Here is a 56372-nt window from a genome sequence, read left to right as displayed (position 1 = left end):
ATCGTATGTACTACGAGCTAATATAGCAGATTTAGGTTCGTTCGAATTGAAATAGTAAGTTGCATAACTTAGTAAATCTAAAATGTCGAATGATTTTATAGTTTCTTTTTTAAGTCGATTGCAAAAACGAGAAACATTCGGAGTTTAAAAAGAAGTATTTAAATTCAAAGGTTTAGTATGTGAAGCATTTTTCTAAGGGGAAAGGTGTTGTAGTGGCAGATGTTTAAATGCTGCTTTCGGATAATCTGACGATACCCTCAGGCTGGGTACTCAATGGAGTATCTATGTGAGTTCTAAGTTTAAGAGATCTGATGTAATCTGAAGAAAAGAATAAATGAGTATGCTATAGACCATGAACACGAACGATCGTATTATTTCTAACTCTGTGGATATCTTAATAGAAGAAACTCCATTATTGCTATCTTTTATAGAATATAACACTGCCATGCTGCACAAAAATAAAGTAAAATTCAAGAAATCCAAGCGGAAGATATAATTTGCAATATTCCTACAATCTTGAACATTCACAAAATGAAATTAAAAAACCAAGTCGACATTGATGGTGACGGAAGAACTACACAAATTCTATGAAAGTATATTTAAAAGATATATACCGTGTGCGCACCTAACTTTGCGCATTTTAGCAAAATATCGAAAAAAAATAACTAAATGTCAATATTTTTACAGTTTAATCATTGCACTACACGGGGAAACGAAATAACTCAAAATTGAGATAAAAAATACCTAAAACTAAGTTCTCTCACAACTCTCCTTGTTTGGATACATTATGTTCTTAGCTTTAGTTATTTTAAACTCAATCTTCAGGTTATCCGAAAAAACTTACTTTTGAGTTATTTGATACTTGTGGATTTGAAGTTGTTTTCATTCCCGATAATGAAAGTATCCAAAATCAAGTGCTGGTGCAGTACTTGATTTTGGATGAAAAATTCAATCGAGCGCCATTTGTATTTCGGAGTTAGTGCTTTTATCGCTCAGGTGCATAAAAAACTATTTGGTAAGAGTATATTTTGATGTTTTGGTCGCTTTATAAAGAAAGTTAAAGTCGTTTATTTTACAGGATGCTGATTCGTTTGTGTTTTCAAGTGCGGAAGGCCTGTCATGTTCCAGGTTTCGTCACACCGATTGTCTCTGCAATTTTCTACTAGCAGCCCATCCAATTTTAATCCACTTCCAGGTAATATTTCGTGTGACAATCGTTCGAAGTGGAATAATTTTAAGTAAAACACTTCTTTCCTTTCAGCCATACACCATAAATCCGACAACCGATAGCATAGCGAATAAAAATTAAATTCATGACGGACCACAATCAAAACACCCGATGGATGAAGCATCCGGACAACAACGTAACAACGGAGGAATAGAACCGTGATTGAATAGTGTTAAATTGTGTCGTTACCTTGCCTATGTAATTTGACTATGAATTAATAAAATGTGATTTAATGCCAAATTATTTGTTTACTTACGTGCGAATACATCAGAAACCAATAATTTTTCGATAAAATTCCCTAAATCAAAACACCTATTTTTGAGTTTTTTTAATCCAAAACCTACTGGTTTCATAACAGTTAGATTTACGCAAAACGAAGAATGTGTGAAACAACTCAAAATTGAGTTCTTTGCAAATAACTCAAATTTGACTGGTTTTACTTAGCTGTCAAGATGAGTGAAAAAGACCTAATTTTGAGTTTTTTCGTTTCCCCGTGTAGCATTGTGTAAACATAAACATTAGGCCATATGAATAAAGTTGAGTAAAATACTCTTTACTAAATCTCTGTGAAGCCGTGGAGCAAATCTCTGTGAAACTTCACAGAGATCTGAGTAAAGAGTATTTACTCAGCTTTATTCAGGAACACGTTGTCCACCAACAAAAATATGTCTAAATCCTGGACTACAAGTTGAAATTTAATTTATTTTATACATTTAACTAGACAACAAACCAACTTGATGGTATTGTGGAGCAGCATCTCTAAAAACAATAACTTTCATTTATTTCAACTTTTATTGTGAGGTTCTCTTAACTATATCACCTAAGGATGGATCATCATAACTTTGTAAATACAAATCGTATTGGTTTGTATTCGTCCGCTACTCTTTAATACACTAGTTAGCTATGCTAAAAGTCGATAAAAAATTTATTGAATACAACATATGATGTTAAACAAGCAGTTTTAAAAAGTGATCGATTTTGCGCCGTGAAAAAAGTGCGGGGCAAGATGGGTCACCTTTTAAGTAATTCACATTTTCTCAACGAAAAACGTCAAAATATAAGATTTGTTCCGCATTCATATATGCTCCATAGCCATACTGAGTAAACAAGAGCTACTAGTAAACAATTTATAAATTAATTTGAAATATAAAAAACTTTACGATTTGAGTGGTCCTAAGGCGACTTGAAAATCGATGTTTTCACTAAAAAAAATATCATAATTTTATGTTATAATTTTGAGCGTTCACTCCGCTTGATTGAAGTCATTTATGAAATAGTCTTGTATAAAAAAATAAATAACTTTTGAATGCTCCAAAAATACGTTCAAAATTGAAGGTGACCCATCTTGCCCCGCGGCCGTTTATATGGAGATTATATGGAATGTATCGCATAAGAAAAATGGCAAAAAACCATTTTATTTTTTATTTCCAATGAGAGTGAATAATGTTTCAATCAATGCCCCAAACTTTTGTATATTCATGCTGGTCATCTAACAAAATTATTAACATAATCAAAACATGAGTAATGCGCCCGAAAATGGCACAGACCCATCTTGCCCCGCGACCCATCTTGCCCCGCCCCACCCTATATCCATCTCGCTCACAAAGAAGAAGCCAAAATGGAGTCCAAATAACCGGACACCGTTCTCAGCTAACAATGGTATAGACTGATTGTAATTAAAAACTATACAATGGACCAGTGCAGCTTGAGTGATGGAAAACAGTGAGGAATGCAGCTGAGCAGACACAAACGCAAAGCTATCCTACTCGTGAACAACAGAAGCCTGAATATATTCGCACTTCCTTCACTCGCGAGCCAACGAAGCTGGTCGCACTCGTGATTGATTCGCGAAGTAGCTCTGAACATTTTTCAATTTTGTGAAAAAACGAATTTACACGGCCGATAGATCAACTTTTCAGGAACAATGAAGCACAAAACACTACTATCTGATGGATAATTACTTGTTTTGCTATTAAAATCACATTAAAATGCTATTCCCGCATTTGCACTTGTTCTTCGCGAATAAAAATTCATGAGTGTTTTTGTTTATGTTTTGCTGCATACTCATGAAGCAAGCGGGTGCGAATAAACTCACACACGGCTTACTCTCGGCACCGTGAGTGAACCGTTTGTTGGTTTTTCACTCGCGAGTTGATTCACGATGAGAGTGTTTCCATCTCTGGACCAGTGTATATTGGAAAGATGCCATTCTCGCGAAATGCTCCATCGCCCGGAGCGGGGATCGAACATTCGCCCCATAACATGGTGCGATTACAAGCTTGACAATCTTAACCGCACGATTACGAGGTTCCACAAAATGTTTAACAGGGATTTTGTTCGGAAAAACAAGCTGATCTAGGATGCCAGCGGTGTACGGTTCGTGCATGGTGATCTCGCAATTGAAACGTGGGGACAGAAGCAAAAGAGGGAGCGAAATCTGCAACCAAGCGAGACTCAGGACGTCGCACAAGAGGTAAGTTAAGAGCCGCATGGCTGCGCAGTCTCAATGGAAATCTTTCAACAGCTTATTTACAGGGGATAGACAAAATGATCGGGACAGGTCAAAATTCACTTTTCAAAAAATGGGAAAAGAGCTATAACTTTTTGAAAAATGCATCAACAAATTTAGGAAAGATCGGGCTATTCTTCATTATGTTAGAAAGATTCTAGAATAAGTCATAATTATCCGATGACCAACTTTGAACTGTTATATCTCCGGATTCAATGAACCGAATGTAATGAAATTTTGAGCGTTTATGACTCATATAATGAGCTTTAAAAAACGTTCGACTAAATTTGAAATTATTAATAAGAAAAAAAGTAACAGCGATTTAATTTATTTTATGACTTTTTAGTAAATTGGTGTAATTTTAATATGCTTCCCATTACTTTTTCAATTTATGGCCGGTTATTTTTTTACTTTCTGTCAAAACATATTTATATTGAAGTCAATTAGAGGGCATTCAAATAAACTATAATTACCATCTCGAATTTTGAAGCGATGTTGAAATTTTCGATAATTTGGTGTTATATCAGAAAAACAATCTTAACGCTATAATTTTCTTCCGTGTTAACAATTTTAGGTTGTGTCAAAAGTTTTTGAAAGCTTATTATAAAAGTCATGAACGCTCAAAATTTCATTGTATTTGGTCCATTGAATCCGGAGATATAACAGTTCAAAGTTGGCCATCGGATAATTATGACTTATTCTAGAATCTTTCTAACTTCATGTAGAATAGCCCGATCTTCCCCAAATTTTGACCATTGATACACAACTAATTGATCAACTTCCAATATTTTTTTAGATTTTTTGATGCATTTTTCAAAAAGTTATAGCGTTTCCACCATTTTTTGAAAAGTGAAAATTTTACCTGTCCCGATAATTTTGTCTATCCCCTGTATTTTTAAGTTATTGAGAACAAAGTAAGTACAAAATAAGATTTTTTTCCAAAAGAGATCATCATAATTGTAAATGTTGTTCTTATGATTGGAAAAACTGTATTTTAAGTTCATAAATCCGTAATAATTAGCGAAAAAGCCGTAACCAACAAAATGTACACAATTTGAGTAATTGCAGGAGTGAAAAGCAGCTAAATTTGTCTTCTAAATGCTCACAAAGTTTCCTTGATATCACTTTTCTAACTATTGAAAATCACTGATTGAGTGAAAGGCGTAATCCCATTCTATTCCAAACGAACAAAAACAAGAATTACGCCTTCTACTCCTTTGTTTTGTTTGGTGTTTTGTTTACGAAAGTGAAAGGCGAAACTGAAATCAACACGTAAACACGGCGATAGTAGAAGGCGAAACTGAAATCAAAACGTAAACACGGCGAAAGCAAATGGCGAAATTCTGTCAAAATCATAAACAAGGCGAAAAGTAAAAGGCGATTCTGAAAATGATATCGATTCGAGGCGCATAGTATTGGGCGAAATTAGCATTCTCAGGTATCAATTCAGGCGTAATTGAATAAATGCAATTTTTAGTGCAAAAAATATCAAATTCGTGCAGTGTTCTTAGAAAAACAAGAAACTATGTCAGAACTGTACCAATTAACCTTATTTAAGTTGAATTATTGTGTATTACTTCTAAATAGGAATTAAAATTTGATCAGCAAAATTCAGTTGTTGTTTTCGCATTGTTATTGCTTTGTTAGTTACGCCCTATTCGCGAATTACTCCCGAAATGGTTATGCCCTTGATTTGATCATAACAAAACTAATTATTAATAACTTATTTTCTAAAACTGTCTGTTATTATTTATGTAAAAGTTCTTATTTTTAACAAACCAATAACAAAATCTATTTTTCATCAATATTTTATTTTGAAAGGGAAGTTTGATCTTCTCATCTTATTTCCATGTTATTTTCTCCGAAAATAAAAAAAATAACTCATCAATAACAAAATAAGTTATGATTGCAAAATATGCCGTTAGGATGGGGATTTGGGACTAATCTCTGAGTCTTGGACAAGACTGACGCAATCCTCCAATGGTCGAGAACTGTCCTGGCAACATCCTTGCGACTGCTGAGGGACGGGAAAGGATAGTTAGTTGAACACCTAAGAAAGATGTAGATAGCTCTACGATCTTGCGATGGCGATGTTAATCTTTAAAACATACATGGAAAATTTTACGACATAATTTACTCAAATATGACTGTTACAAAGTCTTACACAAGGAAGAGAACAAAGATGAACATCTGTTGTCTGCGCTTGTGCCATATCTTCAATATGCTGCAATCATCAATATTTATTGATAAGAAAAATAATCGAACGTAATCTAACCCGATTACTTCCCCGGATGCTTTCTTGTACTGGTTGCACACGTGTTAGATTAGATTAGATTTTGGATTAGATTACATACCTAATAGAAATACACTAGAACTCCAAAGGCGCTGTAATCACTTTTCGTATTAAATTATTTTGAAAACTTTACTCGTAATAAATGATAATTTATTACCGAGTACTTGCCTCACAATATACAAATTCATGCAATGGCAGGCAAAGAATGCCCTTCAATTAATAACTGTGGAAGTGCTCAAAAAACATTAAGTTGAAGCGAGGCAGGCCAAGTCCCAGTGGGGACGTAGAGCCATCAAGAAGAAGAAGAAATGATAATTTTCAAGTGTTCATCTTGTAGAGGATCTTTTGTTTTGGTAAACAAAATTTATTTGACACTTCTAGTATCGCTACTGACGCCGTAGGGCGTGACAAACTAGATGTTAGTCACACGAACAGTCGCGACTTTGGACTTCTGTGGCTAGTTATTCTAATACAGTCGGTTCTCCACATGTCGATGTTCTACATCTCGATATCTCTACTTATCTCGATGGTTTGGTCGGTCCCTTCAATCTGCATACATTTTACCTTTCTGCATATCGATATCTCCTTATCTCGATATCTCTCTATCTCGATGCGATCTCGTTCGTTTTTGTTCTAGATTTTCTCTCAATATGTCGTGGAATATTCAAATTCGGTGAGAACGTTTCATACTTCTTTTTCTATTATTATACGTATTTTCATAACAATATTATTTTATCTCGGAGCGTTTGGTACGGTATGTCCACGCATCCTTCATCCCCTGTAGATTCTAGAAGTGATTCGATTCTGCGCTGAAGTTTATAGAACTCGAATCATTTCAAAGAATCATCTTTGCGGTAAACACTGCGTAGTAGGCCTGGCCGCTTTGACGCTTGTGTCATATCTAAGATATGCTGCAAGCATCAATATTGACAAGAAAAATAGTCGGGCGTAATCTAACCCGACTATTTTCCAGGATGCTTTCTTGTACTGGCTGCGCATGTGTTAGATTAGATTAGATTAGATTAGATTAGATTTTCTCTCAATATGTCGATATGCCCGTTTTTACAGGTTGCTAGATTTCGTTTCTTAGGTGCAAAACATTCTGGGCAGGCGAAGTGACATCTGTTTGTTGGCGGTTTTTCCTAGTTAAGCGCAGTTTCGAGTTCGAAAGGAATCGCTCAAGAGACTTCTTGAGTGATTCCTGACAGAAACTTTCTTCGGTGACTGCCATTTGAACTGTCATTTCTTCGCTACTGCGTACTGCGATCGAAGAAAAACCGGTTTCTTGAGCGATTCAGGCAAGGAATTTCCCATGCATCAAGATAGGCTGAGAAATTCCTTCTGATCTGCAAACAGCGCTTTACGGACGATTTTTCAATCTAGTGTGCATTACAAATTGGTTCTTGAGTTCGATTTCTCCCTATCTCGATGGTCCCTTCAATATCGAGATGTAGAGAGTCAACTGTACATACCTAGATTATCTTTTTCTTGAAAATTATAGTGCTAGTAGGCTATTTTATACACTATCGAACCAAGCAGCTGAACCGACTACGTGCAAATCGTACACTGAAAGACAGCTTGCGGTTGAAATTACTATTCTGAGGGTCAACATAAATGTACAACGCCACTTGATTTGTGCAGACTGTGTTTCGTTTCAATTCAACAGATAAATGTTTTTAATTTTACCATGGACCCGATTTACAATTAAAAAAAGTTTCTGTTGGCAACCGGATTCGAATCAAGAATCTTGAGATCACCAGGCTCGCACGCTACCACTCGGCTATCGAACCAGTTGATATGAGAGGAAACAGAATGCACACAAGAAGCGTTTATGGGTTTATGATTATGTTTTGCTATAGTAAATTTGAAAACATTTTTGTGCTTGTCATAACCGCAAGCCATCTTTCAGTGTACCACTCGTACTTATAACCGTACTCCTTATGACACCCTCGTAGGCAATGTAAAACAGCTAGCATGTAAAACCTTGCCGTAACCCTGTACGAGATTCGAAGGATACTCGAACACACATCAAGGGATTTTTTTGTTATCGTATAAAATGGGCCGAAGGGTCTCAGATTTTCATGAATTTTTTTCCACTGGCAGGGCTCATGGATATAGGGTGACGATGGGTATTCTCGGTAGGTTTGTTCTCTTCGTCATGGGGGGTTTTTGTCGGCCAAGTTTCCTGAAACTTGGGCATATAATTCAGCTTGGTTGGGAAAGATTTGAGGCCAACTCGGAGTTCAACAGCTTTAAAAAAAAAACCCATGACGAAGAGAACAAAACTGCCGAAAATACACAATTTCCCCTATAAACAAAAAAAAATGAGAAAAATTCAGGGCCGCTTATTTTTCCAGAAAACTCAGATGGACATTTTTTGTTTGCCCCTGACATTACTTACTTTCAAAAATTATAACTCAAGAACGAAGCATCGTAGAAACAAAGTTTTTTTTAGAAAATGAAAGGAAATTTTCTCAGAATTCAAAAAAGAATAGTTCATATATTGTTTTCCACAAAATTTTCCACAGTTGAGAAAATTCGTAAAGCAAAGCCGGAAAAACTATGCCCAAACTCGTGGAAAATTAAAAAAAAAGTTTTTGAGAAGGTTATGTTATAAACTTTAATTGCTGAAATTTTTGGAATGCACTTTTTTTCGTTTTTGAGTTATGGCCAACTTTGTTGAAAAATGCCCAAATATGCAATAAAAATCTTTGCTTTGAAAAGTCATAACTCAAGAACGAAGCATCGTAGAAACAATTTTTTTTAAATGAAAATAAAAGCAAATTTTCTCAGGAAAGAATAAAAAAAATATGAAGCGGAAAAAGTTTTCCACAAAACTTTCCACTGTTGAGAAAATTCATAAAGAAAAGCCGAAAAAAATATGCCCGAATTGGTGGAAAATTTTCAAAAAAATATTTTTGAGAATTTTTGATTTCATGAGCTTTGATCGCTGAAATTTTTGTAATGCACTTTTTTTTTCTTTCCTGATTTATGACCAATTTTGTGAAAAATTACCTTGTAAGCCAGGGGGAGCGACACTAGTTTTGCCAAGCCAAAAAACCTCAAAAAAGCCCAAAAAAGTCGCTGAAACCCGCAAAAGTTCGGACATAGTTGTCCCGGCTTTTCTTTATAAATTTTCTCAACGGTGGAAAATTTAGCGGAAAACTTATTCCACTTTATATGTTTTTTTGGATTGCTGAGAAAATTTGCTTTTATTTTCAATAAAAAACTTTGTTTCTACGATGCTTCGTTCTCGAGTTATGATTTTTCAAAAAAGGCTTATATGACACATTTGGACATTTTTAAACAAAATTGGCCATAAAAACGAAAAAAAGTGCATTCCAAAAATTTTAGCAATTAAAGCTCATGATAAACCTTTTAAATTTTTTTTTAAATTTTCCACGAGTTCGGGCATAGTTTTTCCGGCTTTTCTTTACGAATTTTCTCTACTGTGGAAAATTTTGTGGAAAACTTAGTCCAGTTCATATTTTTTTTTCGATTTCTGAGAAAATTTGCTTTCATTTTCTAAAAAAAAACTTTGTTTCTACGATGCTTCGTTCTTGAATTCTGATTTTGCAAAGTAGGCGACCCCGATTTTTCTCAATTTTTTATGAGCCCTGCCTGTGGAAAAGTTTCATGAAAATCTGAGACCCTTCGGCCCAAACCCGTACGGTACCGTAAACCGGGGTCAAATTGATCAGTGGGGTGAAATTTATCACTCGGGTACTACATTGTTATTTCATACTAGGAACTGTTAAGCATCGTAATGATCTTAAACTTTTTACGTCATCTGATTCGTAGATGTCTAGAGATGAATGTAGACTTTTAATTTTAAAGAAAAAAGATAGTTTTGCCTAACTCTCAAGAAATTTGCAATGTATTTTTCATTTAGCTGAAATCATTGCTATTAAACAATCAATTGCTAATACGACTTCCCGTAAATTCTCTGTTTTAACATTTTTGTGGAGCCTTGGTTGGGATGTTATGCAGCTAATCAGAACATGAAATAGTTATAAAAAGTTCATTTTATGAGGAAATAGTCATTTATTGTGATAAAAATCACTTATTTCATGTGGAATTGCCTACCTTTAGGCGTTTAAAGGGAAATTTCAAAATTTAATTTTGCATTTAAAGTATTAAATTCACTAGTTGTAAGATTTTAGACGCGTTATTCGGTTTTAGAAGAACAAAATTAAGCGGAGAAAGAAATTTTCCTTTCCAACCGATGCTTTATTGTAAACTGATCAATTTCGCCCCAAAGTGGCTTTTCCAATATTTTGATATTTGGAGTTATTTAACCTAAAGTTTTAATTTGTTGAACAAAATTCTGTCACATGGTTCCATGGAGATCCACAGGGTACTGGTTTTTCAGATATTCTTTTGGCAACATTTGAACAGGCACTCATGTTATCTGCAAAAGTTGTTTTAAAGTGATCAATTTGACCCCGGATTACGGTAATAAAAAAAATCCAAATTACGTACATACCCAACATATATTTTTCACCCTTCTTCTTTTGTATATATCAAACCGTTTCCCCGTGTAATTGGTGCTTAACTTTTTCTCTCAACATTCAGCCAGATGGCAGCACCTCAGGTGCTTACTCCACTTCACTTGCCTCTCTGGTTCACACATTCGAGTTGTGTAAATAAAAATAATGTGAATGCTTATCAAGATTAGGAAGCAATGTTTTTTTTCTACTTCTTCTTCTTCTTGGCGTGATGTCTAAACTGGGACAAAGCCTACTATTGATTGATGCACCAAGCGGTAAGAAGAAGAATTTTGACATCCAAGCGGTGTGCCGTTTACATCCATCGACCAATCAGCGACGAGGATCTAATCGACGGCACACCGCTTGGATGTCAAAACTTCTTCTTCTTTTCGCTTGGTGCATCAATCAATAAGGGCTTCCACAGTGTTTTACCCGAGAGCTTTCTCTGGCAATGACCATGTTGCATTAGTAGGTATAGCATGTGGCAGGCACGAAGATACTCTACACAAGGAAGCCAAGGAAGTTTCCATTATGGAAAGTTCCTACACCGATCGAGAATCGAATCCGTCACAATCAGCATGATCTTTGCTGAATACCCGCGCGTTTGCCGCTTCGGCGCTTACAAAGGCCCCCCAAAAAGTAAAACACAAATTACAATAATAAAGCGAAACATTCCACATTTGCTATGAAGTCGTAGGAGTGTGCAGGATAGCACCAAAACATATAGGAAACACACTAGGTAGAAGATAAAAATACAAAAGATTACAGCAACACACATAGGCAGTAATGAATGTCCACACTTTTTTTATAATCCATCGTTTATTCACATTATTTCCCAGTGTTGCACAAGTTTATCAGCTTAAATAGCGAAGAAGAAGAAAAAAGGCTGGCATATCAATTGCATCAATGTTAGTTCTTCGATTTTTCCTTTCGATTTTGCTCGGTATTACGCAGTTTGGTGGTTATTTTTCTGGAATGACCGCTGGGATCGAAATGATTCGTATGTTCACTAGCTTCCTTCTTGGATCGTTGCTTTCCCGAGTGACCGGAGAACACGTACTTGTCGAAATCAACGTTGTACTTTTCGTACTCATCAAAGTGTACTTCCGACATATTGCTTTCCTTTGTTCTGCCTGGTGGTTGCCTTGAAAGCAAATGAAACTACGCAGCAACTAATCGATGTTTGAACGCTGTTCTGTAATTGAAATTGAAACATATTAAAATCATTTTCTTAACATACAATCAATGAAGTTTGACTCACCTAGATAAATATTCACTTCAAAATAAATAGAACTGGAGATAATTATTTAGAGATTTATTAGTTATTTTTTCTCGACTTTGGTTACTTCACAAGTGGCTATATTCACTGTCGAACGGTGTTCTGACGACTGAGCAAATATGGAATGCTTCACTCTATTTTTGTCCTTTGTGTTGTTGCGTTTTCATAAGCATTCGCATTTCATTTGCTCCGACACGAATGAATACCACAGTTGATAGGTATTTACTGTGAGTGAAACCTCCCGTTTTTAACATGGCAAAGCCTACAAAGTCGAAATTAAGTGGCTTTTTATAAAATACTATAGTATTTATAAATTTATTTAAATTCAGTAACTTATAAATTTATTCCAAAACTGTTTAGTATACAGGGTAAGAAGTTTGAATTGCTACAGAATCAGTATCTTATCGAAAAAGAAATGTGAGACAAAACTACATAACATGCATAATTAGCAGCAAATCGAATTACTTTCCTCGTATTTACACCGATAAGCTTTTTATTAGACATTATTTAGAATTTATTCGAACTTGACATCCTACATATAGAATATAGAAATGCTTTGAAATTAAAAAAAATGCATGTTTTCACGAAAACAACAAACCTTGTCCAGGCGGCAGCACCTTACCTCCATTGAAGCGAATACGACTCTGAGAGACCCAACCTACATACACGGTAAGATAATCCCGCAAATGTCAACAATGAGACTCACCAACACATCTATACGTTAGTTATGAAAAGTTAGTGATTGTTTCCAGATTTTAGAAGCTACATTTCTTAAAAAAGTTAATTAGAAAGTATTTAATGTGGCCATACAAATTATGGCAAACTTTGTAACTATTTTTTGTTTATTTTTTTTTCTTTTCTCACTAATCCATAAATATGTGCGGTACTATCATACCTTATATATATGAACGTTGGGAGAGGTGTACGTGAGCATTCCACAACGTACGTGTGGCCAAGGTTCTATACTTCCGCGAATGCGTATGTATTAGTGAAAAAAAATTAAAAATAAATAAATGCAATGATGTCCGCTTAAGGTTACAAGGGGCCATTCACAGGGCTGTTACAGAAGTACATATTATTCTCGGCGCGATAGAAAGTTAGAATATGCAGCTCACCGAAAATGGATTTTTATTTTCAAAATACCTGCGAGATACCTAATTTCGGAAGTTGTGTATTCGATTCGCATCCGGGATGCGCTTCCGACTTCCAAAGTTGGGTATCTCGCATAAGATTTGAGAAAAAAAATCCATTTTCTAACGTTCTTTTGCAACGACAATATTGTATCAATAGTTATCACCGCACTTTTACAATAGTTTTTTTTTGAAAATTGAACATTACTGAGATATATGACATTCAAAGTTGACTATCAAATTCATCATTTAAATAAATACATTCACCGGCTGTTCGGGCGTTGGGGCTCGTATAACGTTGTTCATCAATATAAATTCCTGTTTGCGATCAGCCTAGTAGCTGTGTAGTGTCGGTAGCGAATAGCGATTGATTCAACTGGCTAAGAATAGCACTATGGACCTTGCTATGAGGTGGTCCAAGTGGTAAGAGTCCACTAGTCGGCTGGTGCTATGCGATTACAGGTATGTTCTATTTTTTTACCAACACGGTCTGCGATTTTCAGTTGATAAAAATGGAATAGTGACGAAAACGGAATAATTTTCTTTAACAACATATTTTGCAACATTATGTACAATAAATATAAACTGAAAATTTTACTATAACATACATTACCTAGGTAAACTTATGCAGTTAACCTTAACATTTAATTGTACTTTGACGTCTATTGACATCTTGGTTGCACAGTTTTCATTTTCCAAGACTATTTTATGAAATCCCAGAAGGTACTTCAGGAGTACCTTCTGGGATTTTCCCAGAATTTCTCTCTGGGATTTCTTCAAACATTTTTCTAGGATTTCATCAGGGGTTTCTTCAGAAATTGTTTATCCCATTAACGCCCGAATTATGCCACAACCGTGATAAACGTCTGATTTTTCTGGAGTTTCTCAAAATCATGACAGATAGTTATTTCCAGAGCCGGATTTACAAATGTGGGGGCCCGGGGCCACAGTGTTGTGGGGGCCCTTTATATAGAGGATATATTTTAAACATAAAACAAAATTTAAAAAATACATATTAACCATTCTTCCAAATATCTTAATGTAGTTATATCTTATGTGTATCTTAATGAAGATATTAATGTCTTGAAAGAATTTAAATCTAGATCAATAAAGCAGAGCTAGGAAAAATGTTGATATCCACTAAACTTAATCATAACTGATTTGAAATTCTAGCGTGAAAACAGCTGTGAGCTTTTTACGAGTGTATTCGCGGAATTTTATCCCAAATTTAGTAGAAGTTCATGCCAGAATTTATAGAGAAACTGCAAAAAGAATCTAAAGCAGACATTTTCAAGAAATTTCTAGTAACGCAATCGATGGTGTCGGTTTTGCGAAATCAAAAGAGAATTTGTAGTGGATCCCTACTGCAATCTCCGGAGAAGTGGTCGATCACCATGAAGAATGGACATTTAACAACAACTTGTCCTAACGCGACTACTAGATTCTGGCGATATCCAAAAAGAATTTTCCACAAAACTCTGATATCAAAGAGGAAATTCTAATAAAAAAAAATGTTGAAGAAATTTTAGAGGAACTCCATGATGAGTTCCTGATGGAATTTCTCACTTAATTTCCAATAGAATTTCCCATTCAATTTCTTAAAAATCTTTTGCGGAAAACTCAGACAAATTTTTAATCAATTTATCCACAAATTTTCGCAATTTATTTTGTCAGGAGTTTGTTATGGATTCATCCTTATTTCAGTAAACAAATCTCTCAAAACGAAAAAAAAATCGGACTGAAACTCTACAAAATAATCTATTAAAGTCATACTAGATTTCAACAAAAAACATATTCCAACAGTTTTGGTTTTGGATAAGTCGTAAGCTGTCTAAGTAAAATCAAACTAAAAATTTCATAAAAACTTCTTAATTTCGAAAAAAAAAATGGTTCTTTCCAGAACTCTATAAAAATTCTTCAAAAACTTTGGACAGAAAAAAAAAACAAACTAATTTAGCAGGAACTTTTTGACTCTGCAATTTATAGAGTTTTTAAATTCCACTAGAATGTAGTCGAAGATTTTCTTCAGGATATCTAGTGATTTTTGTTGAGCAATTGCACTCAAACAAATCATAAGAAGATGGACAAATAGTTGCAGCCTTTCTCAAAAGAATCACAACATATCACATACATTTTTCCAGTAGACAGTATTTTGAAAGTAAAATGAAAATCGTGTTAAGTACTGTTCCTTTGAATTCCACTAAGAATTTGCATCCTTTGACAGATACGCATTTCGACCTCAACTGTAAGCACAGATAAACAGACATACTAATACTAAATACTCAAATCACAATCATCGCACGATTTAACGGTCATTTTGAAAATCAAGTGTGGTTCGGACTGTGCTCGCATGTGTCATGGTGGCGCTGCTTTGCCTACACCACGTCTCAATTTTGGAGAGAAATGAACGCGACGCCGTTCAATGTTTACATAAAATGACTCAATCATGAACCTTCATTCATATTTTATTTGTCTGTGCTGCAAGGTCGTCTTCAATGTCTTGTACTTGGCTTGAGTCGAGTCAAGTACAAGACACTGAAGGCGACCTTACAGTTGAGGTCGAAATGCAAATGCAAAGGATGCAAATTATTAGTGGAATTCAAAAGAACAGTACTTAACACGATTTTTTTTTATTTACAGATATTCCCCTAACAGGCCCAGGTACATCATCATCAGTATTTTGAAGTTTTTACGACAATAACATCAAATCAATAGAAGTTTCGTGCACTACATTTTTTCTTGCTTCAATTTTTATTTTCGTCAAGTGACATTTTGATTCTAGATTTGTCCTCCTTATTTTGGGTGATGCAAAACTTTTTGGGTGCGGTAACACTGAGTATTGCAACGATTCCATATTATTGGCGGGTAGTGTAAGTTTACAATTTCCAATACTCAGTAGTGACACCTATTGAATCAACTAATTCATCATCGGATTGCTTTTGATGTCCTGATCAACTTTGCCGAAGATGAAATTCAAAGTAAATTTAAAGTAAGAATTAATGATCATTGCCGAAAACGAAATTCTTTTATGTGGTCTGATTCTCGAGATACAGAAGTTTAGAACTTCTCACTAGCGCCACCTAGTGGAAGCATTCAGAATCAACCAATTCATAAACCACGTTGATGATCAGGTTAGTCATCTCAGCCCCCCCTCTCCCCCTTTCATCCATACATAAATTTGAAAATTTGTATGAAGCATAGACTTTGGTCAGGCCCACGAAGTACTTCCCCCAAAAAGCCTACGTGGTTCATGATTCACTCCTTTTAGGATATCTCTTTTACGAAATTCTTCTATGTGGTCTGATTCTCGAGATACAACAGTTTGAATTTCCAGGGCACTAGCACAGCACCACCTATCTGATATATTCAGAGCCAACTTATTACACAGCGCAACATTTTTTTCTATCAAGAGCAAACTTATGTGTGTCTGACAGATTTTGGGCCGCTGAATCCGAATCTGGGCTCAGATTTGCTCCAGCACGTCACAATTTTGAGCTATACCTCAATGTATAGGGCAAAATATGCGATTTTGGGCTTTTTTGACATCAAGCCATTAGGCATGGAAATATTTTTTAAGCAATCAAAAGGTAAATTTGTCAATTAACATCTTAATTAACGACTCATGCAAAATATTTCGTTTTACGAAATCAAATTTGACAGATTTAATCATTTTATGTTAGTATGTAAACTTGCATGCAACTTTTGGAGGGTGACTTGTATGGGGAATATCGTACCTAACATAAATCGCTTTAAATTATCAAATTTGATTTGGTAAACGAAATATTTTGCATTAGTCGTTAATTTAAACGTTAATTGACCAATTTACCCTTTGATTGTTAAAAAAATATTTCCGTACTTAATGGCTTGCAGTCAAAAAATCCCAAAATCGCATATTTTGTCATATAAATTGAGGTATAGCTCGAAATTGTGACGTGCTGGAGCAAATTTGAGCTCGGATTCGGATTCAGCGGCCCAAAATCTGTCAGGGACGCATAAGTTTGCTTTTGAGACTGATCAAAAGTTAATTTTTGTTACGCTGTGTAATTGGTTACATACTTTCAGAATAATTTTATTCTTTTATAAGGAAAATGAAAAAAGTAAGTTTTCCCATATAAAATCTGATACAAATTTCAATCGCGATGCGCAAAGTGTAGGCATAACGGATCGCGAGAGCATTGAAATGTTGTACAGTCACTCAGGAAATGGAATAAGGAAAAAAAACGACTTGTATGGACCACGCTAGTATACGCTCCCGATCAAAAGTTTTTCACCTGTCACCCCATCTAATACATGTCATTTTTTCAGGCCCATATCTCCCCCAATTTACGTCCTATTTCAAGAGCCCAGGTCTCATTCGAAAGATAATAACTAATAGTAACCTTCAACTTTATTTGGGTGAAACTTTTTCCCAAATATTGGTATTTAAACTTAATCAAAAGTTGCCAAATTTTCTAAAACATCAATTTATACTTATGGCAGCGTTGCTGGAAATTGGGTCGACAAAATTTTAAGATGAGAGATCAGCTTTCAACTACTTTTTACCGAACTTAGCTATAAAATCTAGGGAAAAAGTTATTGAGTAAATTTACTGTAGATGTCATCGACCAAACTTTTGGTCACTTACTACCACGCCATTGACACGCCTATACCTATAGCATGGAGTGACAGTCAGGCCCCTGGCATGAATGAAATTTATCGTAGCCAACATCTAACTGCCTTTTACTCATTTTCGTGCAAATTAAAACGAGCGTGTAATCAACAAACGCAGCTTTTGTTTGATGTTGTGAGCCACACACGAAATCACATTCACAATGCGAGATTGAAGTGTTTTGTGCTCATAAACGGTGGAAAAAATGATTCCAAAAACTGATCAACAAACCAAAATAAACGTTAAACAAAAAATTGTTGATGTTTTCGCATTTGACAGTGGGCGCTATTTATTAGCGCCCAGGACATCCTGTCTACCATGATTCCAATGCATTGATATAGGCCGTGTCAGGGGCCTGGTGACAGTAGAGACATAATGGGCCCAATTTCGTTTGATCAACAAATTTTGGGGCCGTTCTAACAAAAGAGATGTTGACAACAGGGGAGTAAGCTGGCTGTCAACTGGGAACAAATTGCGCCTACCCTCTATTCAATTTTAGTACCATTGGAAGGACGTAACGGCCAACCAAGAAAATATCTATTTTCGTTCGCAAAATTGATTTTAACACCGTTTTATCATGCTAAAAGCAAGTCAGCATGTGATTCAAGCATAATCCCACACATTTTATTTGGATTATATTGAAAAATTTTATTCCGAAAAAAATCAGTGTTTTGTTTTCGCCATTATGAAATATTTGCCTCTACTCTCGCTTGTTTTTGTTTTCGTTTTGTTTGAAGTGCGGAAATCGGTTGAAAATTGAAAACTCCCAGAGCGGTTCTGGTGCTTTAATATAAGGATAATTTAACACTACAACTCAAGAAATTTCAATAATTACCTAAAAAAAAACTGAGCATCAGCACCGAAAGGAAGAGAAAAACGCTAAAAACATTGTTGATGTTTATAAACAACTTAACAAAAGATGTTTACAAATTAGAACCAACAGCAGATGGCGCGCAGGTGGGCATGTTTGGGTGAGCCTAGAGGGTAGGATCTACCACCCCTGGTTGACAACAATGCCTATCAGTGGGTTGCTTACTACCCATGCACAATGGGTCCAGAGCCGTATTTACGAAGACAAAAATGTTTGTGCCTAAACCTTAAGTTTTAGATACATGGTGTCTTTGGAAAAGTTTTGCTAATCCAAACATCTGCTTTTTAATATTTTTATATACGTGCACAAAATGTTCTACAAAGTTGTAAATGAACTTATTTGGAGCAAGTTTGCCGAATAAACCATTATTCTATCTCTTAAATAGAAATACACTAGAACTCCAATGGCGCTGTAGTCAGTTTTCCTATTTAATTATTTTAATAACTTTAATTGCAATAATTTACTATTTTAAAGTGCCCATCTTGTAGAGGACCTTTTGTTATGGTAAACAAAATTAACTTGACACTTCTAGTACCACTGCTGACGCTGTAAGGGCGTGGCAAACTAGATGTTAGTCACACGAACAGTCGCGACATTGGATTCTGTGGCTAGTTATTCTACTATCTCTTATCACGCTTAAACTGCTCCGCACATCGCATGAGTAACAGTTACTCACTGTGGAGCATCGCTGCAAATCCGGGAGAATGTGTGAAAATTATGTGTACGTCTTACTCACGCCGTGAGCTGTTGGCCTGTTACTCATTTTTGAGCTCCTGGCTTTTGTTGACAAACGCTCCAAAAACCGAGCGTTTGTCAAAAGTGTTCAACAAAAAAATAAAAAGAAAAGTTTTTTTTTTGTGATGATCCTTTTGGGTAAGTATTAAATTAAAAATTAATTGAAATAAACTGTTAAATCTTGTTTTTATTTGTTTTAGTCGATGAACTGTATGTTGGCAATGATAAATTGTCATCGGAAGAGGACACCCGATGCGAAGCCGCCACGAGTTCAAGTGGTTGTATCAACTCATGTGAATACAAATTTTAATACTAATAATTTAATAAGTTTATTAAATATTTAATAACCTCGAACCATTGTTTTTTATTCATCTAAAAACAAAAAAATATTAATTTAGTCAAATGGGTAACTATCACACATTTTCAGAGCAAGCGAAGCATTCGCATTTATGTGCAATACTTACTCATTCTTCCGGAATGTTTTCGAAACGCTTCAATGTGTGAAGCTTACTCATGCTGCTTTGGCTAGCAAGCATTAGCTCAAAAATGAGTAAGGCCCCCCTTGCTCACTTTAGGAGTGCCATGGGATGAATACAAATTTGAGTAGATCTAGCTCATTTTTGAGTGAACCGACTTCTGCGTGATGATTCCTAACTTATAAATTTTTAAAAGATTCATGTTGGGGTGATCCATGAAATTTAGTTTTCTTGAAATAACTTTTAAATCGTTCGTTTCTCGTAAATACGTTGTTCCGAGCCCTTTTAGAACTATCAACGACGCATAATTTTTCCAAAGAGCTTAAAGTTGTAACTCTCATGGTTAGAAAAATATTGGCATTTTTCTTCGAAAAATCACTTTTTTTTCAAAAGTCATATCTCAAAAAGGAGCAAATGGATTTTAAATCTCTCGATTGCATTGGAAAGATCGTACTCTGTTCTATTTATGGTAAAAAAAAACTGCAGGTACCTTTTTGGTTTGAAGCTTTTTATTGAATTTTGAAAAAACAATTTTTTTTTCATGAAAAAGCAATTTTAAAATCGATGAGATACGAACTTGGCGTCTTCGACAAAATTGTGAGTTTTTGGCAGCTCTAAAAGTGCCCAACACTTGACTATCACGCCGAGGACCTGGGATCGAATCCCACTCCCGACAAACTCACAAAATGTGAGTTCTTTCTTCGGAAGGGAAGTAAAGCGTGAGTCCCGAGATGAATTAGCCAAACCGATTTTCATATGGAAAGCGGAACAATTTAAGCAATTCAACTCGTATTTGTTAGATAGATCGAAGGCACGATTTTCGTCAGGCTTCAAAATTGGATCAAATTTAGCATTTCTCCATTTTTCAGGAAAATATGCTAACTGGAAACATTTGTTAGTTATATTAACCAAAATTGATAAGCAACTTTCTGAAAGTGATGAGAATATAGAAAATTCCGTCATCACGCGGAGCTTTCATATTCTTAAACTTCTTTATAATAGAGTGGGGCGGGGCAAGATGGGTCGCATAAGGATGGGTCACCATAACTTCGTAAATACAAATCGGAATGGTTTGCATTCGTCCGCTACTCTTTAATACACTAGTTAGCTATGCTAAAAGTCGATAAAAAGTTCATTAAATACAAAATATGATGTTAAACAAGCAGTTTTAAAAAGTGATCGATTTTGTGCCGTGAAAAAAGTGCGGGGCAAGATGGGTCACCTTTTAAGTAATTAACATTTTCTCAACGAAAAACGTCAAAATATAAGATTTGTTCCGCATTCAAATATGCTCCATATCCATACTGAGTAAACAAGAGCTACTAGTAAACATTTTATAAATTTATTTGGAATATACAGAACTTTACGATTTGAGTGGTCCTGAGGCGACTTGAAAATCGATGTTTTTACTAAAAACCCCAGATTAATCCACCTAGTGGTGATAGTGCCTTTCTCGTCGAACATGTACTCATAATCTTTCCTTGGCCGGGATACGACTGGGAAAGTTTTGCTTCAGAATTTTGGCTTTGCAGTCTTTTGGAGAAATCGAAAACACTAGTTTATGATTTTTTTCCGACGTTTCGGTCCATATGGGGCTTTTTCAGGGGTTCAATCGGTCAACGTTTCCCTGTCAAGATGGCTTTGCTGAACTCAAAAATTTCATACGGAAGTTTTGGTATACATTGAGTCCGTTCGGTTTGAAACCGTCGTGATGCGGACAATCTACTACCTATCGGGTGATCTAGAATTCGGTTCCTGTTTTTGGAATCTTCCACTATTGCTTTGTATAGAAAATTTCTGTGCATGGGCCATCATTCCGAAGCATGATCTTTCTGTCGACGTATCCGAACTGTTCCTGAATCCTGAGAATATTTTATTGAGAAAAGCAATAGTTTTAAAAAAATTGGGAAACTTTTTAATGGAACATATTCCGACGTTATGTTAAACGTATAGACAGAGCTGGAAAATATCAGAAATTACAGTTGACTGCATGACCACCTTCACTATCACTGAAGGCCGATCAAGACGATAATTACAAGCTAGGATATAGCTTCTTTCTTAATCACGGATACTTTACGGTCTTCGACAAAGTTTTTTCTTCACACTTTAGGCTGTATTTTATTATCATAGGTTACAAGATTCATGTAAAATTTGACAAAAAATGCAAGCAATAAAATCATTAAAAAAATCCCAATAGTTTAGACGCAAAAGAGGATTGAAAAAACTTTGTCCGGGGTTGATGCGATAATTTTCGTTTTCCCATATAACGTTGATCCATCCTACTGTATATTTTTACACCTCAGGAATCTGAAATGGTGTGATTTGTTGAGATTGCTTTAGTACGGACAAACAGACATATCATTTGGGACATATTCATCATCAACATCGTCACGAAAAAATAATCGAAAAATGCTAATCAGGTTGCATTTCACAACTCGCTGCTGGCTTGATGGCGGTAGTCACTACCGGGTAGTGAGTAAACGTCAAACGAACAAAAACGATTTCACGCGTAACTATACCAAATACCGTATCTAACAAAATCCACGAACGGAGACAATCGAAGGGGAAGTTCGCTGTTGTATTAGTATACATTGAGCATTTCAAAAACGTGTAAAATCCGGGTATTTTTTCACAAATCATCCCTAAAGGTAAGTGATACAAGTAGTCCTTAACGAAATTCAGCGCCTCATGTGAAAATCTCTTTTTTGTTTATATAGAGTAATGCGGGGCAAAAGTTTGTCCAGATACTCGTCAATAAAAACTGGAACGATTTTGTTATGTAGTGGCAGAGTTATGGAAACAAATGTGTTTCTAGCTATTTTGATGCAATTTTTGGATCTTTTGTAATAAGAATTTGTAATGATCGAAAGAAGAAGATTTACAAAATCTCTTGATGTCGTAGAATCGTAATTCCATAGTAGTTCGAGAGGTGCACTCGAATAAACAAAAAGCTTCTAGTGCTTCTTGTAGGAAGGAACATTGTTAAAACCTCGACAGTGGGGTAAAAGTTCGCAATAGCTGTAGGGCAAAAGTTCACACTATATTTCTGAATCTAGAGCATCAATATAGTTACAAAATATTTGAAGCAATGGCGATTTTGTGTAGAAACTAATATTATGTATAATATATGTATTTTTACATCTTTAAATCGTTCTGAAAGAGGATTTGAACTTATTTTAGGAAAAAAATCGATTATAAGGCAATCAGTGTGTTCGCCTTTTAAAAATGAAGAATGGCTGAAAAAACATTTTGGAACATTTTTTCGCCATATTCGTGTAAACCTTTGAAAGTTTTTGGGAATATTATGTTGTTCTGCTTTTTTGGGGTCTTTCATAGCTTAGTTTGTAAATTCATACTTATAATTCATCATCGTACTGACGAAGGTTAGATTCAAGTATTTTGTGTAACACTTACAGCTGTAATTACTTCACAATGTATTTTGACAACTTCAGTAACGCAGGAAAAGAATGCTCTCTGTTATAAGTTTTGGAAGTGTTCATAAAATACACTGTATACTAAAGCTGATTACCAGGCCGTGTTCCAATTGGTATGTAATGCCATGAATTGAAAGAAACACATTTCGTGCATAGAGTGAAATGGTGAACATGAATTAACATGAAATAAATGAACTTCACACTAATAAACTATCCTTCACAATGTGCGAACTTTTGCCCCGCACAGTGCGAACTTTTGCCCCCACTATGGAGCAAAAGTTCGCATTTGAGTACTTGTATTAAAATTTTTATTACTAGAACTACAAAAGGAACGTGAAAAAAATCTAGTAATACGTTTCGAAGGTAACATGATAGGGATTAGTTTAACGAGAAACAACGATATTATTTTCTTTTTGTTTAATAGTTATTTGATATATACTGTTAGGTGTGAACTTTTGCCCCGGATTACTCTATGTTACATACGGTGTTTGGTAAAGTAAGGCTTGATCTATATTTGATTCAACCGTTGAAACAAGCACGATGGGTAGTGAGTAGAGTGAAACGTCTGTATATATGTGGCTTTAGTTCAGTCAAGATTTTGTTCGCTTACACATATTTATCGCTTGCATTGACTTTGTTCACTTTTGTAGTTCCTGTTCCACCCAATTCTGGCTCTGCATCACTATCGGTAGCCTCCAATGTGGTCTGAGCCTATTTTCTTGCTAATCGTTCCTCAGGTTATTGAAAAAAAAAACAGCGGTTTGATGTGTCGCATGCATAGCACAGACAAACAGACGTAACACTCTGATATTTTGCATCGTACACCAATTTAACGGTCTATTTGAAAATTTGATAGTTGGCCAACTGACCACCCGTGGCGCTCGCATCGTTTTTGCTCGAGTTTGACATTTGCCCACTACCGCCACCTAGTTGATGGTCGGCCAAACTCAGTCCTTTTAGCATTGGGCGAACATGTTTCCGTGACTATGATTTGATTCGAAAAATGTTCGAAGTGTTACGTCTGTTTGTCTGTGTGCATAGGTTTGGTTCACTTTTGTATTCGGCCACATTCGGTAGGATAACCCAATCCTGAACACTACTGGTAGCTTTGAATGCGGTCTGAGCCAATTTTCTTGCTAACCGTTTGTAACGTGAGAAATTATGTGTGAACCTCTGTAAATTGTCGGTGTACCTTTTGTTTGAAAATATCATTCTTTGGATGTTTTTCTTTGTCCCCGTGCACTAAAAAGTCATAAATAAAGCAACGGCACGGGTGCAAAGGAACTAAAGTCATCGTTCCTGTGTATAAAACACCGAAGTTGTGAATAATTATTAATTGTAAATTGTGGTATGTACTATATGTTTAATAAATTATAGCTTTACAGCATAGGCTATGTGAATCCACTACGCGTTCTCATTTGGCCTTGCTAGAAGATCGGTGCCCAAAGCTGCTGTTTGCAACACCGTTTTTCGGGTTATCTAAAAAGTCACGATTTGATGTATAGCATGTATGGGTTAGGATAACTTTTTCATTTGGCCACCTCCGGCGGGACACCCGCAACCGATTCCGGGACAATACCGATTATCCCTTATACGGTTTGAGACTAGTTTCTTGCTAACTGTCCATCAGGTTTCCTAAAAAGCCATGAATTGATGCGTCTAATGGATGGGTTTGGTTCATTTTTGTATTTGACCACTTTCGGCGTAACAACTGAAACGGTTCTGGAACACTACCGATATTGTCTAATGTGGTGTGAGCCTATTTTCTTGTTAACCGTTCATCAAGTTATCTGAAAAGCCGCTATCTGATGTATCGCATGCATGGGTTTGGTTCCTTTTGGCATTTGACCACTTCCGGCGGGACACCCTAGATCGGTTCCGGAACACTATCGGTAGTCTTTAAAAAGATCTTAGATGTGGTCTGAGCTTATTTTCTTGCTAATCGTTCATCAAGTAATTTAAATAGCCGCTATTTAATGTGCCGCAGGCATGGGTTTGGTTCTCTTCCACATTTGACTACATCCGGCGGAACACCCGGAACCAGTTCCGGAACACTATCGGTTGATCCAAATAAGGTCTGAAACTTTTTTCTTGCTAAAAGTTTATCAGGTTGCCTAAGGAGCCACGATTTGATGCGTCGCATGTGAGGGTTTGTTTAATTTTTATACTTAGCTACTTCCGGCTGGACATCTGGAACGGGTTCTATAACACTACCGGTTCAAATATGGTCTGAGAATGTTTTCCTGCCTACTGTTCATCAGGTTATCGAAAAAGCCGCTGTTTGATGTGTCGCATGTATGGGTTTGGTTCACTTCCATATTTGGCCACTTCCGGCGGGACACCCGGAACCGGTTCCGGAACACTACCGGTTCAGATATGATCTGAGAATGTTTTCCTGCCTACTGTTCATCAGGTTATCGAAAAAGCCACTGTTTGATGTGTCGCATGCATGGGTTCGGTTCACTTTCATATTTGGCCACTTCCGGTGGAACACCCGGAACTGGTTCCGGAACATTACCGGTTCAGATATGGTCTGAGAATGTTTTCCTACCTACTGTTCATCAGGTTATCGAAAAAGCCACTGTTTGATGTGCCGCATGCATGGGTTTGGTTCACTCTCATATTTGGCCACTTCCGGCGGAACAACCGGAACCGGTTCCGGAACACTACCGGTTCAGATATGGTCTGAGACTATTTTCCTGCTTACCGTTCATCAGGTTATTTAAAATGCCGTGGTTTGATGTGTGGCATGCATGGGTTTGTAACGTTTTTATATCTGACCCCTTCCTGTGGTGCCGATCCGGAACACTTAAATGGCCATAACTCCGGAACGGCTGGACCGATCTGAACCATTTTCAATAGGAAACAATGGGACTATATACCGCATCGAATGAACCATCGGTCGTTGAAATCGGTTGATATTTACTATCTAAAAATGAGGTGACCTTTTTGTACACATACACACACACACACGCACATACGCACACACATACATACACACACACACACACACAGACATCACCTCAACTCGTCGAGCTGAGTCGATTGGTATATAAGACTTGACCCCTCCGAGGGCTCTATAAAATTTTCGTTTTTGGAGTGAACATATAGCCTTTCGGTACACCTTGGTGTACGAGAAAGGCAAAAATTATCATAATTTTATGTTATAATTTTGAGCGTTTATTCCGCTTGATTGAAGTCATTTATGAGATAGTCTTGTAATAAAAAATAAATAACTTTTGAATGCTCCAAAAATACGTTCAAAATTGAAGGTGACCCATCTTGCCCCGCGGCCGTTTATATGGAGATTATATGGAATTATCGCATAAGGCAGCATTCATTTATTACGTAACGCTAAAATCGACATTTTTCGAACCCCCCTCCCCCCACCGTAACGCTTTTTTGTATGAAAACTTGAAAATTTTTGTATGGACCGTAACGCTCGGTCATACTCCCCCCCTCCCCCTACAGCGTTACGTAATTTGTGGATGGCGCCTAAGAAAAATGGCTAAAAACCATTTTATTTTTTATTTCCAATGAGAGTGAATAATTTTTCAATCAATGCCCCAAACTTTTGTATATTCATGCTGGTCATCTAACAAAATTATTAACATAATCAAAACATGAGTAATGCGCCCGAAAATGGCACTGACCCATCTTGCCCCGCCCCACCCTAGATCTCACTTCGTCCAAATCAGTTCCCAATGAATTGGGTTTTTAAATTAAGAAAAATGTATTGATTTTTCGATTTCATACGAAAGAGCACCTTTTTCTGAGCCACTATGATTTTTTTCAGATTTTTTGAACTTTATTTTGGTACCTAAAATCAATTTCAAATAGATTTTTCGAAATCACCTTTTGACAGCTGAGCAACTGCATGACAGCTCCAACCAGTACAAAATGCGACGAGGGGTGATTCGACAAATCGCTTCCATACAAACTTCAAACTGATTTTTAAATAGGTTCCCGGGCACCAAAATTCATGAAAATTTGGATTTCGGCTCAGTTTTGCATGCAGATTAGAATATGGAAGTATCTCAACATCGCTAAAGAAGCCAATTGGCGAAAATGTTCTCATGATTGAGAATGTTTTCGAATTCGCGAGCAACCTGATGTTCTATTGGACTAGTTTATGAGGCTTGTTCTGCTTGCTGATCGTGACTAGCTACATCGAAATGATATTTTTAAAAGATAACTTGATATGTTCACATAGAAAAAAAAATGTACTAAATTTGCGTTACTTGTTAATGTATTAATGTGCAGTATAGAATAGAACAAAAGTGAAGATGGTTTATGCATTTTTAAAATTAATATAAATACTATAAGTCAGTATCATGTGTATATACGGTTAAATAAACATAAATTGCCATTCTTTACTCTAACAATCAACTCAATCAAACTTGTGCCCTGACTTTCTTCGGATCATACGTAGCTTTCTTCAGATGATGATAATTGGGCAAAATCTTCCGCAAATAATCGAGTTGAACCATTTGGGACTAAAACAAAAGCCAAACGAGTAAGTTTTATTTTAGAGCAATAGTTTCCAAAAAAGGGGACATACCTTTTGTTTCTCGATCGCCTCCCGCTGCTGACACTGCCTCCCGTGGACAATGGTCTTCTCGGCCAAGACCTGCTCGCCCACCAGCCGACACCCGGCCCCAATGACGCACCCATTGGTGACGACCACATCGGCGGATACGTAGCTCTTGCACTCGAACACATTCCGCTCGCCAATCTTGAGCGCCTCCACCGTGCAGCCCACCTCGAAGATGTTGTCCGGTCCGATGACCAGCGGTTTGACCGTCCCGTCCAGCACGTCCTGATAGGCCGGATGCTGCTTGGGAATCCGGTACACGATCGTGGCGTACTCCTCGACGATGCAGTTCTCACCAAGCACGATGGGACCCGACTCGGCGATGATGGTCGTGCTCGGGTGGATCACGCACCCACTGGAGATGGTGATGTCACCCCGCAGATTGCTGTCCTCGCAGACCATCGAGCGGGGCATGATTTTGATGCTGGAATTTGAGGGAACGGTGATAACCGGAATGTTGTGCGGGAATTGATGAAGCTACTTACTCGTTTTTGATGCTCATCTTCGAGAATAACTTAATAGATTTTTGATTTGGAAGTTGTGCAAAAATATAAACAGTTTCGTTGGCTGCGATTACGGTACTGACATTTTCTGACAAAAATATTGCTTCTGATGATTTTGATGACGATGATGGCAAACAAAAAAATTCAGCAAAATCTGAGAACACTGAGAAGTGAGAAGCAAAATAATGAGAGGAGAGCGCATGAACAGCTGATTTTGACAGAACACAGCTGATTTTGTTGCAAAAAAGAAGCACGAAAAGAGTGAGAGCAGAGCGTAAATGAGAGAGTGTGGCATCAAATTTTGAACTGTTGTAAGGTTTTCATTGATATCGAAATTTCGGAAATAACTGAATGTAAACAAAGTGTAGCGTTTGAACTGTAGATTAACAGTTCACTAGTTCTAGTAAACTTCCTAATTTGATCTGTGAAATATCACCAGTGATACGATGAGGTGCATAGTGCCGTCGTGCAGATACGACTTCCACAAGCGACGCCGTTCGAAACATTCATTCCCGCGCAATGTGACCCAGCGAAACATCTGGATCAAAGCGATTGCCTTCGCGGAGAAGTGTAAGCTGGATCCGTCCATAGATTTCCTCAAAGCCAGAGTGTGCTCCCACCACTTCACTTCGGATTGCTTCAAGCCGGATAAGCAGAAGAACATTTTGAAAAAGTCGGCGATTCCCACCCGCTTCGGAGCAGTGACCGTGGATCCTGCGTAGGTGTCAGCGGTTCCGATTCCGACCAGGTTATCTCATATCTCACTTCTAATCTGTTCTTTCGTTTCAGTCATTTGTCCGCTTTGTACGTTCCGGAACCCGATGAAACTGAAACTCCCGCGTGGTACAGAAAATCCGCTAAAGAATCTCAGATCAAAACGAAGCAACTTGTGGAAGATGCGCTTCTGTGTGTCCGGAACAACGAAGAAAATACGGATGCGGCGAACCAGGAAATTTTCAATCTGAAAAAGTATCCGCACGTTTGTCGGTTGTGCTTGCAGCCCAACTCTCGTTGCGTTGTAATGGTCGCTCTATCGACGATCGATTCAGCCTTTGGTGGGAAAAGTATTGCGGACTTCATAGCTACCATCACGTCCCCCGAAGTGGTTTTTGATCAGGTAAGAAATCATTTTAGAGTATAAATACAGAGGATAGACAACTCGGGATCAGCAACTCGATTACAGATTAAGGCTCAATACCATGATGAAAATCTATACATTTTAATCTCGAGTGACAGTGTTGTCTCCGGAGATGTTTTCAAAAGTACTTCAGATTACTTCAAAAGATTCTAATTACTTCAGATTCCTTCAAAAGCCCACCAAGGATTCTATTGATAATATATCTGAGGACTCATCTAGAAGAACATCCATAGGATGCTTAAGAAATTTCCGAAAGAATTACTACAAAAAACGTTCCAATGATTCCATTGGAATTGGATAGTTTTCCAAGAAATTACATCGGAATTCCGCCAAAGGATGAATAATCTTTCTACAATTTCTCCAAGCATTCCTCTACGGTTTCTTTATGGAGATCCTCCAAATATTCTTTTAATGGTTTTTCCATGGAAGTTAAGTATTTCTCCAAGGATTTCAAGGGAATGTTGCCTGATTTGAGATGACTTTTAAGCGGCATGGTCGCCCGATATGCAAATCTGAATTGCAGTTTTTAGGAATCAAAATGACTGGATTCCTCCGGAGATTCCTTCAAGAACGCATCTAGGGATTCCACCAGACATTTCTATGTGGATTTGTCTTTTAGAGGGGATTTAGATATCTTTAAAGGTTCGTCCAGTGATTGTTATTCCAGTGCTGTTTTCGCGGTTTCCTTTGAAAATTTCACCAGAGATCCTTTAAGGTATTTCTGCAGATTCCTTCCAGCATTTCACTAGAGACGGCTCCAATTATTCTGTCTGGAATTCGAAGTATTTCTGCAGGAATGTCTTCCAGACATTCTTTCAGAAAACTTTACTAGCGATTATTCAAAAATTAATCCAGAATTTGCTTAAAAATTTTGTACAAAAAATCTATTTGGAGTCCATCCAATAGTTTCTTCAATAATTCATCTAGAAATTATTGCAGACTTGGATTTCTTCAGATTTTTCATCCAGCGATTCCTATAGAAATTCTTACTGGAATTCGCTAAGAAAACTCTCCTGTGATTCCCTAAGGAATTCCTCATGGGGTTTCTTCAGAAATTCACCCGGGAATTTCTTCTGCGATTTTTGAAGTAACATTTTTCGGGTTTATTTTAAATATCCAAACACTGGGATTCCTCCAGAAATTCCTTCAGGTATTGTTCCAGGATATCTCTCTAAAAATTCCTACAGGGATTCGTCCTAGAATTCCCCTAGAGCGCACTAGAGATACCCCAAGAAATTCCTCTAGAGATTCCACCAGGGATTCATCCAGGAACTCCTCCAGGAATTCTTTCAGGGATTTGTCCAAGAATTCCTCCAGGGATTCTTCCTGAAAGTTCTCCATTGATTCTTCAATCCTCCAGAAATTCCTTCAGGGATTTCTACAAGGCTTCATAATGGAATTTATGAAGGGATTCATCCAGAAGTTCCTCTGGATATTTCCCAAAGATTCCTCTAAGAATTCCTCCAGAGATTCCTCCAGGTATTTCTCTAGAGATACCTCAAGGATTTCTTCTAGAGATTCTACCTGGGATTCCTCAATGAATTCCTCCAGGGGAATTCTTTAAAGCATTAATGCAGGGATTCTTCCTTAAAGTTCTTCAGCGATTCTTCAAGGCATTCCTTCAGGAGTTCCTCTAGGGATTGCTCTAGGAATACCTCCACGAATGTTTTTAGGAATTCCTCCAGGATTTTTTTTTTCAGGAATATCTCCAGGCATTCATCCAGGGATTTCTAAAGGGATTCCTCCAGGCATTCTTTCAGCATTTAATTCTGGGCCTCCTCCAAGGAATACTTTCAAGAATTCAACCAGGAACTACCACAGGAACTCATGCAGAAATTAACTAAGGAATTCCTGCAGAATTTACCTCAGGAATTCCTGCAGGAATTTCTCCAGGAATTCCTTTAGAAATTACTGCGGCAATTTTTCCAGCAATTTCTCTAGGAAATCATACTCCCGAAGTTTATACAGGGATAATTCCTCCAGGGATTCTCGCATGAATTCTTCTTGAGATTCCCACAGGAAATCATCCTGGGATTCCTTCAGAAATTCCCCCCAGGTATTCCTCCATAAATTCGTCCAGGCATTTCCACAGGGACTCCTCCAGGAATGACACCTAGAATAACTCCAGAAATTACCCCAAGAATTTCTCCAGGAATTGATCCAGAAATTCCTCCAGGAATTCCTTTAGAAATTCCTACAGCAATTCCTCTAGGAATTTCTTCAGGAAATTCTCCAGGAGTTTTTCCAGGGATTCCTCCGGAAATTTTTCCAGGGTTTCCTTAAGGATTTTTTTTCCAGATATTCCTCCAAGAATTCCTCCAAAGATTTATCCAGGAATTGGTTCAAGGGATCCCTCCAGGAATCTCACAGGAATTCTTGCAGAAATTCCTCCAGGAATGGTTCCAGGAATTTACTGTTGGACGTGGCACACTTTAGTGCAACATCAACGTGGTGGCGCTTGCATGCGTGACGATGCGGTTGCTAATGGCAACATATGTTTCAATTTTAGTCGTTAACATAAAAATCGATCGCAGCAACCTGGTTGCTTTTATGTACTTCTTGTATGTTGCATTGAAATAAATCTTTCTCTTTGCGTTCAGTCTTGTAGTAGAAAAGACGTGTTTTCATTTTGCTCCCGAACCTGGTTCAGACTCTGCTAGTCCTCGAACATTTACCAGAAATTTCTCCAGGGATTCTACCTGAAAGTCCAGCGATTCTTCAATAAAATCCTCCAGAAATTCCTCCATAGATTTCTCCAGCGATTACTCCAGGAGTTCCATAGAAGATTTCTCCAGGAATTCTCGCAGGCATTCCTTCAGGAGTTCTTCTAGGTAATCCTTGTTCTAGAAATTCCTCCAGAAATTCTTCAAGGAATACCTCCAAGCCTCCAAGAGTTCCTACAAGGATTTCTGTAGGGATTCCTCCAGGGATTCATCCAGGTATTGCTTAAGGATTCCTCCAGGACTACCTCCAGGAATACCTTTAAGAATTCCACCAGAAATTACCCCAGGAATTCCAGCAGAAATTTCCTCAGGAATTCATACAGAAATTCCTGCAGGAATTAATCCAGGAATTCCTTGAGAAATTACTATGGCAATTTATCCAGGAATTTCTCTAGAAAATCATCCTCCTGGAGTTTATACACGCATTATTCCAAGAATCCAGGAATTCCTCCAAGGATTCCTCCAGAGATTTCTCCAGGAATCGGTTCAAGGGATTCCTCCAGTAATTCCTCCAGGAATTTACCAGGAATACCTTCAGGCAGTGGCGTCTCGTAACCTCACTTTTTACCTGTTCAACGACCCTAAAACTTGTATTTGCGAAGAGTACAGGACCAGGATCAAATTGAAAATGGACGGAAACTACTATTCTCGCCATTTTCTACAAATTACAAGCCAATTTGTTAAGAAAATTCAAGAATTTACATTCGTTGAACAGGTAGATTTGAGGTTAGGGAATCGCCACTGCCTTCAGGGATTCTACTAAAGATTGTTCCGGAGATTCCTCCAAGAATCCCTCGAATTATTCCTCCAGTAATTCATCCAGATATTGCTCCAAGAATTCTTCCTGGAATTACTCCAGAAATTTCTCTGGGAATTTCTCTATGAATTTATCTAGGAATTTCTTTAGAAAATTTTCTTGGGATTCCTCCCAGCATTCCTCCAGAATTTCATTTAGAGATTCCTCCAGGAATTTCTGCAGGAATAGTTCTTCGGAAGTATGTACCCCAAGAATAATTATTATTATTAGCTTTATTAAGGAGATTTTTAGCCTGCGGCTGGTTTTTCTCTGAACCCCAAACATTCCTCTAAGGATTTCTCCAGGAAATCCCCCTGGAACTGCGTCATTAATTTGCCCAGAAGTTGCTCCAGGCATCCTTCCGAGGATCTTCTAGAATTTGATTCAGTGATTCCTTTAGGGATTTTTCAAAGATTCCCCCAGAGGTTCTTTCAAGAATTTCTACAGAAATATCTCTAAGGATTCCTCCCGGAATTTCTCAAGAGGTTTCTTCAGAAATTTCTCTAGGGATTCCTCCCAGATTTCCGCTAGGGAACACTACAGGCATTTATCCAGGAATTTCTCTAGGAATGCCTCCAGGAAATCCTCGAATTATTCCTTCAAGGATTTCTTCAAGAATTCTTCTAGAGGTTTCTCCAGGAATTGTTCCAGGTATATTTTTAGAAATTTCCCCAGTAATTCCGCCAGCAATTTGTCCGAAAATTCCTCCTGGATTTCCTCCAGAGATGCTTTTGAAAACTGCTTCAGGGATTTTTTCAGGAATTCCTCCAGTGATTTCTCCAAGAACTTTTCTAGAAATTCCTTCAGGGATTCGTCCAAAAATACCTCCAATGATTCCTTCAAAAATTTGTCTAGGAATTTCTTCCGGGATTCTTTAAGCAATTTCTTCAGAAATTTCTCCAAAGATTCCTCCCATATTTGATCTAAGCATTCCTCCAGGATTTCATCCAGGGATTCCTCCAGGTATACTTTCAGAAATACCTCCAGGGATTCCTATTGGGTTTACTACCTGCAGAAATTCCTCTAGCAAATTTCTTTGAGAGTTCCTTTCTTTCAGGGATTACTCCAAGAATTCCTGTAGTGATTCCTTCAGAAATTCCTCTCTGGATTTTTTCAAAAATTTATACAGGGGCTCGGTCAGAAATTTTAGAAGGATTCATCCAAGATTTTTTTCCTCGAAGATTTTTTGAATTACTTGAAGGATTTCTAGAGGAATTCCTCCAACGATTTGTATTGGAATACTTTAGAGAGATACAGGAGTCATGAATTTCTCAGCGATTTAAAAAAAAGAAGTTGTACAAAGCATTGCTTCTTATATAATTCTGGTTATATAACAATCCCAAACAAAACTTAACAGAGTAATCATATACCATTTTGGACAATGATCTTTAAAGTGTGACGAGTTGAAAACAGTCTTAAAAAACTATCAGTTTAAACACATATTATGCCAAATAAAAGATTGTCATTAAGACAGTGGTTTTCAGATTTTTTCTTATTTCCATATATGTATAAAGATATTAAAAATTTCGGGGGGGACCTGGCGAATTCTGGGGGGGGGGGAGGGTGTTCTTTAAGAATGCATAGAATCATCCTTAAAGTAATTAATGCAAGACTAAAATTTCATTGAGGCATTGCACAGAGAAAATTTTCTACTCAGTGGCTGAGTTGGTCTAACTCAGAAATCGAAAAATCCTTTGTATTCTTACTCAGTTTCAACTAAAAGTGGGACAACCCATTACCAATAGGTTGTCCCACTTTTAACGGAAACTGAGTAAGAATACAAAGGATTTTTCGATATCTGAATAAGACCAACTCAGTCACTGAGTAGAAAATTTTCTCGGTGTGCTTCAAGAATTCTTAGGGGAATTTCCCCAAGGATTTCTTAAATATTTCTTCCAAAAAATCTCTTGAAAATTATCGAAAGATTCTTTAAGAATTTCTTCAAAGATCTTGTTAGAAACTCTTGCGAAGGTTTCATCAATCGGATGAAGCATTACTTGTTCAATATATTTAATAATTTCTTCAAGAATTCTACCGAGGATTACTTTTGTGATTTTTCCAGGGATCGTTTAGGAATTCAACCAAGGTCCTATTCAAAATTCTAAAGAAATTCCTCTCAGGATTTTTTCAAAAAATCCTTTGCGATTTCTCCAAAGATTCATTCAGAATTTATTCAAGTATTCTCTTAGAATTTCTTAAAATGATTTCATCAAGCAATTCTCCAAGTATTTCATTGGAAATTTTTTACACGATTTCCTCAAACATTTAACAAATACAAGAAATCCTTCTGGAATACGTTCCTGCAATGTATATTCCATGTATTTCTACAATTACTTCTGCACGGTTTTTTCTCGAGGATTCTTACACAAATTCCTTTGAAAAATTCTTTAGGAATTCATCTAAAGGATCCTTTGAGTGTTTTGCAAGAAATGTTTTAGGAATTCCTCTAATAAGCATTTCAAGGATTCAGGAATTACTCCAATGAATACTTCAGAAATTCAATTTAAAAAAATGTAAAAAAGAAGGAGCTGTGCATCGTTTGTCGGCCTAGGTATTTGTAGTTTCTACTGCTGCCTTGTCTGCAGTTTCGTTGCCGTCTATTTCGCAGTGACTAAGTATCCACTGCAGTCCGTAGGTGGTTTCTGGTTTCTTGTCATAACAGCATTTTGTGTATGTTCCAAGCGATGTGGTTCTTATCTTTGATTCTTCTTGGTTTTGTAGTATGGAACAGACGCTTGCTGAGTCTGTTAACACGACCACCTTGGAAAAAGAGTGTAAAGCCCACTCTACTGCGGCTTGAATATCCATTAGTTTTGCGTTAGTTATGGAGAGTTTGGAATTGATTTAGTACGCTGATGTGCTGTTAAGAAGTCTTATCGTCGAAGAATACGAAAGCTGTTCCTGTGAGGTGTATACCAAGCTTGTCCTTTATTATATGGTGCATACCCGCCTCATCCTTGCTGCCTGTCAGGTCAGACAGACAAGTTGATTATGTTTGCAACACAACTCAGTGGTTAGCGGCTGGGCGCCAGTTCGGTAGAAACACTCGGCCGGAGCAAACATCAGTTCCAACGGTGGAGTCGCAAGCGGGTAAGAGTTTCAAGGTTCCCCGTTGGGTGATTCCTCCTATGAGTTATTGGATATTTACATTGGCGATCCTGCCAGGAGTATTTTTGACCAGCTGCTGGTCATAAACAAATCAGAAGAAATAGGAGGAATCACTCACTGTGGGAAATCCCAACAAAAAGTTTTTTTTTGTGAGGTGCGTAATGAAAACCACCAGTTAGCAAGTATGTAATGAAGACTGCTTGCGGGAAGTGTGTAGTTAAAACCGCTTCCCAGAGACGTGTAATGAAAACCGTCTCAGAGTAGTAAAGAAAACTACTCCATGAAGTGTGTAAAGAAGACCACTTCAAGATGAGTAAGGAAAACCAGCTCAATTGAAAATTAAGCTTTCAAAATAACTGAGCAGTAACGAAAACTGCTGGAACCCGTTGTGAAGGCTTGGTCGGTAGAACGAAAACACAGGGCAGGTAACGAAAACCATCCTAAATGGCAAGATAGCAGCTGCATTTGTGCCGGTAGAGGCCGGTAGGAGCAGTGACTGATGTTCGAAATGATGATCACAGTGATCGAAGTGATGATAATCACAGACAAACAAATGTTGTTCACAGACAAAAAGATGATGTGATGGTGATCACAGACAAACAGATGAGATGATGATGGTCCAGGAAAAAAACAGATGATGCTTAAAATTGTTATTATATGTGCCTATATGTAGTATCCAGAGTAGTCGGAAAAAGGTTAAATAGTATATTTAACAGTTCAAATATTTATAGGATTTGATATCAGCGCCGCTCACAGAATTTTTGGTCATCTGGTGCTCATAGTGGTGCGGTCGTATTTGGGCAACTTGATGAGAAAGAAGAAGACAAACGCGTTTCACAGATTTATCTTGCAAGGCACAATATTTATTCAAGAAGTTGCCCAAAGTTCAACTCGGTAGAAGTCGTACAATATTCATACATTGTTATTGACGTCGCCCCACTAAATCGGTGTTCGCCAGTTGAACTAACGAAGCGAAATTTTTAGCGAACTGAATGTCATTCCTCATCCGACCCGACATGCATCCCAGATGTTTTCGTTTTATGCCCGATACCTCTGTGTAGATTTCTGCCGGGATCAAATTTAGCGCCGGCGGTAAACGTGTGGTAGTAAGTCGTGTAAGCATGTTTGCATTTTACTCTAGTCGGTCTAGATTCAATCGTAGTCGACACCATCAGTATTTCCGAGACAAACATATCGGATAACGCCTTTGTTCGGTAAGGAAGTAAAACCGTAGGTCCTGGCCCATGTGTTGATGGGTTCGAGATGTAGGAAAGTCTCTCTAATAAAGACAAATCAATCAATCAATTCGAGATGTAGGATGCCAGGTGTATGTAGATGTCTCCCTGACCGTTCGTGTTTAAGATCACGATTTTATGCTGCCTGGAAATCCGTAAGTGCAAGCGCGCCAAAATCTGCGTGAGTGAGCATGTGGTTTTGGTGGGCGAAACCGTACTCTAGTCGCTGTTAATCGATCAAGTAGTGCTTTTAAAGATTACACTAGTTAACAGCATTTTTGAACTCGATCAGCTGATGATAATTTTTAATGTTGTAAAACGTGAGTTGTAAAACGTGAAGAGAAAAAAATACAGAAGAGCGGATTTTTATTTTTGGTTTTCCATACAAGGCTGTCGATTTAAATTCGATTTTTGTTCTATTTTTAAGCAAAATTGCTCCCTTATATATATCTCTACTTCCGTAAAAAAGCTGGATACTCTTAGAAGCTTCTTTGCAATAATCACGGAGACAAATTTCGTTCGTTTGAAACAAATATTCGGTAAACTGATAAAATATTTGAAACTAAAATATTAATTTTAAATACTAACTCAATTACATATTGATTTCTACAATACCCATTGAAGAGCCCCCCCGTTCAGCCGTCGAGAACATAAACAAAACTCTCAAGTTCCAGTTGCAGCACCAAACAAGATTTCCTCCTGCAAAAAAGTCAAGTTTCACCAAAATTTTCCAGGAAATCCCATTGATTTCGGGAGCGTATGTTATCTACATGATGTTGGCATTGAAGGGGCCACGCGGTTGGAGGGTTTTCCTAGAGAAGGAAATGACTTTGTAAATTTAATTGGAAAACAAATATTTCCGTAGGGCCGACCTGCTACAAAAAAAAAACAAAAAAATTACATTTGTTGCTAACATAACCTGTCAGAAGATGCATGTTTGTTTCGAAAATGGATTGAATTTGCTTCAAATGTGACGTTCGATTTGCTCCAAACTGTTTTATTTTTGTTGCCAGAATAAATTGACAATTTATTTGAGTTTACCTGAAATACTTTTGTGTTTACCATGTTTTTTTCTGCGTGATGCACATTAAAAGACTAGTAAACGGACAATGAAATCGAAATTATCGTGGTTTATGGTATTATATGTTGCAGGGAAAATTGTCTAATTTCTACCCTTTTGTAGAAGACACGAATATAATATGATGTACTGGCAACGATCTATGATTTCGTACATTTTTGCATAGAGACGAAAAGATCACAACTTGGTCCAGATGCAAGTATCAACATAGGTGCGTCATATAACATTGAAAATGTTTTTGCTTCCATCCGATATGCTTCCTATACATAAAAAAGATAGTTGCAACCATGGTTTGAATGTTTCGGATTTGAAGTAAATTAGGGGAAATAGGATGCAACCGTTTTATTAGATGGATGAGCAGCAAGGTTTATAGAAAGGTTAATCGATGCTGCAAAGACGATGATATTTGAAAGAAATTGAAAAAGTATTAGGGTATGTGTACCATTCCTTGGCCTAATTTGCAAGCCGCCTTGGCAATTTTGACCATAACTCATGAATTAATATCACTAGAAATAATATGTTGACCCTATTACACACTCTAGGCAATGCATGTTTCTCCAATTGGAAGTAAACTTACGAAAATATTCAAGAATTTACTTAATTAAGCTGAAAAGATTCGATGCGATGGTATGCAACGTCGGTCTATGGTACAAATATTGGCCTATTAGTGGATACAACGTTGGTCCATTGCTTTCCATGCACTAGAACCACTTATTATCTTATTTTTTTCAATATTTCTGCTGAAGTATTATATCTGTTTGTTCACCAATCTTACGTTTAAATTACATTTTTGGAGCCAAATTTTCAAAAAACTATAAATAAATCATTTTAACTAAAGTTCTTTCTTAATTAAGTAACGAAAACAGCGCAACCCTATTATTGTGTTATATTTTTACAGTCACCGTACACAAAATCTTTCTTCCTGTTCGTTCTTTCTGGTTCTTATGCAAAAAATGTTGTTGACGCCTTTTTATCGTTGTTTTTGACGTCACTTTACTGATGGGCCAAGATTTGGGTACATAGTGAAAAAAATGTCCTCAATATTCGGCCCACATTCAATTTGTAAAATAGTTATTATTCATTGAAAACAAATACACAAGTTCAAAATAGCGTCTTTAACCGTCGCATCAAATGTTCAGTTATTGAAAAGTCAATTCGAAATGTTCCAGAATCATGCCATTTATGATCATGTGTATAGACTACCCACTAAGCCGAAGAATCATGGTGTCTACAAAAGTTAAACAAAGTGACATTTTCATTCAATTTTAATGCTCCAAAGTGCTAAAATTGAAACGAAATGTTACAGTTGTATGGCGCATAGCTTTTCCGATATTCAGTTATGCGTGTTTGTTTGAGTTTTTGGTTTACATTGAGATAGGCCGAACGAGGGGGCTATGCCGAAGCATCCCGATACCCTATCTGTAATTGCAGTAAAATGGAGCAATAAAATGCGTTTTCTGAAACCAGTACAACACATTGAGATGTTTAGAACAATACTAAATAACTTGGAGCAATTCTGTGTATAGGCAAATCTGACGGAAGCTAACGATTCCTCCGCATCTCGTGGCAGGAATGAGAACCCTACGAAAAACGTGACTCCGCAAAAATAAAAGAGCCATGGCGAAGCATAGGCAAAGTGCACTTTTTTTCACTTTTTCGTATCGAATTCCGCATCGTAGAGAAACAAACGAGCACTTTTTGGAAAGAAAATTTAATTCTCTTTCAGATGCACTTAGATCCGGTAGGTACTTACGAACAATTTATGTGATTAATTTGAGGAGCTCTTGCTATGCCCCCTGCGGGTGATCTTCCGGATTTTTTTGTTAGCTGGCCAATCCGGTATCTGTCGGCGGGGTCATCAAGAATGATGATAATGGAAGCCATTGCAAATGAAAAATAGCATTTTCTAGAGCAAAAAAATGAGTAAAATTTGACGACAAACAAAAATTGACCTTTTTATGTAAACAAATGATTTTCTCCTTATCTCACCAGGCACCTCTACAATTGGGGGTAATCCGAATTAGCCTATCGCAATTCGAAGAAATCACTTCAGGAACCTCCGAGAAAATCTGATAGGATTTTATGGCGTTGTTTAATTTGACAACGTCGTCAGGTATCGTTGTTTTAGATGTTTTTTTTAAGCTGGAAAACTGAGTAAAGATTTACCGAGAAAACCACATTTTAGTGTGGAATGTTTTTTTAGAGAAGAAGGAGAATGTGAGGTGTATACCAAGCTTGTCCTTTATTATATGGTGCATACCCGCCTCATCCTTGCTGCCTGTCAGGTCAGACAGACAAGTTGATTATGTTTGCAACACAACTCAGTGGTTAGCGGCTGGGCGCCAGTTCGGTAGAAACACTCGGCCGGAGCAAACATCAGTTCCAACGGTTGAGTCGCAAGCGGGTAAGAGTTTCAAGGTTCCCCGTTGGGTGATTCCTCCTATGAGTTATTGGATATTTACAGTTCCTTTTTATGTCTTGCTGCCTTCCGTGAATATCTCGTTGTAGTCCTTATAGTCTGTGTCATTGCTTGCAAAAATAGTTGTTCCCATTGACATTTCGATAGGTTTTCCATTTTGGTGTGTACCAGTGTCCGCCCCGTATGTTTTGGATACGCTCCATAAGCGCCATGGAAGGCCGGAAATTCTGATCAGTTCGCTTCTGAAGAAAGTGAGAAACGTGCCAGCCCCCAAAGCGGAGAACCTGAGTTTTATTGTGGTTTGGCCATTCAGAATTTGGTCGATCACATTGTCTTGGTCGATCATCAAGCACATTTGTCGAACTTAATGTTGCTTCAGGAGTTGGTCAATGAGTTGCGCACATCTCGCAAGATGCAGTGGGGGACCTTCAAGCAAGGCGTTGGATATGTTAACCTGGCGACATTCAATAGTTTCATGACTGTGCACAAAACCAGCACAAGCAAGTTCGCGTGGAGAAGCCGAAGCCAAGGTAGAAGTTATTCACTCATGCCAACGAATCGTCCGATGCAAGAAGGAAAAGGACACGTCGACAGAAAGGTCGTGTGTCAAAAACCTGCTCGAATTGCGGAAAGTACAACCCTCAGATCCTAAACTGTTCCAGTTTCAAGGATTTGTATATAGGTGCGAGATGGAAAGCCATGCGTCAGAAGAATCTGTGTCGTCTGTGTTTAGTGCCACATCGGAAATGGTAATGCCATCGAAAAAGGAGTGTGGCGTGGATGGCTCTCGTTTTCGGCATCACATGCTGTTGCACAGTAAGCGAATCCGCTGAGACAACGAAGCCAACCGAAGCCATACAGCACTACTACCACCACACGAAGTCGTTCTCTCTCTTCCGTTATCTGCCAGTCACGCTTTATGGAGACGGGAAACAAGTCGAATCCTACGCGTTCCTGGATGGCGGATCATCGTCGACTCAATTTGGCAATAGCAATTGATGGAGAGCTGGACAACCTTTGGTTAGGATGGACCGGAAATATAGGCAGAAATGAGAAGAGCTCCAAAAGAGTCAGCGAGGAGATTTCTGGTGCTGGAAAGCAAAATACCTTCCAGGTGAGCAACAACGTGCGGATGGTGCGTGAGCTAGGACTTCCCAGTTAAACGTCAAACTATTCCGAGCTGTCAAGGTCCTATCCACACCTACAAGGCCTTCCCGTCAGCAGTTATGTGGATGCGAAACCCAGTATGATCATCGGCATCCAGCACGTGCATCTCCTTTCCAGTCTGAAGCTTCGCATAGGTGGAAGAAGTGATCCAAACGCAACGAAAACTCTCCTCGGATGGTGCATCTACGGAAGAAACTCTGGAAGTGAAGGATCCGTAGAACAGCTGAAACTACACGTCAGTCAGGAGATGAGTAACAGTGATCTGTATGATTCGATGAAAAAGTTTTGCGCCGTGGTCATGAAGCACCTTGAGGCCGACGAAGATCAACGTCGATCATTTTGGAGGCAACTACAGTCCGCCGAGGATCTAGAATCGAGTCTGTTTTAGAGCGTCTGTCCAGAGATTCAGAACTTTGATGAAGAGTGAACGAGCAGATCAACAGCTTCGAGCAAAAGCAGTACAACAGTAAAGCATCACAGGAAGAAGTTAGCAGTCTGATGGATCCTCGATGTGGCTGGTATCTGTCGCTGGGAGTGGTGATCAATTTCAAGAAGCCAGGCAAAATTCGGATGGTTTGGGATGCGGCAGCGAAAGTTTGTGGAGCCTGCTTCAACGATATGCTGCTGAAGGGCCCAGATCTTCTGGTATCGCTAGTGGACGTTCAGATGCGCTTCAGGCAGGGAAAAGTCGCCATGTGCCCTGACATACGGGAAATGTTGCTCCGAGTCCTCATCCGTGATGAAGACATATGGACGCAGTGCTTTATTTGGAGAAGTAGTCCGAAGGAGAGGAAAAAAGTTCAAGTCTACGTGATCAACGTGGCGATGTTCGGTTCAACCAGTTCGCCAAGTACAGCGCAGTTTGTGAAGAACTGGAATGCTTCTGGCTACACTGAACAGTATCCAAGGGCAGTGGAAGTAGTGACCAAGAACCACTACGTTGACTATTTTCTCGACAGCATCAACTCAGTGGAAAAAGCAGTACAGCTGGTACAGCAAGTGCAAGATATCAATGCATCAGCCGGTTTCCAGTTTGGGAAGATACTGTCCAAAATTTTGCGGACGATGCTACGAAATGGAATGGGGGGTCCTCATTCGACCCGGATCACCGTTGGTATCAGGGTCCAGCATTTCTGCAAGATCCGAAAAGTCAGTGGCCTACGAAACGGCCAGGAGATACAGCGGAACCAGATGTGACGACTGAAAAAAATCGTTACCGTATACCGAACAGTAGAGGAAGTGGTAGACGCAAAGCGTTTTTCCAACTGGAACAGACTGTTACCATCTACAGCATATGTTCACCGAGCTGTTGCAGTATGGAAGCACTTGCTAAGCGAGACAAGGTCGCTTAAAATACTCAACCAGAGTGAGTTCGTGAAAGCAGATGAAACACTATGGTTCAAGCACAGGAGTATCCGAAAGAAGTTCAGCTGTTGCGCGAACGACAAAGTGTAGCGAAAGCAAGTCCTATTCTGGCGTTGTTCGTGAACCGACGAGGAACCGCGCTGGAAGTATTCTCGGACAACGGCACTAACTTTGTGGGAGCTAGTCGGCAGTTGACAGAAGAGATCCAGATAACCAAGGCCATTAACGGTTACGTTCACCAACACCCGTACACAGTGGCACTGCAACGTTCCTGCAGCCCCGCATATGGGAGGTCCGTTGGAGCGGATGGTGAAGTCTGTAAAAGTAGCATAATGGCAGCAATATCCGACAGTTCGCATCATCCGAGTAACAATGTGTTCGAAACCATAATGGTGGAAGCAGAGGGGATCGTTAAAAGTCGTACGATACATTTGGACATTTTTCAAGAAAATTGGCCATAACTCAAAAGCGAAAAAAAGTGCATTCCAAAAATTTCAGCTTATGAAATAACCTTCTCAAAAATATTTTTTTGAAAATTTTCCACGAGTTCGGGCATTGTTGTTCCGGCTTTTCTTAACGAATTTTCTCAACTGTGGAAAATTTTGTGGAAAACTTTTTCCAGTTCATATTTTTTTTTTGGATTTCTGAGAAAATTTGCTTTCATTTCCTCCCGAGCAGAGGAGAATATCAAATTAATAACTATGAAATCACATAACCTGTTTTTACATCTTGTTTTGTTATTATTTAATTATCAAGACATAGATTTTCAATAACAAATTTTGTTGGACAATTTAATTTTGTTATAAATTAGGAATTGAAATACGTTCACTCAGGTACATTTCAATAACATATTTTGTTGAACTACAAGTTTTGTTATTGTTATACTATTGATCAACTTATCAACAATAGCATAAAAGTAACAAGTTTTGAAATCAAAGCAATAATTGGATAATAATTACCTGCCCTTTTGTTTTGTTCCATTTTTGTATACAGTTAGGACGGAAATTTCTGAACGAATCTTCTGAAAATTCCTTAAATAATATTCGGAAAATACTTCGAAGTTTTGGAGAAACCCTTAGATACCCTGGACAAGTCTTCAAAAGAACTCCTGGCACAATCTTCTTAGAAATTCCAAAAGTAATTCTTCTGAGCTATTATTAGAATTGTTGGCAAAACCTTTTGAAAAACTCCTACTCCAAGTTTATAACATAATATGTTATGTTAATAACATAAAAATTATCGATTCTATTATTCAGTTATTTCACCCAAATAACATAGCTCCTTATGCTGTTGTTATTCCCTACTGCTCGGTCTAAAAAAACTTTGTTTCTATGATGCTTCGTTCTTGAGTTATGATTTTTCCTTGGATTTTTGAAAGTAAGTAGTGTCAGGGGAAAACAAAGAATTTCCACATGAGTTTTCCGGGAAAATGGGCGACCCTGAATTTTTCTCATTTTTTTGTTCGTATATTCTGGAGCCCAGCCTATGGAAAAATTTTCATGAAAATCTGGGACCCTTCGACCCAATTTGCACTATAATAAAAAAAATGCCCATTTGCTTCTTCAAATCAACAATGAACCGATGAACATGAATGATACCTAACTGTGGCATACCATATTCGACATATTTCTAATCCATCATATTTCTTCACCCACTTCACAGAACAAGCAAACCTATCTGCCGAGGTCAGTCTGCCTCCAATGTTTGGAACAACTGAAATTCTTCGCTAAATACCGCTCCAAGATCACTACGGCCCACATGCTGATGAGTTCGTTGATCGAACTAAAGCACGGCAATTCCGGTCCGATGTTGGATCTCTTCAATAGCCAATCTAACGTTGTACGAGCGTTGATCCAAGATCTTGAATTGTGTAACCTGAATGATTATTGTGCTGATGATTTGGTGGACGAATTTCCTTCGTACGATTTGGCATCCTTTGAAGGATTTTGCGGCGAAGAGGACAAGATGGTCCAGGAGCTACAGCAATGTGAAGTCTTAGAACAGGAATTGTTAACTCTGCCGATAAAGACGGAAATGATGTTCGACGAGGAGATCATGGATGGCGACATTAATGAGTTCAACTCAGATATCAAACATGAAGAGGAATCGACGGCAATGGATACGTATCTTCTAACTAAAAAGCCGAAGCTCAAATATACAGAGAAGACATTCGACACAGCTGGTGACAATCATGAGCTCAACTCGGATATCGAACATCAGGAGGAATCGGTGCCGACGGACCTGGACCCCCAAACAAAAAAGCCGCCGAGACCCAAATATACAGGGAAGACATTCGACGAACCCCTTCAGTGTACAAAGTGCCCCTTTTCTACGCATTTCCAAGCACCATTTCGGGCACATGAAAAGGTGCACGAAAAACGAGAATCTAGCAAGTCGTACGCGTGCAAAGCCCCAGGATGTTCGGAGGTGTTCAACAATTGGGACGACTTTCGACGCCACGGTCCGGTGGCACACAAACGCTTCATCTGCGATATTTGCGGACTGAAATGCTCCGCAAAGCGAGCATTGAAGGATCACATGGCTCGTCATCAGGGTAAGCAGGAGCACATTTGCTCCTACTGTCAGCGAGGACACAATACGGACACCGATCTGCGTAAGCACATCCAGATTATGCATTTGCGCGTGGCCAACTACCTGTGCGACACGTGCGGCGTGGCTTTTAGAAAGAAGGCCAACCGGGATGAACACCAGCTGGGTCACAGCGATGTTTACGGATTCCCCTGCCAGCAGTGTGACAAAAAGTTCAAAAAGAAGCCGCAACTGACGAAGCATATAAACCTCGTACACGAAAAGGTCCGGGTCCCATGTCCCCATTGTAATCACGAGTTCCAGACCTTCTACCTTTTATCCAACCACATCGAATTGGTCCACGGCATTCAGACACTGTTCGTGTGCGATATTTGCGTATCGACTTTCAGAAGCCAAGAAGCGTTGGACAGCCATCGGGCTCGGCACGATAATCCCCACGAGTTGGAGTGCGCACGGTGTTTGATTTTGTTCAAATCCAGGGAATTGCTAGACGATCACCTATGCATCACCTACAGGTATGGAGTTCCATAACCTTTACTTTTTTTTTTTCTAAAGTAACAAACATCCTTTTCTATCTATATCTTTCAACAGAGACGACTACATATGTTGCGGGAAAGATCTACGGTACCATGCCATGTACAACAGGCACATGCTGATGAAACATGACACTAAGACGAACGTGCGGGTGAAACCCATTCCGGGACAACTCGTGGCGAAGATGAGAGCGCAAAGGGTGAGTTATCTACTTCCATGAGCAGTAGGTTGTCCCAAAATTGGACGTGGTCGAAAAGCTTGGGGGCTCACCCTGAAAATGATAGCTAAGGGTGTTAGAAACAAATTTTTGTATGACGGCAACTTTCAAAAATGACGTTTAGAGGTCGCCCCGGCGAGATTTTTGAAAAATGGTCATTTTTCGTAATAAATTTCATACAAGTATTTTTTACCGTACAAAAATTGGCAATACCCACTATTTTTATATTTTTTACAACTTGATATGGATCCAAACTTCTTGGGAAAAATAATAAACGACATGTTTTGCAGGTAACTTTTTGATACTCATTTTTGGAATTTATTAAAATTTGTCATTTTTTGAGATACTTTGCATTTTACCCATCATAAAAAGTATCTGAACCTAATGCTAATTTAAAACAATTTCCATAAAAAGATAGGAAATTTTATGAGGAAAAACTTTGCCGAAGACAGCATTGCGTTTTTTCTATCCGTTTTAGAGTTATTCACGATTTACTATTTGGTAAAATTTGAATTTTTAGGTATTTTTCTAAAAATGTCACATTAGATCTTCTCAAAAACACATACAAAGTAAAAAATCACGTATGCTCAACAAGTTTTTGTCTTGATTGTGTTATGGAATTATGGTGACATCATTATTTGGTTTTTATTTTTTGTTTTTCAATCCCTTCATATAGAAATTATATAGCAAAGATGTCTTAAAAAGCTAGCTCTCTTGACTTGGCAAGCTCAGTACTATTGATTTTTTAAAGATATTCTCCACAAAATGTTGAGCCATATTTTCGCGTTTATCTTACTTTCTTGTCGATATCCTCAATTATTTTTCTATACGAAGACGTATGAGTCCTGGACCAGTGAAACAGTGGCAAAGTGAATAAAGGCGAAAACGAATCGCGATTACGAACATCTTACGTAAGAATACCAATTTTTAGATACTAAGTTCCAATTCAAGAGATTATAAAAAGCAGAGCATGTCTTTTTTTACATTTACTGACTTGAACTATCTTATCAACATCGAAAATAAGATACACCGAGTCAAATTGAAACGGGTGGGATGAGATGAACCAGCGAGTTAACGTTATGTTATCCAAAGTTATACAATAGGACAAGGTAGGCTATTATTGGTAAACAACAGTTTTGGACGTAAACAATTGACGTCATTTTTATCAACCTATATGTTGATCAAAATGATAGGGACTACTAGATCGTTTTATTCATGTCTATGAACGATTTGAACAACATCATTGAAAACCAAAATCGGCATGTTTTGCGGAATGTATCACCTTCTAAATGATATAGAAAATGTGCCGTGCGTTTGATTGTGTATTATGCTCGTATATAACCCATAGTCAGTACATCACCGTCAAAAATGCCATGGCCTACTGGGGCATCTCAAAATGGTACATAATGATAAAGTTTCTCGCTAGTAGGTACCTTTCTATATCAAAGAAAATGAATATGTCAACGGAAACAAAAATTCAATAAATGATACCACCATATTTCCTAAACACAATCAAGACAAAACCTTGTTGAGCATACGTGATTTTTTACTTTGTATGTGTTTTTAAGAAGCTCTTATGTGACATTTTTAGAAAAATACCTAAAAATTCAAATTTCACCAAATAGTAAATCGTGAATAACTCTAAAACGGATAGAAAAAACGCAATGCTGTCTTCGGCAAAGTTTTTCCTCATAAAATTTCCTATCTTTTTATGGAATTTTTTTTAAATTAGCATTAGGTTCAGATACTTTTTATGATGGGTAAAATGCGCAGTATCTCAAAAATTGACAAATTTTAGTAACTTCAAAAAATCAGTATCAAAAAGTTACCTGCAAAACATGTCGTTAATTATTTTTCCCAAGAAGTTTGGATCCATATCAAGCTGTAAAAAATATAAAAATAGTGGGTATTGCCAATTTTTATACGGTAAAAAATACTTGTATGAAATTTATTACGAAAAATGGCCATTTTTCAAAAATCTCGCCGGGGCGACCTCTAAACGTCATTTCTGAAAGTTGCCCTCATACAAAAGTTTGTTTCTAACACCCTTAGCTATCATTTGCAGGGTGAGCCCCCCAAACTTTTTGACTATGTTCAATTTTGGGACAACCTAGAGCAGTAAACATAGTGAAACTACTTTGATCCTCATAACTCTACAGAAACGCATCGAAAGGTGTCCCAAGTGTGAGCAAACGTTTGCAACGAGAGCACTGAAGAAGCAACACATGAAAACTTGCAGCATGGGTGGTGAGGAGCGAATCGACGACGATGATGGTGGAAGTGGTGATGTGAATTTTTAACACATGTTACCTACAGTAGGTCAGACATTAAATGAATTAAACGATCTCTGATTACGAATTTCGAAAAAAGATTGTGGTTGTTTGCCTCAATAGGTGACGTTATGATTACAAGTCTGGAAAGTCCAGAGAACCTCGTTGCAGTACATCCACTTCAGAAAATCCAATCCTGTCCTAATCTGGAACATAATTCGGAGTACCGTAACATTGATCAGAATTTTAGATCTTTCGTGAATAATTCTCTTGTTAAAGCGAACGTTACATGTTTTATATTTTTAAAACAAGAACTGGTCCTCTGTCTATGTGTTAAGCTGCTCGAAACCCTATTGTAAAACTTTAAAACATGTTTAAATAGGCTTTTTAATCTAATTTTGTTGATTTGGGGTAACATTGATCATGTCTGTGATCAATGTCGTTTGTGTTGAAAATACCCTTACTTACTAAATTCGGGGTCGCTGATGACGAATATGTTGTCCAAATTCTTACAAGTTATGTACTTTGTTAGTTATTTTATGATTAAAATCCTCAAAACTGCGAATAACGCGTCAAGGTAGGCAATGTCTTAAGGAATTGATAGCCTACTATTAATAAATCGTATATTTTATTGAAAAATAGCATTTTCATAAAAGTTTCGTTTATTAAATCCAACTCTAGGATATTGAAGTAAAACAGTGATTTCGAACCTCATATTGTATTTAGTAGCCACGCATGAATGTTTGACAATGTATCTCATTGCGTTACGAAACACAGTTATGGAAAAATCGATTTATTTCAATGTTTATGAAATTCAATTTTCATGAATTACATGTCATTTAATAGCTAAATAATAGCAGATCACGATATACCTAGCAGAAATTGATTCAATGTAAAATGCTTGCTTGAACATCTCATGACGTCGGTCAAGTCGATCAATGATACCCCGTTTTACGGTACTGACAATCCCTTTGATAAACTTAAGTCTTTAGGACATTGTTGTTGACGTTTTGCCGATCCCCTTCCTTGTACCCAAGAAACATCGTAGACGTCTTCCAAATTTAAAATTGATGGAAATACTCCATTAAACACGTGCTGTATGGGAATAAGCAGACTTTCAAAATGCCTTTTCAAAAACTCAGATAAAATTCCGTCCGGCCCAGACCGCGCACAGTCATCGAATTCCTTCGGTTTAGACTTCAGATTTTCCTAAATTTTGCGCTGATATCGATTCAAATACAAACGACTAGCGATCTTGTACGCCGAGTTTGAACTACCTAGTATAGTGCTTACGGAGAGAGAAGATCCGGTATTTCGTCGAAAACCGCTGAAGTGCTGCTCGTTTGTTTCGTTATCTATTCCACTCATTAAAATGATCGTAATTCTTCTGCAATAAACGGTTTATTAGCAGTAAAATTCAAAACACAAACATTTCAACAAACACATCACATTCCAATCTGGAATGCTATTACTTTAATTTAGAAAATAGCAAGATTAAAATTTGATGTAACGTGGTAGATCTAACGCACCGTTCTAAGGTGATCTACCCACGTTTTGGGACTAAACATGTTAAAACTTCTGGAACAACCCGCAATAAAACTCCAAATGAAAATCATAGAGAAATTCTCAAATAAGTTGCTGAGAGAATTGCAATATTACAATCCGTTGGAAATCCTGGAGAGATTTCCAAAAGAACTGCTGGAGAAATTCTGAAAAGAACGCCTAGGAGAATTCCCGAAGAAGTTCAAGAGGAATTGCCGATTCCTGCGAAAATTGCTCATGGAACACCTGCAACAGGACTTCCCAATAGATCTCCTGAACTGATTCCAAAAAGATTCCTGGAGGAATTAAAGAAGGAAATCCTTGAGGAATTCTCGATTTAAACTCTTGGATAAATTATCGAAGGAATCTCTGGGGGAATCCTACATTTTTGAAAAAAAAATCGCCGATAGAAGTTCTAGTAGAATTCCTGAAGAGATTTCCAATGGAACTTCCGGAGGAATTCCCAATGCAGCTGGATCGATTACACAGCGAAACAAAAATAAACTGGTCAGTCTTAAGAGCAAACTTATGTGCAGTGATGGAATTACTCTCATCATGAAGCAATTCGCGAGTGTAAAGCCAACACAAGGCTTACTCACGATTCCGAGAGTAAACAGTGTGTGAGTAAGCTTGTTTATAAAAAAATAATCCCAATTTTGCGTAAAACAAAAAAGAGGTTCGAAATAATTTGTTATAAAACAGAAAAAAAAACAGTAGGTGGCAATATAGTTGCCACTGCCTTATAAAGGGTTAAATCTATCAAATTTGATTTGGTAAAACGAAATACTTTGCATGAGTTGTTAATGAAGATGTTAAATAACCAATTCACCTGTTGGGGCGGTTTTCTAGTGAAACTGGCAACACTGCACAAATAGGAAAGTAGTAGAAAAGAAAGCGATGCAAACGGCGGATTTGTACACTCAAATGTAAGTTGTAAACAATGTAAATAGAAAAAAGTTTGTTAATAAATAAATATATATTTCAGCTTTGAAGCTGCATAACCGAAATGCTGCAGTCAATAGGTGTTAATCCGTATAAAGGTGATACTCCCAACATAACCCTTCAAGAATTGCTTAAACAAATATTTCCATGCTTAATGGCTTGCAATCAAAAAGCTCAAAACTGTAATTTGACGCTATTAATAGAGGTATAGCTCAAAATTGTGACGTGCTAGAGCAAATCTAAGCCCGGAATCGGATTGAGATTGAGATTAAATTGATTAGGATAAAAAAAATTGATTGAGATAAAAAAGTTGCGCTGTGTTATCGGAAGAAATCCTAAAAAAATTCTCAGAAAAACTCTTGGAGGACTTCACGCTCATTCGTGAAGTCCTCCAAGGGTTTTTTTATTCTTCAGGGATTGATTTCGATCATCTTTCTAGCTGCATTCTCCAGAGAGTAGAGACCTCATGAATAAACTTCTGTGGAAAGTCTTGATGGAGCTCCTGTAGAAATTGTCGAACGAATTGGTGAGATTCTCAAAAGAACTCTTGGGAGAATTCTCGAAGGAACACAAGGAAGATTTATAAGGAACTACTAAAATAATTGTTGAAGGCACTCCTCAAGAAATGCCTATGAAAACTCCTGAAGAAATTTCCGAAAGACCTGCAGATATTCTCGAAGAATCTTCTGAAATAGTTCCCAAAAATACGCATGAAGAAATTTTCTGTGGAACTCCATAATAGTTCTGAAAAATATCATAGAAGAAATCTAAGAGAAATTGCCAATGCATTTCCTACAGGAATGTATGGCAACTCTGGGATAGATCGAAGGAACTCCAGGAGATATTTCCGAAGTAACTTCAAGAGACACTTGCGATGGAACCCCTGAAGGAAATTTCAATGAAACGTCTGGAAAAATTTCTAAATGAAATTTTAAAGGAATCCCCCAAAGAACTCCTGGGGAATTTTTAAGGAACATCTGAAGTAAGTGCTGGAGGAACTCATTGGAGAATTTCTCGACGAAATTTCTGAAAGAATTCCCAATGAAACTCGTTGAAACTACTGCAGGAATTCCCGATGGAATTCCAGAAGAAATTACCGATGGAACTCATCGACAGTGATGGAATTACTCTCATCATGAAGCAATTCGCGAGTGAAAAGTCAACACAACGCTTACTCACAATTCCGAGAGTAGACAGTGTGTGAGTTTTTTCGCACTCGCCTGCTTCGTGACTATGCAGCAAAACAAAAACAAAAACACTCATGAGTTTTTATTCGTGAATAACTAGTGGAGGTGCGGGAAGTGCATTATATTGTGGTTATAATTTTAGCAAATCCAGTGATTATCCAACAGAAACTAATGCTTTATGCTTCATTGTTCCTGAAAAGCAGCACTGCCTGTCGTAAAAATGCGTTTTTCATCAAAATGCAAAAAACTCACGAAGCTTCGCGAATCACATGCGAGTGCTTGCCAGCTTCGTTTACTCACGAATAAAGAAGTGCGAGTATTCTCGGATCCCTGTTGTTCACGAGTAGGTTTGTCTTGGTTTTGTCTGCTCAGCTGCAATTTTCATCATTTTCCAACTCTGCTCATGGAGGAATTCTCTATGGAACTCTATGAGGAAAAATTCTGAAATAGTTATTGAAGGAACTCGTAAAGAACTTTATTGAGAATTTCTAAAGAAAATGTTGAAATAATTGTTGGAAAAAAACCTGAAGAAACTTTTTGAAGAATTCCTGAAAGAACTGCTGGAGAAATTTGCAGTGGACTCCTGAATGAATTTTCGGTAGACTCTCCAGGAGTAATTTCCAATTGCATTCCTTGAGCAATTCCTTATGAAACTATTTGAAAAAAAAAATCACAATTTAACTTCCCGAAGTTCCCGATGAATTTCGTGGAGAAATTCGCAAAGGGGGATTTTTAACTTCTGAAGTAATTTTTGTAGGAACTACTGGATAAATTCCCGAAGAACCTTTAAAACAAAAAATCGTGTGAGAACTCATGCAGAATTTCTCGAAGGAACTTTCACATAAATTTCCTAAACATCAGTTGGAACCCAGTTCTGGGGCTCCTGTATAAACTTCCTGGAGTAATCCCGAATGGAACTTCTGGAGGAATTTCAAGACGGATCCCCAATTGAGCTCTTGCAGGAATTGATGGTGAACTCCATGGATCGCTTGTAGAAGTCCCCAACTGGAATCCTGGAGGAATTCCCATTGAAACACCGGGAAAAATTCCCAATGGAATTCCTGCAGTAATTCCCAGTGAATTTCCTGGAGGAATTCCCGATGGAGATCATGAACGATTTTCCGAAGTAAGTCTTAAGGGATGTTCCATGGAAATTCTGGAGTAATGTTGAAGCAACAACTGGCAAACTCCCAAAGAAACTTTTTTAAAAATCTGAAAAACTCCTGGAGAAATTCTTTAGGAAACCAATAAAGACATTTCCTCAAGAACTGTTGAAGAAATTCCCGAAGAAACTCCTGAAGCTGAACCAGGAGAAACCAGAGTTGCATTTTGAATTCTTCTAAGTAGTTGCTTTAAGAATTTCTCCATCACTGCTCAAGGATTTTTTTGTAGCTCCCTGAAAAAATGTCTCTAGGAGGTCCGGTTTTTTTTCTATTCAAAAGTTTTTTTTTATAATTCCGTAGTTCCTTCTAGCTGTGCTTCTAGGAGTACTACAGAAAGTTCCATTGGGGATTCCTTCACAAATTCTTCAATGTATGTCTTTAGTAGTTTACTGAAGAATTTCTCCAGGAGTTTTGCAGATATTTTTTGGTATTTTCTTTGGGAGCTTCTCCACTTAGAGACGAACCAGCCAAGGGCTGAAAGTCTCTTTAATAAAGACAAATCAATCAATCAATTCTCCGCTAGTTGATTCAACAATTATTCCATAATTTCTTTGGAACATCCCCAAAAGTTACTTCGGGAGGTCCTTTAACCCTCTAATACCCAATCCCGCCTTTAGACGGGGTATAGTTTGAGCATTTTTTGTATTGTATTGTTCCGTGGAAAATCATTTTTTTTTATATTTTTGGCTGATATTTAGGGCTGTTCTATATGTATATCTCAAAATGGTTTTTGGTGTGTTTTAAAGCGTATTTACATTTTTTAAAAATCATTGAAAAATTGATGTTTTACCTTTGAGAAGTCATTGTTTATTTTGTATTGAATCGCTACAATCAACATATTTTAAATTTTTCTCAAATCATTCTATCCTTGTTTAATAGTTTAAGGGAATCGAATACACTCTAAAATTATTTTCCTTAAAATTACACGGAAAATAAAATTTTCTGTGAAAAAAATAAAATAATAATATTTCAACAATAATCATAAAATCTCAAAATGTTTTCATCTCAAAAAATCCGTTCCCCAAATAGGCTTCCAGGAAAAATATAAAAGTGTAGGGATGTTCAAAAATAATAATTAGAAAAATCAAAAACTGAAATTCACGAAATCGAGAATTAAAAAGAATCATCTTCCAAAAAATGTTTTAATCGATTTTAGATGACGAAAAATGATATTTAGATCATAATAAAAAAATTGGGTACTAGAGGGTTAACAGTTCCATCGGGAATTCCCCCAGGAAATCCACTGGAAATTACTTCAGGAGTTCCACAGGCAATTCTTCCCGGAGTTTCAGTCCAGTTGGGACCTTCTACATATGTTCATTCGGGGAATTCCTCGAAGAGTCCAACGTCAATTCCTGCAGGAGATCCATCGGGAATCTATTAGGAGTTCCCGCATAAGTTCCATTCGGTATTACACCAGAAAGTTCCATCGGGAGTTTCTGTAGAAGATCCTACAGAAGTTTCTTCAGGTCTTCAGGAGATTTCTTTGGTAGTTCCCTCAAAATCTCCATGGGTTTTTATTTTTTTTTTTCTTCGGGAATGTTCCTTCAAAAATTACTTCAGAAGTTTTTTAAAACATCCTAATATTTGAGAACTGTAGGTCCCTTGAGGGACCACGTAGCCTTGAGATACGGACTTCAAATTTTGACGCGATCGTTTTTAGCTTAGAGCGATCATTTCCTAACGTAGATTTTCCAACATTTCAATTTTTTGCAAGATGAGAGACGGCCTAATACGTACAGAATACGCGAGGCACCACCGTAGCGAGATAAGGACGAGCTCGATAAGGCCCCTCTAGAGGACTGGTAAACTTATTTACTTTCAGTCCTGGGCACCTACGGTGGTGCAGAGGGCCGAATTGAAAGATTTCCATCCTGGGCGATTGCCAGCCATCGCTTTGACCTGTAGCCAGATCAAATTTCTGTCGACTTGCTTGATTTCGTTGTTGAGGCTGCGCCGCCATGGACCTCTGGATCAGCCTCTGCTGCGGTGTCCTGTTGGGTTCCAATCTAACGCTTGCTTGCAGATTTCGTTTCCGCCCCTGCGTAGAGTGTGGCCGACCCACATCCACTTTCGCTCCCGAATTTATGTCGCTATCGGCTTTTGATGACATCGACGATGGCGCTCCACGTTGGAGATCCAATTGTGAGGCCACCATGCTCGAATTATACACCGCAGCCGCAGGCATCTATTGATGAAGACCTGCAGCCGTTGGGTGTTCTTCACTGATACACACCAGGTTTCACTGGCATATAGCAGCACGGAGGACTGGTAGAGTATAGTTATAACAGCCATCAATTACGCAGCCAAGAGCACCATCGGGTACGTGGAACGGAGTCGATGGAACGAATGGTTCAACGAGGAGCACCGATACGATTTAGGAGGAGAAGAACGCAGTGCAAGCGGTAATGGTACACCATGGAAACTGGCAGAACGATACAAACAGATGACGCAATGGCAGAAGCGCTTCTTTCGAAAGTAAAAACGCTACCTGGAAGCAGCGAAGTGCGAGGAAATGAAACTGCTGTGCCGTTTTCAAGAAATACGGAAGTTTACGAGAACACATCTTGCAACGGGTTCGACCCACGAGTCGAAATCTGTAGGGACAAGGGTTGATGCTTGTAAGTCTCTTGATGGACGGACGTGGGGTGCTTGAAATGTGGTGCTAGCTCTTCGATGAGCACAGGAGACCAAGATAACGGAGGAAACGACTACGTCAGGGCAGCAGAAGACGGATTTGATCCAACT

The 56372-nt window shown here is 37.8% G+C and overlaps 3 protein-coding genes across 4 annotated transcripts; 1 reads left to right on the top strand and 2 right to left on the bottom strand.

Annotated features, from left to right (window-relative positions):
- Positions 1-11320: 11320 nt before the first annotated feature.
- LOC109410420 (nuclear protein 1) lies at positions 11321-12412 on the bottom strand. Of its 2 annotated transcripts, XR_009997964.1 has the most exons (3): positions 12398-12412; positions 11782-12061; positions 11321-11715 (listed from the first exon to the last, which is right to left on the bottom strand). XR_009997964.1 is itself a non-coding variant. In XM_029876595.2 (2 exons), the coding sequence occupies exon 2, from the start codon at positions 11631-11633 to the stop codon at positions 11430-11432; it is 204 nt and encodes a 67-aa protein (XP_029732455.1). In that variant the 5' UTR covers positions 11634-11715; positions 11782-11940; the 3' UTR covers positions 11321-11429. The 2 variants fall into 2 exon arrangements, 1 of the variants encoding a protein (XP_029732455.1); XM_029876595.2 differs by lacking the exon at positions 12398-12412 and having other exon boundaries at positions 11782-11940.
- Positions 12413-27324: 14912 nt separating this feature from the next.
- LOC115268536 (dynactin subunit 6) lies at positions 27325-28326 on the bottom strand. Its single transcript, XM_029876621.2, has 3 exons — positions 28173-28326; positions 27655-28111; positions 27325-27589 (listed from the first exon to the last, which is right to left on the bottom strand). The coding sequence occupies exons 1-3, from the start codon at positions 28187-28189 to the stop codon at positions 27488-27490; spliced, it is 576 nt and encodes a 191-aa protein (XP_029732481.2). The 5' UTR covers positions 28190-28326; the 3' UTR covers positions 27325-27487.
- Positions 28327-28574: 248 nt separating this feature from the next.
- On the top strand, positions 28575-48821 carry LOC109410483 (zinc finger protein 845). Its single transcript, XM_029876502.2, has 5 exons — positions 28575-28908; positions 28980-29307; positions 44882-46284; positions 46361-46502; positions 48680-48821. The coding sequence occupies exons 1-5, from the start codon at positions 28637-28639 to the stop codon at positions 48818-48820; spliced, it is 2286 nt and encodes a 761-aa protein (XP_029732362.2). The 5' UTR covers positions 28575-28636; the 3' UTR covers position 48821.
- The last annotated feature ends 7551 nt before the right edge of the window (positions 48822-56372 follow it).

This window comes from Aedes albopictus, chromosome 2, assembly GCF_035046485.1.
Source record: "Aedes albopictus strain Foshan chromosome 2, AalbF5, whole genome shotgun sequence".
Taxonomy (NCBI): Eukaryota; Metazoa; Arthropoda; class Insecta; order Diptera; family Culicidae; genus Aedes; species Aedes albopictus.
This window is presented reverse-complemented; position numbering and strand designations above follow the sequence as displayed.

Excerpts from the sequence above, each read along its gene's own strand:
- LOC109410420 (XM_029876595.2), bottom strand. The coding sequence starts at position 11,633 with ATGTCGGAAGTACACTTTGATGAGTACGAAAAGTACAACGTTGATTTC.
- LOC115268536 (XM_029876621.2), bottom strand. Across the intron at positions 27,590-27,654 it reads AGGCGATCGAGAAACAAAAG|TCCCAAATGGTTCAACTCGA; the intron begins GTATGTCCCCTT and ends CTTTTGTTTTAG.
- LOC109410483 (XM_029876502.2), top strand. The coding sequence starts at position 28,637 with ATGAGGTGCATAGTGCCGTCGTGCAGATACGACTTCCACAAGCGACGC. Across the intron at positions 29,308-44,881 it reads CCGAAGTGGTTTTTGATCAG|AACAAGCAAACCTATCTGCC; the intron begins GTAAGAAATCAT and ends CCCACTTCACAG. Across the intron at positions 46,285-46,360 it reads CACCTATGCATCACCTACAG|AGACGACTACATATGTTGCG; the intron begins GTATGGAGTTCC and ends ATCTTTCAACAG.